This window comes from Schistosoma mansoni, assembly GCF_000237925.1.
Source record: "Schistosoma mansoni, WGS project CABG00000000 data, supercontig 0037, strain Puerto Rico, whole genome shotgun sequence".
Classification (NCBI taxonomy): Eukaryota; Metazoa; Platyhelminthes; class Trematoda; order Strigeidida; family Schistosomatidae; genus Schistosoma; species Schistosoma mansoni.
In genome coordinates this window covers 1,353,918-1,426,006 of record NW_017386026.1, presented here as the reverse complement: position 1 = coordinate 1,426,006, position 72,089 = coordinate 1,353,918, and the positions used below count along the sequence as shown (strand labels likewise).

General features: G+C 36.9%; 3 protein-coding genes across 3 annotated transcripts; 2 read left to right on the top strand and 1 right to left on the bottom strand.

Annotated features, from left to right (window-relative positions):
- Positions 1-4,168: 4,168 nt before the first annotated feature.
- Positions 4,169-5,259, top strand: Smp_167560 (hypothetical protein; the record flags this gene model as incomplete). Its single annotated transcript, XM_018790763.1, is given in 2 exon segments — positions 4,169-4,294; positions 4,300-5,259. Coding segments are annotated over 2 exon segments (840 nt in total). The 3' UTR covers positions 5,014-5,259.
- Positions 5,260-13,335: 8,076 nt separating this feature from the next.
- On the top strand, positions 13,336-50,645 carry Smp_167550 (sorting nexin, putative; the record flags this gene model as incomplete). The annotated part of the gene is made up of 12 exons (XM_018790762.1): positions 13,336-13,455; positions 14,910-15,197; positions 15,715-15,857; positions 23,192-23,273; positions 27,664-27,789; positions 31,143-31,257; positions 37,968-38,098; positions 40,781-40,884; positions 43,083-43,186; positions 46,516-46,593; positions 47,271-47,353; positions 49,573-50,645. The coding sequence occupies 12 exons, from the start codon at positions 13,336-13,338 to the stop codon at positions 49,915-49,917; spliced, it is 1,719 nt and encodes a 572-aa protein (XP_018646001.1). The 3' UTR covers positions 49,918-50,645.
- A 5,240-nt stretch (positions 50,646-55,885) lies between these two features.
- Positions 55,886-69,350, bottom strand: Smp_167540 (Ris2 protein, putative; the record flags this gene model as incomplete). Its single annotated transcript, XM_018790761.1, has 8 exons — positions 55,886-55,959; positions 59,109-59,313; positions 61,440-61,880; positions 63,016-63,140; positions 64,363-64,505; positions 65,559-65,944; positions 69,005-69,208; positions 69,249-69,350. The coding sequence occupies 8 exons, from the start codon at positions 69,348-69,350 to the stop codon at positions 55,886-55,888; spliced, it is 1,680 nt and encodes a 559-aa protein (XP_018646000.1).
- Positions 69,351-72,089: the final 2,739 nt, after the last annotated feature.

The following is a 72,089-nucleotide window of genomic DNA, read 5'->3' as shown; positions in this document are numbered from 1 at the left end:
GCCATCCCTATAATTAAAGACTAAGGACTGAAGTGTTTAGTCAATGAGATTCGAATTATGCCAGTGACCTTAGGAAGTTTATTCTTTTCCAAGACTCATCTTTGAGCATTTTTATAGTTTTTTTGATGTCTTGATTATTCATTACGTAAATTTATGTAATAGGATACTGCGTGAAACTTGATATTAGTATAAACTCTTGTGCAAAAATAATTTACAATAATGCTGTAGATGTTATAATTAATTGCAAAGGATAAACAAATATAAATTTCTGTATGAAATTGTGATAATTATGAGTAGTAAAATTATAGTATAAACTAGGAATTCCAGAAACAACGCAATTTAATCAAGAAGTACCAGATGAAGACAAACGATTGTATTGTATTTGAAATTCGAAATCAAGCAGTCATCAAGTACAAAGGAATCACTGGTTCGTATGTAGAACACAGTTACACATATATGATGAAGATGAAATTAATCTGCCTATTCAGTTTATTTAATATTAACATATGATAATTAATTTTCAGTTATAAACTTTGAATGTTTCGGAGGAAAAGAAGGTATAAAACGAGTGCCTGCTGTGCTGAGGGACCAATGATAATCATAATAATGACGATGAATATGAACATAAGCGGACTTGTTGTTGTAAATTCTATTGGCTTAGCTTTAATAAGTTTCCCAAGTAGGTTGATATGTTATGAGGCACATTTGTCTTAAAAACAGGGGATGCATTTTCATACATCAGAATATAAATATTAGACTGTAATTTTCAACGCAGAAGTTGACGCTTTATGGAGTTTTTATTACAACAAGCGAATGGTGGTTGAGAATGAATGCAAATAAATTCTGAAACTGTCTATGACAAATAGTAGTGTGGTTAATGCATAACCAGTCGGTTGAAAAACGTCAACGCTAACGTATTAATTTGCGATTATTCAGTTTTGCTTGTAATAAGATCGTTCGGTAGGACGTCAAAAACTAAAAATTACAGACATGATCACTAACATCATCCTCTCTCCTTTTGTGATGTTAGGCTCTCTTACATTTGTGGTGTATATGAATAGTGCTTTATTCTAAGCTCTGTGTCGCAAACTGTCAGAATACCCTACCTATGTTACGAGCAAATCGGACAGCTAAATACTTTGTGTCATGGATTGGATATTTTTTAGTACATCACGCTACTATGAAGTTAACTAGTGGCATGAGTTGTAAGGTACTGGTCTGATGGAATGTAGTTTAGAGGTGAGAAGAACAGACAGCTGATCAAAGAATATAAAAGAGGAGGTAGGGGTTGAAAAATTTGTGTATGACGACAGATAAGTAGGGAAATATCAAATATTTGTTTAGGAGTTTAAGCGTTTTGACGGTGCATGGTGACCGTCAATTAGATGGTCAGTCAGTTTACGTTCTTGATCGCAGTCGTTGATAGGGAGCTCAATGTCAATTTACAAAAGGGCGATGGGTTACTGTAAGGATCAACTAGTCTTCTCAAGGTGAATTAGTAATATTTCATTGCTAGATTGCCTATTTTCAAAGTTCGACTATCATGAACTTGGAAGTAGTGATGGAGATAACACCTCTGGGGACTAGTTTGACATCACATGTAACAACCGGATTTACTTGAAGAAAAAATTGCTATCTCTATCGAGAAACTGTCAGGAATAAACATCATCATCAACAATTAAAGATTTCTAGTTGATAACTAATAATCAGAACAACTATCACTTCCCAGTTTATACTTTGACAGTATGTGACACCATAGGATTCCGCTTTTGCATCCAGATACTCCAACCAAGTCACATAGTAAATTATATTTCTTATAATCATCCGTGTGCTCACACATCTCAGCGCGTTTGGGTATACCATGGTTAATCATATGATTAGATCTTAAAAGGTCAACTCCTTTACTAGTCACCAATATATCATCTTTCACACAATCATGAAGAATCATGTACCCGTTTAAGTGTTCTGCACAGTTGTCTCTATTCTCATTCCAAATCGCTACATGGTCAGATTCTTCTAGTACCTTAAGTAAACCAATAAACATACTACATGCATTCACGCATAATTGTGAACAACCATTTGAGTCAGCAGGAAAAAACATGAAGCCTTCTTAATCACAACTATTGGTTGTAATTTTGATTGTATAAGCTATGACCTGGTAGTAGCGTCACATGTACACAATATCAGAATTAATTCTCTCGTTGTAAATACAGGTGAATTACCAATCACTTTTCCGTGAGACTCATTATTTTTACACGAAAAATAAGATTGTCCATTACTAACTGTATTTTGTAAAAATCCATTATCGTGCAGTTCCAGAGTTGTAAAAACCTCTAAACCAAGTAAGCTACGTTTATCAATATAGCTTGTATCGGGCTCATATCCAGATGACGAAACTACTTCTAAGCCAGCTTGATCTCCTAAGAAAATCACGGTCCCAATGGAACTCGTTCTTATCGTTGATGTAACTGAAGGTCCAGAATCACTTCCAATAGATAAGTAAGAGTCTAATTTCACCTCAGCACGATTACTGCCATCTATTAATCCAAGGGAACCACTAGCGATTCCTAAAGGTCTCTTGTTTTCGACAGAATGTTCTTTAGGAAGCTAACTGAAATCTTCGTACTAACGGTCAAAATATCTTTCTAGAACCCATAACACATGATGAGGTGGAGAACAATGATGCCAGTTAACTTGCTGCATTAATTTATTTGCTTCCTTAAGACCAATGATCATCAAAGCGAAATGCACACTCGCACCAAACGAATGTAGTCTATCTCCCAGACGTTGTTCTTAAACCCACTATTCCTCTGGAGCATCGCATCTAGTCAAGACACTTATTAAATTACTTCACAACCTCAGAAAGGTCATGTCCTTCAAATGCATCCACTGTCCCAGTTGTTTTCCGGTTGGAGACTCCGATTAATCCATCACTAATCTCCTGGACGCATAAACTTTATCAATATGTACAGGTCCCTTTTCATCCAAACAAAATATCTCTAAATTACTTTCATACATTTACATTTAGCAGCGCTACTCACAGTTGCCAGGTTTATCATAGCTTCCTTACCTACGATAACCAAACGATTGATTATTTCTTCGCATACGAGTGAACTATCAGAGCCTCCATCCAGAAAGGCATAATTTTTTAAACTTTGTAATCATACGGTTTGATCGCAATAATACCCAAACAAACCTTCAGTGAGTTCCAATACTTAGCTAAATTTACTACATGACTATGATTGACACCAATATGTAGCAATTAATTATGTTGAATTTTGCATTTCTCAGCATCACACTTAAGCCCCAATTGCATGGTCTAGCTATATGACCCTTTCTCAAACACTAATAACATGGACCACATCTCCTTACCTCAAATCTCCTTTTCATGACACTCATTTTCGATAACTGTATAGTTTGTCACCTTTTGGTCGCTTAGGCAAAAATTGCAGCTTGCAAACAAAGCTGGGTTGCTAATATCTTACTTAACTACAGTGAGGTGTGCTTTTCCATTAATTTGGCTTTCATAAACTCTTTTACGAAACTTCGAAGTGCGTTTACCAATCTACCATAACGTGTTAGAGCAGCCCCTGACTCTTCAAAGTTGGGTTCCTTGCCAGCTACCATCATCTTATCGGCGACTTCCCTCCATGCATACATTTGCTACTTGTTCTATTGGTTTCTTTAATTCTACATTTTGTTAGTCTGTAACAGCTCAGGTTGGTTGGTTAAGAGTTGACCCCAAACAACCAAGCATATGCTAAAACAGTATTGTTCAAGTATTCATTCACTTCCTTACCTTTTGTAAGCGTTATATTCCCTACTATCTTATATGGAATGCTGAGAGCCTTTGTTTGTCTGAACAGATAATCCCACGCTCCACTGTGACTGCGCGAAGATCGAAATAAAGATCTATTCACTACTTCTCTGGTTTCTTCTATCAATAGCACGAGGGTTACCTATAGGCACGAAAGTGGTGAGCCCTTTTTGAACACAATTTAACCTCATTTCTGTTATTAACTTTTTTTTACTTAATTGTAAAAGTAGACCTGATTATCCGTAAACTAAGTTGAGTATATAACTAGTTTATTCCGCATTATCTTAAGTTGTTCGTGTTATAGTAACCATTTTTCGTGCTAACTTTATTGCTATATTTGTCACATACCTCATGTCAGACTCAATAGAAACCCATAATCTGGAGGATTTGTCACCAGTGGAGATAGACACTGTTATGACTACGAAACCCGACTTCCAGAATTTGATCGTAGTGACCCTGAGTTGTGGTTTGCTCAACTAGAGCATTATTTCACGAGACACAATATCAAATCTGAAGGGATTCGCTATAGAGACTTGTGTTCTATCCTTCCTCCTTCAGTCGCCAAAGAAGTCCGTGACTTGATTTTAGATCCACCATCACCACAACCATACACCATCTTAAGACGAGAGATAATGAACCGTTTATCATTATCAGCTAGTCAAAGAATCCAAAGACTTTTTCAAGGTGAAACACTAGGTGATCGGTCGCCGTCACAGTTTTTGCGTCACCTCCAAGTGTTAATGGGTGATAACACAGTGGGTGAAGCAGTCCTAAAACAAGGATGGATACAAGCTCTCCCATGCTACGTCCAACACTGTTTGGATGCACAAGATCCTGAAACCTCATTATCTCATTTAGCGCGTATAGCCGATAGAATAATGGAGAGAGGTCCTCCAACTGGACCAGGCACAATAAATCACACACAAAAAGTAGAATCAGCAAAAGACCCCGTCATAGAAGGACTCATTGCGAGTGTTAAGAGTCTCACTGAGGCTGTCACCAGAATGCAAATGGGTCATAGAAACAGGAGCAGGTCACCACAACGACCACGATCCAAGTCACAAAACAGGTCACAAATGTCCAGACAACCTGGGCAGTTTTGTTGGTACCACTGGAAGTTTGGTGTCAACTCAACCAAGTGCATGCAACCATGCGCCTGGCCTAAGCATAATTCTAAGACAGCGGGAAACGAGTAACCCCTCCCCAGGTCGCGACGACTGAGGAGGGGCGCCTAAACAGTCGCTTGTTTTATGTTAGAGACAGAAACTCTGGCTTGAATTTCTTGGTGGATACTGGCGCTGCTCTTAGCATCATCCCTCAAAATAAAACTGAGATTAGTCGAGAAACATCATCAATTACACTTCAAGCTGCAAATAAAACTAAAATTGCGACATTTGGGCAGAAAAACTTAACCCTAGATTTGGGGTTCAGGAGGCAATTCCCTTGGGTTTTCACGGTAGCCGACTTAGATCTGGCAATACTGGGGATGGACTTTCTAGAGAGATACGAATTTCTAGTTGACGCCAAGAAACGGTGATTAACACTAAAGGAAACTTCGTATTACACAAAAGGCAAAGAAAGTCACATCAGCTCTCTTAACTTGATTCAAACTCCTCCAGTAACAACAGCGAAATTCCAAGATATACTCGCGGAATTTCCAAACTTAACTAAACCAAACCCACAGCCTTCTAAAGACAAACTAAAAGTAAGTCACACTATCAAAACCGAAGGTGCACCGGTTTTTGCAAAACCCAGGAGACTAGCACCAGATAAGCTCAAAATCGCTAGGACCGAGTTTGATTATATGCTACAACTGGGTATTATCCGTCCCTCTGATAGTCAATGGGCATCCCCTTTGCATATGGTCCCAAAGAAGAATGAAGGTGACTGGCGACCGTGCGGGGATTACAGAGCCCTCAACCGTCAAACCGTACCAGATAGGTACCCAATACCGCATATCCAAGATTTCACAAACGGTTTACAGGGTATGAACATATTCACTAAAATTGGCTTAGTCAGGGCATATCACAATATTCCAGTGGCGGATGAAGATATCCCCAAGACAGCTATTACAACACCCTTTGGCTTATTCGAGTTTGTACGCATGCCATTCGGCCTGAGAAATGCGGCACAGACATTTCAAAGATTCATAGACAATCTACTTCGAGATATGCCATTTGCGCAGGGGTATATAGACGACTTGTTAATTGCCAGCCCCGATTTGCAATCACACGAACAGCATGTAAAAACAGTGTTAAAAAGACTGGATGAACATGGAATAAACATACATCAAAGTAAGTGTGTTTTCGGTGTTCAAACTTTAGAATTTCTCGGTCACACAATAAGCCCAGAAGGGATTAAACCGATCAAAAAAGAAGTAGACACCATTAAACAATATCCCATACCTAGTTCTCTAACACAACTGAGAAGTTTCCTAGGTCTAATTAACTTTTATCGCAGATTCATACCAGGTTGTGCACAATTAATGCAACCTTTGACAGATCCACTAAAAGGAAAACCAAAAGAATTCAAACTGTCTTCTGACGCTGTCGAAGCTATTAAACAGCTTAAAGATAAACTAGCTCAAGCAACTACGTTGATGTATCCGAATTCTCTTTCCCCACTTGCTTTGATGGTGGATGCTTCTGATAAAGCAGTAGGCGGTACCCTTAACCAACTGGTTAAAAACGCCTGGAAACCAATTGCTTTCTTCTCAAAAAGACTCGCTCCAGCAGAGACAAGGTATTCTACCTTCGGGCGAGAACTTCTTGCAATCTACCTAACCATTAAACACTTCCGACACATGTTAGAAGGCAGGGAATTTATGGTCTTTACGGATCACAAACCACTAACGAATGCACTAAAAGAGAGAGCTGATAAATACTCACCTCGAGAAGTCCGACACCTTGACTATATATCACAGTTCACAAGCGATATCCGACATGTCAAAGGTCAGGACAATCAGGCGGCAGATGCTTTATCTAGGCTAGAAATAAACGTGCTACAGCAGTCCACAGTGAACTTCGAGACGTTGAGAAATGAACAAGAGCAGGATCTAGAATTACAAAACCTGCTTAAAACAAACAATTCAAGTCTTAATTTAAAACAGTTCCCATCACCTGTCGATGGTATTCTAATCTACTGTGACACGACCAAGGCAATGCCGCGACCTTTCGTTCCCAAAAGTATGCGAAAGTTGATATATAATAACTTTCATTCTTTGTCTCATCCTGGCGCAAAAGCTTCAACAAAATTAATCAATGCCAGATATATATGGCCGAATTTACAGAAGGATGTACACAAATGGGTTAGAGAGTGTTCAGCATGTCAACAATCAAAGATAAATCGTCACACAAATTCACCCATAGGTGTTTTCTCGCAACCAGATGCACGTTTTGCCCATGTGCATATCGACTTGGTAGGTCCTTTACCACGTTCAAACGGTTTTAATTATCTTTTTACATGCATAGATCGATTTACCAGATTCCCTATAGCGATCCCGATAACGGACATCACAGCGGAAACAGTAGCCAAAGTTTTCATGCAGAACTGGGTAACCATTTTTGGTACACCCATAACAATAACGACGGATAGAGGAGTGCAATTCGAATCCGAACTATTTAATAACTTGGCTAAACTTCTAGGCTCCAATAGGATACGCTGCACTGCATATCATCTTCAGGCTAATGGGATGGTAGAACGTTTTCACCGTCAACTAAAAACCGCTCTTATATCTCACTCAAACCCCAATCAGTGGACAGAATTCCTACCGTTAGTTATGTTGGGAATACGAACATCTGTCAAAATTGACGCACAGTGTTCAGCTGCGGAACTGGTTTTCGGAACAACTCTGAGACTACCAGGTGAATTTATTAACCCTAATACTAACAGTCAAAAACTTAATTTAGAAAATTATGTAGATCAACTACGGGACCACATGTCTAAACTTAAGCCGATTAATGCTCGTGAACAATCGCGCGCCGTATATATACCTAAAGACCTAAGCAATTGCACGCACGTCTGGATAAGATGTGACAAAATAAAAGCACCACTCAGTCCTCCATTTGAAGGTCCTTTCAAAGTCGTCTCAAGAAAATCTAAATATTTCGTGATAGAAAAACATGGAAACATCGACACAGTAAGTATTGATAGGCTAAAGCCGGCTTATCTAGATCATGAACCACCATACGTGTTGTTAGATCGTCTAACTGACAAATCCATTACGAAATCGAAATGTAAAGATGATAAATCTTTACAAATGACTAAAACGGTTCGCTGGGCACATCCGATTAGTCAGTCAAGGATGTTGACAGTTTCGACTGCAGGATAAATCTAACCACGTAGCTAATCAGACCCTGCATCTACTTAAAAATAATTTTTTTTTCCTCATTCCGCCTCACATACAACTCCCCAGAACTTTTACCTTTGATATATAAGTGTTATGTAAAATATTTTTTTAAATACTGGACACATAAGCTAGGTATTCCGAAACGATGGCTGAGGATTTTATTCAAACTCGTACAACTTACACTGGCAAATACAACGAATTCAAAAAGCAACCCAGGCGAGTTTTATAATTTCTTTTTCTGGTTAATTAACTATACTAGCTATACATATATACCATATGAACTAATTCTAAAAGTTTTCGGTCGAAGATATGTTTAGTAGCTTGATACGATTAAAACTACAGAACATTTTGTTTGTATCAGGCTCTTTATGGATGAGAACAAGTCAATAGATCTGTGATATTGAGATTGTTCACCTACACTCACCATTAAGACTCATGTTTCTAATTTTTGTGCTGGATTAACTATTCTACTAAGACAACCTTTAACATGCTAACTCGGACTTTTACATGAAAACTGTGTGGCAGACATCGGATGAGAAAAGAAAAAAAACTGACTGTAAAGGATATGGTTGCTATTTTACTTAACACTACTCTCTGTATGCACTCTCTGTTCTTCCTCATTCCAACCTTGACTTCCCTCCTTCATTGGAACCTACTCCACCTTGATAAATATCACAACTCATTGTTCTTTATTACTGCATCCTCTCCTATGGAGCACGTAATCACACTTCACTCTTGCAACATGAGCTAGTATCAATTTAATCTAATAATTTATCATACCTCCATCTGTTCCACTGATAAATGTTGAGCATTAGTTATCGTTCATATCCAAATGCCTTGCTGCTCCTCGGTTTCTCTTTTATTTTTTCTCTTCAGAATCTTGCTCTGAGGGTGAAGCTATGTAACTTCTGACATCTGGAACATGCTTGACGAACGCGCTTTCCCAAGGTCATAGCTCGAACCAGGCGCTCCACAAGCCTACTTTATAACAACTATAAACTTAAAAGCTGCATTACATAAATACTTAGCACGACCGAAACCCTAATACACTTTTTGTCGAGATTGGATCTGATATATAACGTGGACGCTATGCCCCTTTGGAAACTATTCTTATGACAACATATTATATCAACGAATGAACTGCTATCAACTCTTATAGATTATAATTACTAAACAAGCTTGCTTGGGATGCATACTGTGAACCAGTATATGTTGTAAATTGTAGATCATGCCTGTAAAAATGGCGTGTACCTGCCCTTGCAGAAATATATTATTATATTATATTATTATACTATTAATAAGTTTTTTTTTTAGACGAAACATTTTGGGTTAAACCATGGTCAAGTACTTATTAAAGTTCTCATCATTTTTTTTTTAAATTTCTGACATTTAAGAATCAATAACCGTGAAGATATGGTACAGTACGTTACTGTAAGGTTACTATCTTAGCCGCGTTGATTCCACATACCTAATTTTAAACACAACTTATAAAGGAACTGTTAAGTAATCATAACATTGAACTGACGATATGACTATCGTGGCTATGTTAACGTTAAACCAATTATTATTAGTGGCCCATACAAAACCCTGGAACTTAACACTAGCGTTATAAAAAAGACATGTTATGTCAATAGCTTATATATATACTTTTTTTTTCTCGGTTTAATAATAACGTAAAAAGAGTATTTGACACAACTGTACTTGATCCGCATACTCAACACAATTTTTTTTGCTTCTTAACCGTATATTCGTTTCCGTTTTGTGGATTACTCTGATGCACCCTTGGTTACGCACCTAGTTGTAAAAAGCGGTCATCACTGGCTCAAGGTCATGCACTTGATCGATTTTGTTAAAGAGTCCAACTTCTAGCAAGTTCTCCCTTTTACATATACGCATTACAAAAGAGTTTTTTTGTTGTTGCTGTTTTCATGGTTCTTCGTGCACAAGATATCTACACTATGTTTATTTCCTTCCAGAATACCGATCCGTTCTGGAGGCCAAGCACTTACATGAACCGAACAATTATCAATTGCATTTATGTATTTCCATTTTGTATCTTATTATTTTATGCAGGCAGTGGAGCAGTTCTTCAGGTTTGCTTGATTTTCACCATTACCTTTGAAGTAGACTCTTCTTTACTTTTTTACTTGAGGGCGACTCAAGAGGCAGGTGAGTAAACACCTGATAGCCGGTCTGAGCATGGAAAAATCGTACCTCACCAACATGGTGTTGGGTAGCCCGCTCACGGCACTTCCTCAGATATTCTTATTCCACATTCTCACACTTTCTCTTGAAAGCACGCAGCAAACCGTCAGAGATAGTTGTAGAAAAGATCACATGCTACAAAGATGACAAGCTGGTAAATGAAGAGACATCCATGGACTATCATTGAAAGCGTTAGTCGTAACTGATTGTAAGTCAAATAGTGAGCGAGTTGATAATTTCGCCTTCGGATGACAAATAGAACGAAGGTGTTATCGATAGATAGGTTAATTGAACCGACGTTCCTAGGGAAGTCGATTCTAGGGGGAAGCTAATGTAACAGCTCAAGTTGGTTGGTTAAGAGTTGACCCCAAACAACCAAGCATATGCTAAAACAGTATTGTTCAAGTATTCATTCACTTCCTTACCTTTTGTAAGCGTTATATTCCCTACTATCTTATATGGAATGCTGAGAGCCTTTGTTTGTCTGAACAGATAATCCCACGCTCCACTGTGACTGTGCGAAGATCGAAATAAAGATCTATTCACTACTTCTCTGGTTTCTTCTATCAATAGCACGAGGGTTACCTATATGCACGAAAAGTCTTTTCGATGCCATTTGCGATGGTAATATTTTATTATATTATAGTTTTCCAATTTTCCTTCCTTCTTCACTGAGTTTTTATGTTTCTTCCTGGGCTGTGTTTATGTTGTTTTAGTTGATACCTAATCTTGGCGGCAGCCATATTGATCGTTCCTCCTAGACTGTGTTGCTCGAGTGAATTGAAGCACTTTTCCAGAATTGGAAACACTTTGTGTTATAAAGCAACAAATTATCGTCTTTCGAACGGATTTCTAATTGATCTATCCAGAAAGAATAGAATAACACTTACCTTTTGACTCGCTCGGTAATTTTTTTACATTCCCTATCAATTTTTCTATTTATTTTAATTTAGATCGATTATTGAGGGAAAAGTTATTGGTTGAATAACTGAGCGGTAATATTTATTTGGGTAATAATGTACATTTGTATTTACAATGAGATTTAGAACCGTTATTTTCCCAATCCCCTCGTTTTTATCTCGACTGGGCGATAGCGTGTGATTAAACTATGCAGACAGTTATTCTTCAGTCAAACATTAGTTTGGATCTTACGACCAGTATTACACTCCGAATACATTTTCACCTTAGTATTTACTTCGCCACTATCAGTAGGTAACTGGTTATCTTCCTCTCAAACTTTGCATTCGAATTCAACAAGCTCAACCTTATGTGGAGTATCTAACATCATGAACCCTATCTATGATTCAATCCTCTTATATAATCTTATTCTTGTGTAATATTTTACTTAACTTCAGCCTAGCAGAACTAAGTTGATCAAAACCTATACTATGAACATTTGTATAATCATGTTCGTCATTAATAATATCAAACAGATCACAAGCAACTTCAAGAATTTCACCTATTTCTGTATTACCTTTCACCTTTTACTCCTCGTTTCCACTGCTTATCTCTATTCTACAAAGGTAGCTATATCGAGCCAATTTTAAATTAATCAAAATACATCCAATGAAACCGACAAATAGAATTAGATTTCAATCCGAAGTGAACGTCCGAAGAATCTGAAAACTGAAGAATTTAAAAGCCAAATTGAAGAACATTTTGTTGAGTACTAAATTTGCTCCTGTCCGATAGTGAAGAGAGGTCTACTGATCCACTAATAATTTACGACCTCAGATAACAATAGAATCAGTTTAGGCACCAAAGTTTATTCGCAAAGTACAAGTAATCAACCAAAATATATCGTTATATTAACAATTATAACATTTGCAAAAACTCAGTCTTTTGGTTTCCGGAGTAGAACTTATAAAATAACCAAAGATGCCACAGGTATTCGAAGTCTCATAACGTCTTTACACGTAACATTTATATAATGGAAGCTTACCAACTCAGTCAAATCAGAAGTCAGAAATGAAGTGATTCGAAGATATATCTGAGAGGTTACCAATATGTTGTGGAGCGTTTGATTCAAGCTGGCTAACAGTTAAAAAGAATGCTTACCAAAGCGTACCCACCTGTAATGTGGTGCGGATGTGTGGTCGAGTGCCTTCAGCTAGGTATGTTCAGTAAAACTAGTGAGGTCAGCATCAATGTCGAAGACCTACAGAACCATTTATTTTGGGGATTATTTACAACCACAGGTGGATAGAGCATTCTGGAAAGAATATAGAGGGCAGTTGCACGTGAAATGTCAGAAGTACGGAGTTCGCCATACAAAGAGAAGCTTCAGAAGCTAGACCACTTTTGTCTGTCCAACTGAAGATCGAGGCGATCTGATTTTGATGAATAAAGTACTAAAAATGATTTTGTCCCTGATATATCATCCCTTTTTTTTCCTTCCAGAGCAGAAAAACAAAGAGGACATACCAGGCGAGTACAAAAGCCAATGAGGAATAAAATACCCCCATCATACAGGTTTTCACATCAAGTCACCAATTTTTGAAATCTGTTACCCAAAGAAGTAGTGTCCGCTCCTTAAAATGACTTATTTACGAGACCATTCAGAACCTTTACTAGGAAAGGACGAACACAAGTTGTAGCCCTTCCCAAACAACTAATAAAGGGGAAACAAAGACGAAAAAAGGGGAAATAATGTGGGAAAGCAGTTGGAAAATAAGGGGGAAATAATGGGAGACGTGCCAAAATGTCTGCCTTTCGCCCGTCCCCATTATCTCGCTCTGTGTTTCAGATGTATCTGAACTGTCCATTGTGATTAACTGTGTACCTAACATCGAAAAGGGCAGATGGATCACATATTACAGCAGACAACTTAACAGATATGTATTTACTGAACTTAATACTAAGTAGACCCACGTCAGTCATTCCTTTTATTTCAGAGATGGTGTCCGCAGAAATTTCGTTGAATTCTGCATGCTTAGTATTCCCTCCATAGATCCCTATCATGAACATGTCACTAAACCTTGGTGCAACGATTCTTCCTAATATAGGTCATAAATGTTTACCAGAGCTCCTTGAAATAGAAAGTCCGTCTATATTGTTATACAGATCTAAAGTATCAAAATCACAAGTACACAACCAAAGTTCAACATATATTAGCAAATTGATTTTCGATTCCAGGTGGTAGTAAACCCCACTGCTGATGAACTTCGGTTGGACGCTTGTGCACGTCCTCAGGACACTCCTGATGTTGCTCCGTAAGTCCGGAACAAGATTTCGGAAGTTATTCAGAATCCGATCAGCATCTCTAATGTTCAGACAGGTTGTTGTCATTAAATTCATCAATATCTTGTTGATATGCTCTTAACGATTTACGGGTTTCTGAGAGTACAAATTAACATCACGACATCCTATAAGGAATATATTGACGTATTCACTTTGTACACGTACCGTTATCATCCAGAAGTCTTCCATCGCTGTAGCTATTGAATGATATTACAGCTGATGGAATATCATCAAAATTAATTTCTGTGTTGACAGCTATCAATTAAACATAAATCACTGTTAAAATCCGTTACCTTTATTCGTGCTTTCCTTACCAAACTTACTAAACGAAAGCAAGTTATGTTTTATCACGAAAGCTGTTCGTATTTCATTCCACCGTCTGTTATACGTCGGTCTATGACAGCCAAGGACGATTGGTAAGTTCACAATTGCCCTACGTCTACGAGATCTCTCACTGACTTTAACTGAACTCATCTTAGGGGACAAACAAGATAATTAGCGACAATGAACATAAAGACAGAGAACATGCCACTCACTTGCATCACATAAGCTATTTGGGATAGCCACCAAGCAATTCGGAACACCTTAGCTAAATAAACAACAAATAAGTATATATGCATCTGAGGAAAATCCCTATGTTCGTATTTTATTACTTGTGTTATTTATAATAGTCCTCATCTTTTATTAAACAGCACGTTATGTTGTAAACATTTATGAAAGTATAAGTACATGGAGCGGCATATTCAAACACGCTACGCATATTCGTCTACAAATTTCCCTCAAATACACGACGTAAGGAGAAAAATTGAAAATACCCCTTTATTTACGCCTTTGTCCGCTTTATTTCACATTTGTTTGCCTTTCTTTCCCCTTTATTGGTTGTTTGGTTTCTATCCTCAGTGCTGGAATGAATAGTCGCAATAGGATTATATAATCAAAGATTCGTCCTATATCATGGATCATTATTGTGGCATTACTTCAGTTACTTGAAGGATGAAGACTATCAGACATAGTGTGTCTGAACTCAAATTTAAAGTTGTCTTGATTTGACCGCCTCTGCAAATACTTACACGTTGTCGAGGTGACGCACCAATCGTTTTACTACAATTCAAGTGTTCAGCAACTTCTGTCAATGGACGATGCTACTGGTCGTCGCCAAAAGGAGTAGCGGACATTTTCAAAAGTGCTTGGATTACCTAGTTTACTTACTAACTGACTTTCATTTTATGTCCACCTTTATTCTTTAGGCATTCCAATGAGGGTGAGCTATTGTTTTAGTCTGGAATAAAAATTCTGTAGGTGCGTGTGATTTACGACTTTATTGCTCAATGGAATGGTGAGCTAACTGTTAGTACTGGAGAGGAACTCACAATCACGAATCAAAATGTTGGATCAGGGTGGTGGCAAGCAGTCAACGAATTTGGAAAGGAAGGTCTCATTCCATCAGAATTTGTTGAAATTATTGAGTTACCAGAACCACCAACCCCACCTCCTCCTCTGCCTGCTACTGAATTCGGGAAGGAGGTTGATCGCTATGATGAATGGGATGATGAGTGGGATAGTGATGAAAATGATCTTCCCAGTTCGGTATGTTAAATATTTGACGCCTCATCAGCATAAGTTAGCGAGTCGTTAAAAACCGAAGATTTAAATTTATTTAGCTAACATTTCATGTCATTTACTGTCATATGCATGGTTTTTTTTGTTATGTCCAACTCGTAGTCCTAATATAACAAGCTATATGACGAGGTGGTATTTCCTTTTGGTGGATACATTTCTCAGAAAAATAGCCTGCTATACCCAACATTACACGTTTCGTTTGTAAAGGATCTGATATGTAGAGTAGACCAATCTCCAAGGCGGATAAGTAATTGTATGAGCCAACTATTTAGGTTCATACCTCCCATTTCGTGTCAAGAGCGTTACAAATCAGTGATCATGTGTCACATAACGCCTACTGTAAAAAATGTGCAATAATGCCTTTAGATATCTCTGAGTTTTTGTGTCATGAAAGTTACACATAACGAGTGCCTTTTCCAGTGTTGCTTTTCATGGTTAGGCTTTTGGAATCAATTTAAATCATGCTTTTGCTCTTTACTTGTAGAACAAAAAACCTAATGACCAATATCAACAACCAGTTGAATGCAGTACATCGCAAACCGGAGGCAAGCAGAGGGACCACCTTGTGTCAGCGTCTAATAATGTTGATTACGTACGCAACGCACTTATACGAAGGTTTTTTCACAGGTTAGTTCCAACTTTTCACTGTACTTTCATATGATTGTGTGCTGACTCAATGTCTGTGTACGAATTTTGAAGATAGTTCATCTTAATTAAATTTAGAATCAAGATTTTTATCACTCAAAAGTTTTGGCCGAGCAAAGTCATTACGGATATCTTTAATGTCATTAGCCTTTTGTATACAGTTTGGGAGAATGAGGGGTTTACATTTAAAGTTCATAAGTGAGTGAGATCGATGATCAAAAATTTTAATCTCCGGAATTCTTCACAGCAAACAATCAATCTCATGCTATCCAGCTCATATTACACATCACTCTCTCCAATCAATGGATTTTAGGCATTTATATTAGGATGTAATTAACATCATCCCATACTACTTTCTTCATAGTCTTTCTGGACAGAATCATCACCCTTATTAACGTATAAGTGAGCTGTTCGATTAAACTACCAATGTAAAATCAGTCTGGGTGAGACTAATTTATGGACGACCTTCGGGCGACGTCAGGCTGACCTTGAGTGTATCCGCCTAATAACCAGGACCAAATGAGGGTTATAAACCTTTGAGGAATTAGAATTATGACTCACAGTTAATGATTTTGGTTATAAATTAGATTTAGGGTTTTCATCACGAACTGACATAAGTTATAGTGCCAAAACTCCATTTAGTCAAATAGATGGATGAATTTCGCACCAAAACCTAAGATCTGTTTTTCTTATATGTAAATGGTTTGTCCATAAATTATAGTCTTGTCTCAGTCTGTTCTGATGACGTCAGTGAATGGTTGTTCTCCAGAGGTTTCGTCAGCTTTGTTTGTCTTTGTATTTTTTTTGAGCAATCTGTCCTGTCAACTCGTAGCCACTTGACTGACATTCTTCATACAGGTTGCTAATTAGGGTGTGTCTTGATGTTAATTAGTTTCAGAATGACCTAATGGTTATTCGTTTAAAAATTCACGGAGATTCTTTGAACTTTCCCAGCCCAGGATTTTTGTTTTCCTAATGAAATTCGTGTCCAAACACGTATGTACTCACTTTTGTGTGCGTGCTAGTAAAATCATCTGTACATCGAAACCAAATTAAATGGAGTGTGACTCAAACATATGACCGAATGGTTAAAAACCAAGTACCTCAACCACATTAAATTACCCGTTAATGGATTTTCAAACCAACAATATATATATCGAGCAAAGTTGAAAGGTTGTTGTGTTTCACTAACCTTACTTTTTAATGTTCTTGTTAGTTGTATGGTAGCAATTTAGTGGCGCCTACTGAACTGATATATGGTCGGGAACTGATCCCGTCTGGCTTTGAACACGATGAGGAACGGAGGCAGTTTAAACATAGGCTGGTAAGACGCGTACTCATTGATCGTAAGTAGTGGTGGGTAGCGAAAGCAGAAGAGATGGAAAAGGCAGTGGCGTTAGGTAACAGTAGACCACTGTTCAGACTTAGCTAGGAGACGGGTATTAAAAATTTGGCTGTTAGTGTGGCTATTATTCACTCTTGATCCAGGAGACTGGGGCGATAGACAGAAAATTTTGAGGAACGGTTCAAGTGACCTCCAAACACACTCTAGTGACCCACATCCTACAAGCAACCTAAATGGCGAATCAACACAAGTCTTCCAGCTATAAGTGAGGTTGAAAAGACTATAAGTAACCTAAAACAAGGAGGAACAAGAGGCTCAGATGGAGCAGTTCCTGAAACTTTTAAAGATGCTGGTCCAGTTTTAGCAGTTAAAGTGACTGAGATCTTAGCTAGAATCTTGGAACTGAATGTAATCCCATTTGACTGATCGTTCCAGTCCGTAAAAGATGACAAAAATCCTGGTGTAACAACCATAAATGAATCATTTTGACCAGCGTAGTATCTAAAATTACCTCAATAATACTCGGACAATTAATGCTTGTGAAGAGCGAGCCTGAGAAGGCCATGCTGGTTTCAGACATGGGTTTGGGTCTATCAATCAAATATTCACCCTTTGGTAGGTCCTGGAAATAAGATATACTTTCCAACGTCCGACTGTAGTTTTATTCCTTGACCTTAAAGGATCATTTGACTCTGCTGTGTCTACCATTGGATGGCGTACCCGACCGTAGCTGCAACTTTGACGTGGTGGTCGAGTTTGCTTATTGTGATGATCCAACCGAGCTATGTTGGCTGGGATATATGTTCCTGTAGGTTCTACCATGCCAGGCAGGTCGACTGGAGAACGGTAAGACTAAAAGCAGCAACTCGAGGTCTGAGTGCGAAGTTGTACTGCTGACTGTAGATGGGTGTGACAACAGTAAGGTGTTTCCCTCGGACAACCAACATCTGCAGCGATGCTGCCTTCTCACAAGGAAGGGGTTAGAAAAGGTCGACCCCAAAAATGTCACGCCTCACCTTACCTCACGGATTTCCGTCTCCGGCGGTAAGGCCCTTTGAAGAAGGGAGCTAACACGTCAAAAATCCACCACAAAAAGGCCGTGCGTGACCGGCCTCAAGCAGTTGTCCCTTGGACTCTGCGGTCACGCTCCCAGGTCGTTATGACCAACACTAATCCAACTCCCTTTTCAGGTTCCTCAAAAAATACCCTTCCACGGTGTGAGCAGCCAGGAAGTGATATCAGCTCTCATACCCGTAACAGCGCACAAGACCAAGTTGGTCACATTCAAATCTTTCTTACACCTCCTAATAACTCTCCTATCTCCATGACTAACCCTTCTCACGTCCTTTTATCACCTCGCACCCCTAGGGCAAACGATTCGAGTACACGAAACGTTATTCATGGTCTCTTGAAACCACGCTCTAAACTTCATGTAGCAACTTTTAACATCTGAATATTGTGCCAAATAGGACAAAAGGCTTCCTTAGCTAAGACTTTAGAATCTCGTACCATCGATGTGTGCTGCGTCTCCAAAACGCGCTTACAAGATCTGAGTAGCGTCATTCATTTGACCTCACCATGTCATAATAAAGAACGAACTCGATCCACACTTCGTGTATCTGGAAGCCCGGATGCTGCTTCCCGTGGTCTCGCCAGCATAGGTATGGCATTGAGTCCTAGGGCAGAATTAGGTCTTTTAGACTGGATACCAGTAGACAGTCGTATGTGCGCTGTCCAACTAAACGTAACAGTAAGGACTCGGAAAGATAGTGACACTCGTCGTTGCTTCGTCGTCTCTGCCTACTCTCCTACTGACTGCGGCTCAGATGATGTAAAAGATGAGTTTTACAGAAAGCTCTCCAACCTTCTCCGGAAAGCTAAGCGCTCTGATGTAGTAATAGTGGCTGGTAACCTTAATGCTCAAGTAGGTAAACTAAGCGAAACGGAAAGACACCTAGGTGTATCTTATGGTGTCGCGGCTCAAAGAACAAATAATGGCGACCGTCTGTTGCAGCTATGCTCAGATAACCGCCTTTTCCTTGCAAATACTAACTTTAAGCACAAGGAAAAACATCTTTTGACATGGCGACCCCCGAATTCATCCCAACGTTGGACCCAACTAGATCACATCGCTATCAGCCACCGATGGAGGGGCTCGAGAGAAGACTTTCTCTCATTCTGGAGCACATGTTTAGATTCAGATCATGCTCTAGTGTGAGCACGTATCTGTCTGCGTCTTACTGGAAGTAGGAAAGACACTGCAGGGAAGCCTCTAAGGGTTCTACTTAATGATAGGCAAGCTAAGAATATATTTCAGGAACAACTAGAAAAACAGGCAGCCATGTAAGTTGTGTCCACCCCGAGGCAGCGTGGAATGACATCCGAAAAGCTGTGGAAACAGCTGTGATATCCGCTAGTAAGGTAAACCATAAGGTTAGGGAGAAACAATGGATCTCGGCAGCATCTACCGCACTGATAGATGCTCGTAAACTCATCCCACCTGGCTCTGAACATAACGAAGAACGGAGTCAACTTCAGCGCAGGCTTATAAGAAGCCTACGTAATGATCGTGAACAGTGGTGGGTAGCGAAAGCAAGAGAGATGGAAAAGGCAGCGGCAATAGGTAACAGTAGGCAGCTATTCAGACTCGCTAAAGAAACCGGTATTAGGAACCCGAATATCAGTGAAACCATCTCAGATAAAGATGGGCATATTATTCATTCTCAATCCAGGAGATTGGATCGATGGGCAGAACATTTTAGGGATCAGTTCAATTGGCCTTCAGCCACACTTCAATTACCCATGATCCCCAGTCGTCCTGAATGGCAAATTGATGTAAGTCCTCCAACCCTCTGCGAGGTTGAAAAAGCTATAAGAAATCTGAAGCGAGGGAGAGCAGCAGGCCCTGACAGGTTGACCCCTGAGATTTTTAAGGATGGTGGTCCAGTACTAGCAGTGAGATTGACTGAGGTCTTAGGTCGAATCTGGGAACTGGACGTAATTCCATCTGACTGGTCCCAATCACTGATTGTGCCAGTCTATAAGAAAGGACAAAAGTCCTCCTGTGACAATCACAGAGGAATCAGTTTGACTAATATAGTGTCTAAAATATTAGCTTCAATAATACTAGGTCGCCTAACCAAAGCTCGTGAAGAGCAGACTAGAGAACACCAGGCTGGTTTTCGACCTGGACGTGGTTGCATAGACCAGATATTCACCCTACGTCAGGTACTAGAACATAGACATCCATTCAGACGTCCCACAATAGTAGTATTTCTTGACCTTCAGGCGGCATTTGACTCCGTTGATCGTGAGGTTCTATGGCAGTGTTTGTCACTAAAAGGAGTACCAAAGAAGTACATTAACCTCATAAAGGCTCTCTACTCGAACACAACTGGTCGAGTTAGAGCCTATGGCGAACTGTCATCAGAACTGATTACCTCAAGTGGTGTTCGTCAGGGTTGTCCACTCTCCCCATTCTTGTTTAACTTTGTCATTGACATACTTTTAGAGATAGCACTTTCATCAGCTAAACCTCCAGGAGTTGAACTTTTACCGGGAGGCTCACTTGTTGACTTAGAATACGCCGACGATATAGTTTTACTCGGTGAAGACGCTGACAACATGCAGAGTCTTCTAACCACTATAAGCAACTATGCAGGCATGTTCGGAATGCGATTCTCTCCCTCGAAGTGCAAAATGTTACTTCAGGATTGGGTTGCATCGACACCTGAACTAATGATAGGGAGTGAAGTAGTTGAGCGTGTAGACCACTTCACTTATCTTGGGAGTCTCATCAGCCCTTGTGGTCTGGTATGTGACGAAATCTCAGCACGGATACAGAAGGCTCGTCTAGCTTTCGCCAACTTGCGTCATTTATGGCGTAGGCGAGATATCCGTCTAGCAACCAAAGGACGGGTTTACTGTGCAGCAGTTCGCTCCGTCCTACTTTATGGCAGTGAAACATGACCGATAAGAGTAGAGGATATCCGTAGGCTACTAGTGTTCGATCATAGGTGTCTTCGAAGCATTGCTCGTATATCCTGGGACCACCGGGTAAGTAATGCAGTTGTCAGGAAACGGATACTAGGTAAGGATGGTAAATCGATTGATTAAGTAGTGCAACTTCATCAGTTATGATGGCTGGGACACGTGTTACGTATGCCCAACCACCGACTGTCCCGACGTGCAATGTTTTATGGTATAGGAGTAGGTTGGGAGAAAGCCAGGGACTGACCAGGCCAAAATGTGGCACAAATTGATGAAGTCACTGAAAAGTGGAGTGAGCCATGTTGGTAGGTGTAGACTACCTGGTTGGGATCCGCGAGATGATAACAACCTATGGTTAGAGACCCTGAATGACATGGCTCAAAATCGTTTGCAACGGCGCAGGTGCATCCACTCTTTGTGTTCTCCCAAATTCTAGTCTTCTGAATTATTCATGTCCCTTTCTTTTTTTCTCTTTCCGAGTTTATTTGACTGGATTATACTCCTTGAATAACATCTTCAAACTCTAATCTTTCCGACTCCTGCTTATACTCCTACTACTTCTACCACTATGGGATTTGAATGAACAACTGCATGTCTGTGCTAATGTGGTATGGCAACTCGAACTGATGTACGTGCGTACGAAGTTCTACGTCGTGACTGACTGGTTAATTGGATGGCGTACCAAAAAAGTACATCAACATTGTACAGGCCCTCTACTCGGACATCACTACTTGAGTCAGGCCTTATGGCGGCAAATGGTCATCGGAATTGCTTATTTCAAGTGGTGTTCGTCAGGGTTGTCCGCTTTCCTCATTCTTATTTGACTTTGTCATAGATATGCTTCTTGAGATAACACTTTCACCGTCTTACTTTTCAGGTGTTGATCTGCCACTGTGAGATTCGATTGTTGACTTGGAATATGCAGATGATATAGTTCTGTTTGGTGATGCTGACGAAATGTAGTCTTTAGACCACTTTGAGCAACAATGCAGATATGTTTGAGATGCGGTTCTCTCCCTCCAAATGCAAAGTATTGCTTCAGAACTGGTCTGGGTCATCGTCTGAATTGGTGATAGGGAGTGAGGTGTCTGAACGTGTTGACAGCTTCAGTTACCTGGGGAGTCTCATCAGTCCTGATGCTTTGATGTCCGACAAAATTTCGACCCGGATTCAGAAGTCTCAATTAACTTCTGCCAACCTGCATCATTTGTGGGATGGGCGAGGTATCTGTCTTTCAACCAAAGAACGAGTTTACTGCTCAGTAGTTCGTTCCGTCCTACTTTATGGGTTTGAGACATGGCCATCCAGAATAGAGAATATTCGTAGATCACTAGTATTCGATCATTAGTGTCTTCGAAGCATTGTTCGTGTAATTTGAGACCACTGGGTAAGCAATGTCGAGGTTAGGATCAGGGAATTAGGTAAGGATGAAAAACCAATTAATGAAGTAGTAAATCTTCACCAACTGAGATGGTTGGGATATGTGTTACCCATGCCTATCTCGACGGACTATGTTTTCTAATGTAGGAGTAGGGTGTTAAGAAGCTAGGGGTAGTCAAACCAAAATATAGCATCAGTGCGTGAAGTCACTGACAATTGGATTAAGCCAAGTTAATAGTTGTAGACTACCTGGTTTGGATCCACGTGATAATCGTAAACAACACATTATGACTTAGTCCAGTTTGTGCATCATTTTTTCATTCGTTTCACGCATTCACTAATAAATTATAAATACGAATGTATTTTTTAAATACTGTAGTAATTTGTCAGTGAAACTCATGGTTCAGTTGACTGGAAAAAATGTACTGTAATATATCATATATCAGTGAGTTTTAGCTAAGATTAAGTTAGCTGATCCTATCTGAATTAAAATTGCGTTCATTTAGATCCAATGAGTCTTTGCATTATAACAATAAATTCATATGGAAGCTGCTGTAATTTTCCTCATTTTCATTCTAACATTTCTTTGACCTCATCATAGATCATTCATCCGTAATGGTTGTGAAGATTTTTTACTGGGTCTTGATCCACCACCTTTTCCTCAGACCGAAGCTAATATTGATGTCAGTTGATAAGTAATGTAGCTATTTTTAATTTGTTTTTATGCTTTTCACGTCAAAATGTAAGATGTAAACGTGTCCTGATGGTATCGAATTGGGTGGTATATGTCATTTGGTTTTTTATACATGCCTAGAGCTTATTTGTTTGTCGAAGTAGTGTAAAAAATCAGAAACCATCTAGTAATCAAGAATTTTAAAATTGGTCTTCATGACGGAGTTGCTAAATGGTAACATGCTTGCTACATAACTGATATATCCCTTAGTCCAAGATGTGTAGATTTTTTAGGTATTCTCAACTAGTACACAACATCTAGATTGTAAGATTTCTGTGAGCCCCCTAAATGCCATGGTACGGCCGAAAGTGGGGAGAGTCCGCCCTCCCTCTCGAAATGCTCTCACATGGCCACGCGTATACAGTCTCTGCCAGGGAAGCCCTATTCACTGCCTTCTCGTGGCGGGGGTGTCCTTTGCGAAATTGAGAGGACGAAAAGCGAATGTCCGGCGCTTTAACCGGGTTGGTGGACACGGAGGGTCCACCTAGGGGAGTTGGAAAACCCTGATTCCAAACCAATGGTGTACATGGGCTCCAGTATCCTGAGGGAGCAAATGGTGTATGAACCTATCGTTGGTCACCGACTACCATGGGACTGCATCTCCTTACGATGCTCCACTGTCTTGTGCATCAGACCTTTAGGTCAAAGGCTCCGGGTGTGGCCCCTTAAGAAAACCACCTGCTTCGGTTTGGGCACCTGGGCAGTATCACGGCCCTCACACAAATCGAATGATATTTGTGTGGCGCATATGTATCTGGTGCTTCCTTGTACCAATATTTATGTGTATAAATAAATAAATAAGATTTCTGTGATATATTGATTTTCTATGGTTTAGATTACACTGAATTCAGCTACACCACCATTGAAAAGCCGTAATCATTGGAAGGCGATTTCATCCTAGCATAGAACTCTTAAACAGCGTGCATCCACGACCTCACTACAGATCAAACTCAGGACCTTCATTCTCGTTCGTAAAAACGACATCTCTGGGCCACTGAGCCAACATTAATGGTGTTGATGTTTGTCTAGCTCCAATCACTTCATGACATTCCGCGACCACCTTCCATTACCTACGGTTGATAGGTGTCTTACACCCGACATAACTGATTTCCACTGGTCTCGATGTCCCTCTTGGATTACCTGAGTTCATCAAGAATCTAGTCACTGGTGAACACATGGTTATCGTTAGTATAGAGGGATTCGTGGGCGGTTAGAATTTTTGAATCACAAAGTGGTCCTGACTAGACCTCCATTAAAAACTTGGTAGTGCTTTATTGCAGTTTCGTCTTAGTGTTGGACTGTTTAGGAGTGGGATTTATGGAGAAAACCCACTCGTATTTGTTCTGTCTTAAAATGAATCTAAAGGATCATGAACTCTACTGTTGTATCATTGTGTTAATATTTAGTGTGCAGGCCAACTATACAGTTAACCTCTATCATATTGATCGATCTTTTACCCTAGTTTGAAGATGGAAAATCTTTAACTGTACTCTTCATTCATATGAGTCAAATCTAATAAGTCAATAAAAGTGCTATACTGAGCTTTCGAAATAATTAAGTTTGTATCCTTCTATTTTACATATCTCAATATCATCATATTATTTGGACTAGATTACCGGCTTATTAACGAAATCGTGAGCACCAACTGTCAGCTTGATTTCGGCCTAGATTTCATCTAGTGAGTATTTATTCTCACCTTTTATGTCAGAAAAACAAAATATAAAATGCTAGGTATTTAGCTAAGTCATCTTCGACCCAAATCTAGGAAATTTTATCAAATTTGATTGTGGAGCTGGCGTAATGAAAATACAAGTAGTTATTTTATATCCCCGTTAATAATCTGTTTTGTAGCTTGGTTAGTGACGCTATCATGTTAGTAGCCAGAAGGCTAGTGACGTTAATATGATCATAATGGAAATTTCGTTTATACATTATTATGAAAAATAACGACTGTTTATCAAAGGATTTAGTAAAGTACATTGTTTTTAAATAGTTTAATTTTTCTAGGTTTACTTTCCGTTTTTAACTGTTAGATTATTTACTTTTTCATTTATTTAAACACACGCATTGTTAGAGACGGGCACCAAAATAAATGTGCGCTACACAATAAATAATCAAGTTTGTTTGTGGGCTGGTATACTAACCGGCTGTTCCAACTGAAGGTGGTTTCCTTAAGGATCCACCCACGAGCTCTGACCCAGAGGTCTATTCCATAAGGTAGTAGGGCAACGTTGAAAGATGTCTTAGGGTAATCAGTGACAAAGAATAGGTTCATACGCTCTTTGTCCCCCCGTGATCCTGGAGCCCATGTGCACCACTGATTTGGAATCAAGGTTTTTCAACTCTCCTAGGTGGGTCCTCCGTACCCACAACCTGGTTTAAACGTCAGATATTCGATTTTCGTCCCCTCAATTTTGTGAGCAGTACCCCCACCACTAGAAGTCAGTGAGTAGGACTCCATTGGTAACGACTATACACGCGTGTCTATATGAGGACACTTGAAGGAGGCGGACTTTCCCCACCCTTTGCCATACCAGGGCATTTGGGAGCGATGTTCCAGTGTAGGGTTAGGATTGAATTGTGTACAATAGAGAACTGAACTGCTTTTTCCCTTCGTTTTCTGATTGGCCACTGGGTTAGAAGGAGTTCGAGGTTAATGACTTGATTGTTGTTCGTTGGTCGATGTAATAATTGGTAAATAGGTCACATGTCCTATTGACAATATAGATGAGCTAATCAATAATCGGACTAAAGACAGTGAGAGACATCATCCAGTTGCTTTGATGTCATTACGCCCAGACCACACGGGGCCCAATACAATCTAACCCAAGTAAAAAACTTGTTGTTGCTTTCATCGACAACATTTGCTTTACGTACTCACTAACCACCTGGCGTAGTCGCAACTCAGTTATAATTTTAACCCTAGACACAATTGCTAACTATTATCACATTTCACAATCCACTCACATTATTATGGAACTGTTCATTCATAGTCTCTACTATACTGTTAACTGTTTTATGCTTCTTATAAAATGTACCTACTAGATTAAAAATGCTAACAATCAATAATATAAATTTAGGGTAAAAGTATAGGAAACACTAATTGTAATAGTCAAACTATTTCTGTGTATTTTTAACCTCCTTGTAAACTGTTTAAGTCTATGATGTATTATTTATTTATTTAAACATATAAATAATGGTACAAAGGGGCACCAAATATGAGCGCCACACTATGATGTATGTTACTATGACTTATTAATTGAACTAGTTGTTTTTACATGCTTAGCTAAGTAGGTTGATGGTTACTTACTGTCATTACATTCGATGTCAGTTGACATAGAGCTGGAGTACAAACAATTGCAGGTTGGTTAGATCAGAACATGACATGCGAACATTTGTGTGCGTTATTTGACTCTGCCATAGATTGTTAACGTACCACCGTTGGTCACTTAAACTTGTTTTCATTTTATAAGTTTAGTTGTACATGACATTTGAAGTGCTGTTAATAATTCAGAGCTCTCGTAACTGCACTTACTGAGATTTTTTTATTGAGAAGTTGAACCAATATGTCAGTTTGATATGTTTTACGTTGTATAATATTTGTCTATTCTAGCCAATGAAAATTACATCGCCCGATTGTTTTTAGCATTGTTCTTTTTCAACAAATGATACAAATGCACCATTTTCTTTTTTTTTCGTTAAATTTACGGTGGAATTGAGGCGGTTATCACCAGCAAGACGAAATAATCATATTTTGCGAACTCATTAAAGTTAAGAATATCGACTTTGTAGATTCCAACCCAGTGGTCTAAAATTACCTCGCTCACCACTACACCAGATAGTCCCGAGTCCTAATGTACGTAGCGTCGTTCATTGTACACACTATTGAAGAATTACAAGCCATAGTCAAACATCTGTTTTCTGCCTCTTGGATTCTAATAGTTCTTCATCTAATGCCAGTTCGTGATAAAGAACTAATTTCCGATTTCATAATCTTCGAAACTCTTTTACAGTTAAACTTTATAGGTTAAATTTTACGATTTTATTGCGTATATTTCGTTAAGAATATATAAATTCGTATGTTAAATTTTCAGTAAACATTTAGCATTAAGTTTTCATCATCCACAGAAAAGTAATTCAAATTTAGGTTTCTGGGTTAAAGTTATTTAATTAGATTTGGTGCATGAGGTTCACATAAGAGATAAAAACTAACATTAACTAACCCTTGTTTATAGATTGAAATAAAATATATTGTGTATTTTACTTCTGTCTAATTATCTAATTGTTTCATCATTTATTTTACCCTCATTTTATTTACTGCTACTACTCTTCTACTTTAGTATGTATGTGATTCTTTCCAATGGCGTCGTTTGTCATCCGATCTCACCAGTTGTATTTCATCGTTTCGTAAAGATTCAAAAATGAAGGGGATTAAAAGTTTTATCGCCTATCAAATAACTAATTCAGTAGGTTTTCCGGTTATTTCTTATTTATCATATATATATATATATATATATATATATATATATATATATATAGTGTCTCTGATTATAATAACCCACATAGCTTATTAGTGACTTCATGTATTAGTTATTTTCCATTGGTATGTTATTTCGATATATCGATTTTATTCAATAATCAAAGTAAACTGACTTATTGGATGTGTGGGTCTGCAAAACGTATGTACACGTATTAGTAGACATAGATATAGTTTATTAGTTAGTTGTCATCAATGTCCATTAGCCCAAGTTACCATACAACACCAGCACCATTAGAAAAATATCAAGTTAGCATAATGAGTAACAATTGAATTTGAAATTATTTTAGTAGCAATAATAGTGATAAAAAATTAACATTAAGAATATAATTAGAGATGAAATAAAAAGGTTTGGTTCTCAATATAGGTTGATTGCTGGTTTTCACCAATCCTGTTGACTATTGATCAGATACTTTTTAATTTTGAAGATAATGTAATAAAAACCATTTTATATGGTTGTAATCAAGGAATGAAGCCACTAGAATTTAAACATAGACGTGATAAAGTTATATTTCGATACCGCTTTTGTGTCGTTAGCAGAAGTTTAAGAGAGGCTGACTCACTTTTCACTCTCTCCAAAGTAACTGTTATATAAATAACATCGTCATAAACCGGATTATTTGAATCCCAGTAACCGGTACAATTGTTTTTACCGATGTACATGGATTAACAGGATCTTTGAGGTTTAGGAAATGGTCATTAGAAAGGAAAAGGATGATAGATTCCTCCATAAATAACACTTCGAATAGTATACCAAATAGACAAGCTTCAGCCTTGCTTCTTAACTTTATGAAAAACGTTGGGTCAAGGAAAAACAGACAACTGTGTAATGTATAACTGCCTTCTGAGATTCAAATACGACCATCACGTTTTTGTTTTTGCTCACATGTTCATCAATTCGTGGACCATTTTACAGGAAGACATGTAAATAATCTCACGACGACTTGATCGTGCCTGACAATCTAATAAATATCGACAAAGAAAAGCTATTTTTCCTGACGTTCATTATTGTACATGACAATTGCATAGGTGTAAGAGAAAACGGGGAGTTGTTATTCTCTATCCAATGGTATTACAATCCTGTCGTTATTGTCATATTAATTCTATCAGTCTCATTGCCCAGTAGTTTGGCAGGATAAGTAAGATGAGTCTCAAGGGAATGATGTTGAGATCTGAATAGATTATTCCAATGCATTTCGTTATCAAATTCTTTAGCTTTACCTCATTAATGTCGATTAGTTGTTGTTTCTTGACATAGCTTAATTCACTCTTCTACTTTATGAATATGAAACATAGCAATTATGGAAATAGGATATTTGTACTTTACTAGTATTCGATCATGAACGTCTTCTAAGGGTTCCTCGTAGATGTTTGGACCATGGAGTAGTAAGGCGATGTCGAGGTTAGACATATGATACTAGGTAAATATGGGAGATCGATAAATGAGGTAATAAATATTTATCAACTGCGATGGTCGGGATGTGTGTTACATTCGCCCAAGTATCATCTACCTTGACGGATGATGTTGTGTAGTGTATGAGTAGACTGAAAAAAGCTAGGAGTGGTCAAAGCAAGACATGGAATCAATCTACGAAGTCGTCGACAATTGGACTGGACTACGCTAATAGGTGTAGTTGATGTAGTTGGTATCCTTGTGATTTTTATAACTGGTTAGACATTGTGTAAAGTGTCTCAGTCGTTCTGAGTGGCAAAAGTGAACCCTTTATCTTCCTTTAAAACTGGAGTCCTGAAATCTCACTCTTTTTGTCTATACCTAGTCCTTTCTATTATTACTAATAATGTCACTACTTCAACTACTCTGCGAGTTGTTTGGAAACAATCTCATATATTTGAGCTAATACTGCATGGCAACTTGAAGTGATTTACATACGTGTTAGGTTCTACACTTCAGATGACTGATGGTAATAAATTATTTATCATTATGAAAAAACAGAGTAGTATTAGGAATAGTTTGGTTATGATCGTAATGTTCGATGCTGAAATCTTGACAGGTATTAATCAAGTTGTGGTTACCTTTACAGCTTAAAACAAGTAAACGTTAAGCTTGTAAAGGATGTCATCTAATTAACATGTTTGTTTACGGTGATTTTCATCACTATCGCTACCTTAGTTTTGAACTTCTCAGCATCTCCCCTATCTAAGATGCCAGCCACACAAAAGCAAGACACTGAGTTCCCACAGTTAGCTCAACAAGTTTGAGCTATTAAGCCTTGTGAACACGGCTGAGTATTCTCAAATCAAGATGACATGGCTCTTCTATGATTCCCCCTGGTTTTCTGTATTTCTCCAGCTGACGTCACGTTGGCCCTTACGAATTCGTTTGGAACTAATAATAGTATGAGATTCTCATTCGTGGAGAGCCTTACCATTCTGAAGTACGAAATCCTTCGAAAGATGCGTACCACTACTTACTAACCATGATGGAAACCTTAAAATAGTGTTCGGGTTTGCCTATCATGATGATTCAGTCATACTATATTGCACTTAACACTCGTTCCTTCAAGTCGTATTATGCTAGACAGGTCGGTTAAAAGACTGTAAGGCTAAAAGCAACAACTTAAGATTCGAGGGAGAAGTCCTACTTTTGGATATACAGAGGCGTGAGAGCAGTAAAGCGTTTTCATCTGATAACTAACATCTGCAGCAATGCTGCCCTTTCACAGCGAATGGAAAGGTCGACTCTAAAAATGTCTTTCTCATCTAAGCCCAGGAATTTCCGCCCCCTGCGCTAAGGCCTTTCAAAGCACAGAACTAACACATCAAAATCTCGCCACGAAAGTCCCATGTGTTATCGATCTCCAACAGTTGTTCCTTATGTTCTGAAGTCATGCTCTCTTGTTCTCAGGACCACCCCTAACCATGTTTCCTTTTCGGGTCTCAAGAAGAAATATCCCCGCAGGGTGTGAGAAACCGGAAATTGACAATGATCATCACATGCTTGTTTACGACTGAATCCCTCTATCACGTTCTAATGCTTCTCCTGTCCCTATGATTAAACCTGATGAATTCTTCCGAACCGTCACCTAGTTTAGTCACGTATTTACTTATTAATGCTGTCGTTCCTGAAATATCAAGCAGTTTGTTGTAGCCTCATCGACAGTGGTGAATCACATGTTTTGTACACATTATTTTATTTTTTACGAACTGTGTTTGTTCTTATTAGGGCCGAAAAATTACTGACTAGTGAATGGTTTGTTTAATTAATGTGTAGCTTTTATTACCCTTTTTTGTCTATATGTGTTTTTTTTTAAAAAATTGCAGGTTACTCAAACACAAGTCAGTAGAAGATATAAACATTTTGATTGGCTTCATTCCCGTTTATTATCAAAATATCCATGCATTTGTATCCCACCATTACCGGAGAAAGCCATTACAGGTAAGGTATATATATATTTCTTGAATGTTCGACTAACTGCTTTATTTGTATACTTTAACGGTCCGAAAACCATACTCAGAATATGAAATTAGTCGGAATTGGTTGATGTGTTCATATTAAAGCACTCCATCCTTCGTACTTTTAACACCAGTCAAATGACAAGGTTTTCCAATTCATCGTCCACATTTTTGTAACAACATAACAGTCTCAGATATTGTGATATGTTACTCTATTGACATTCAGTAGACTAAAGTTGTATGATCTACATCATTGTGTATTTTTACCATATAGACTGGAGGATGTTTTTTTTTCAAATGAAATTGATCATGTGTCGCAGGAATAGCACATATAAATAAACTACTTTTCTTGACAGTTTTCTCTAAATACATTTGTTATTTGCTGTATATCACTATTTAGAATTGTTAAACCAACACATTTGAGTGAAAAATACGAGTTCAGGTAAGCTAAAACAAACTAAGTATTTCATACTCATAATCCCCTTCATCATTTTTCAGATAACAAGATTGAAATTACATGAAATTACATCAGATGTTGTCCAAACTAGGACCTGAAAAAATACATACCCAATTAGCTATGTCATTATATATATATATATATATATATATATATATATATGAAAAATGAGGTATTTCCTGGAGTTCTAGTGAGAAGCAGTAACCAGTGGAGTTTAACCAGGTCTGTTGAAAGATATCAACTCACTGAAGACATTGGTGAAATGGTTGCTCAACTTCGTGAATTGGTTGAAGTTAGACATTAACACCGTTGGATGCCGGCTAGCTCAGTGGTCTATCGGTTAAGTGCTCGCGCGCGAGACTAGTAGGCCCTTGGTTCGAATCTCGCGAGGCGAGATCGTGGATGCGCACTACTGAGGAGTCCCACAATAGGACGAAACGGCCGTCCAGTGCTTCCAGGTATTCCATGATGGTCTATCTTCAATTGACTCTTGATTTCAACTATATATAAAATTGTTATTTATTGAATGAATTTTCAGTGAAAATAAATTGATTGTCAATTATTAAACAATTAATTATATACAACCGTTTCTACTTACATCGTCATATTTTTTAACTGAATAGTTTGTTAATAATGAAATATGGTTGTTTTGTTCATTTGAACATTTTCACTTATTTAGTTTATTTTTTATTATCATTATTGTTCATTTAATTTAATTAAACTGTAATACACAAGTCACCTTTTGATAAATTTACCCTAACGCTTAATAGATCCGATTTGACTGAAAAAAAAGAAGATAATTACTTGGAAAATGATTCGGACAAAAAAAGAATGTTTACGGTATGTATTTTCACATGTACAAAGTTGAAGGATGATTAGGTGGATATTAGACAATTAACTGATGGATCCAGTCAGTTGCAACTGACTGAATGGCCTAAGATTAAGTCCTTCATTCGCAAATTTCTTCAACCAGGCTAATATTAACACTTTGTCTGCATACAAAATATATGGTTTCAATTCTTTTAGCTCTGGGACCTCTATTTAGTCACTATGTGTTGCATTTGAGGTACCCAATTCATACCAAACGATGATAGGAATCGTGCGTATACTTTATCCCGTATATATCAATAGTCATTATTTGAATGATGAACAGTACATGATTTCCAACTACATAATTTTCATTGTCGTCATTTAAAATAATTATGGTTGCCTTTTTTTACTTCTGTTACTATCATTGTTTGTAAATAGATTTCCAGAGCATTAATTTGTCGTTGAGTTACAAACACAATTCCATGCTAAATCATCGTACGAATACACCGATATTTGTTCACAGCAGATAAGATCCATTTATTGTGACTTCCTTTCCTTAGTGATCTGAATCCTTAAATTTTGGTTATTGTGTGGAAAATTGAAAAACAAAAATTTTTAAAAGTGACAGATTCCTATTCTTTCATTCATTAGAAGCCAGGAAGTACTGAAAAGCCGTTTCATTCTAGTACAGGGCTCATTAGTGCACAGCCGTGGTCCCACCGTAGTCAAGCTCAGGACCTTCTATCTCTTTGCGAGTGTTTAAGCTCTAGACCAGTATTTCTTTGTTTTTCAGTGGTTGTGTAACTGCAATCCAGTCCGTGGTGTAAACTATGGAAATGCAACAATCTCCATCTTCAGCGGCCTGCTTGAATACCTGGGCTACCTGTTTCTGCCATCTAAATATTTCAACAAGTTATCTGGGTTTTTTTAATTTGTTTTAACCTATCATTATGTCTATTGATCGCATAACCTACACAGGCGCGTTTATAAAAAGCTTACGTCCTTTCGCTGCAAAAATTACAAACAAGCACAATAAGAGACATCGTGGTGGTTGGCAATATGCTTTAAAGAGAATAAACATCAATCAAATGTCGATTCCCGAGCTACTTAACTCTAACTGTCGATCACTAATTAACAAGGTGGACTATCTCCAATTTCTGCTAAGTCAAAACATGTATCGTAATTGTGGTGTCATCACAATTCAAGAATCTTGGTTAACTGACTTACAGGATGATTGCTTAGTGTCATTACGTGATTTTAATATCTATCGTCAGGATCGATCAAACAATAAAAAGACTTGTGGTGGCGGAGTGGCTACTTTTGTAAACGTTAACTGGTGTCGATCTACTTTTGCCTGTTTCAAGTTTTCAAACGACTTTATTGACTGTCTAACTTTAAGGTGCCGTCCAAAACACCTGAATAAATACAAATATATTTATGTTACCAATATCTACATGACTCCAGACTGCACATCATCTGCGCTATCTGTCTTCACTGATAAATTTACTGAATTCGCCGTTACTGCCTTCAGTGATTCACTTTCAATTGTATGTGGTGATTTCAATTCATGTGACTGTAGCTTCCTTACATCACTAGGTCACCTAAATGTAGTAGATTTTCCTACTCGTTTGAATGCTCATCTAGACTTGGTTTTCATTAATGATGTGGGTACATATGTGACTCGCAAACGTGCTCCATTGTCTAGTTCGGATCACTGTATAATTCGTGTCCTACCTAAAGTATATGGTAAACATGGAAAGAGTACACACATACACCATACCAAAAAAGTAATATATAGGAGTTACTCAGAAGAAAATTTACAAAATCTGAAAAACATGTTTCGTACGACCAACTGGGAAGTACTTACAGATGACTCAATAGAAAACACAACGGATGTTATCACCTCTTATCTTAAATTCTGTTTTGATACTTGCTGTCCTACCGAAACCTTCTTTTTAAGTTTTGGTCGACTTACATCTCCACAACTAAAACGACTACGGAGGGTAAAAGAAAGGATGTACAAGGAGAAAAACACTATTGAAGTTCGTAAGTTAAATGGTCAAATAAACCAAGAGATTAGACGTCTCAACTCTGTGTTTACTCAAAAACTCCTATCTTGTAGAAGCTCTCCAAGTATGTGGAAACTCTTTAAAGAAATTACAGGGGACAGGCAGACTAGAAGCGATAACCAGCTAAATGTTTGTGACTTTAATAAGTCCTTTATTCGTCAGTCATCTGACATCATGCTCCTTATATCCAAGGGTTTGAAGAATAATTGTGTCCCCAGTTTCACTGAAAATGATGTCCGGAAATGTCTCCAGTCTCTGTATTCATCCCAATGTTTAGGACCTGATGGTATCCCAAACCTCCTTTTTAAAAAATGTGCTGATGTTTTATGTTATCCATTAACGAATATCTTTAACAGATCCTTCTCAACTAATGTCTTGCCGAAAATGTGGAGAAAGATAAAGGTAATCCCTATACCTAAGAAAGCTTCTGGTGATAAAAATGCGAAACTTAGACCCATAGCAATAACTTCACCTTTCCTCAAAATAATGGAAAAATTACTGATACAACCACTTCAACCTTCAATAAAAGAGTACTGTGATCCATTTCAGTTTGCTTACAAATGCAAAAGAAGCACATTAGATGCCGTTGCTGTTCTGCATCACAATATTGTGTTCGGGTTGGAAAAGGGTAAGAAGTATGTTAGATGCGCTTTTCTGGACTTTACTTCTGCTTTTGATTCTATTCCAAGACACCTCTTACTTAACAAGCTGATTCGCATCGACACTGACAGCTGGATAACCAATTGGCTACGCTCCTACCTTTCTGGAAGAGAACAATACACTGTATTTGAAGGAAAGTGTTCAACATCTCTACTGTCTACTGTAGGTGTGCCACAAGGAGCTGTTCTTTCACCTCTGCTCTTCTCTTTCTTTTTGCATGATCTGCCATCTTCCACAGAAAACACTTTTGTAAAATATGCGGACGACCTCACTGTATGTATGCCAATTTCTACCTCCTTACATCCTATAGAAATGAATGAGTTTTTATCTCGTATTGAAAGGTGGTCTGTTGGTAATGGTCTCTTACTCAATCCATCTAAATGTCAAGCTGTTAATTTTAGCTTGAGACATGGACAGAACCTATACTCTATGTTGGGATCCCATAATGCTTGTGCCATTGGAGACTCCTTAATAAACACAGTGTCGAGGGTCAAATATCTTGGTGTTACTTTTTCCTCTGATCTTTCTTGGTCTTCTCATGTTTTACTATTATCGAAAAAAGTTTACCGTTTGACATACTACATAAAGAGGCTGCATGCTTTTGGGATTACTCGCCATTTACTCTTACAATTTGTAAATTCCTGCATATTACCTATTATTTTATATTGTTCTCCATTATTCTTTCCTGGGCTTTTGAGAAAAGACTTTGCTATTTTGCGTAGAATGCTGAAGGCGGTTTGCAAGGTATGTGGTGAATCTTTTGAAGTCATTGTTAATATGCTTGTGGATAGACATCTTAAGTCTTGCAAACTCTTGGCAGGTGTTATCTTATCAGATACTAACCATCCGCTTCATTCATATCTTTCTCCTTGTATATCTTCTGGTAGAACGAGACGTAAATACATTAAAATCCATGCACGCAAGCAAATCTATAAAAGTTCTGTAATACCTTACTTAGCAAATTTACTTTGTGACGAACAGGCTGTTAGAGTTGACCTAGTAAATAACCTGTCTTCTTAAGCATGTCTCAAATTCGATAATTTGTATAAAGTCGGTTTTTCCTAGACCTTTTTTTTTTAAATTTTATTTCTGTTTTTTTTTTCGGGTTTTCTTTTTTGGTAAAAAACTTGTTGAAATAACTCGTGCTGAGAATTCTATATTGTACCAGATTATAATATTGAATAAAGCCATTAATAATAATAATAATAATAATAATAATAATAATAATAATAATAAACGATTATTCAGCTTCAGTAAACGATCTGGTTTAAGAGCATATTTTCTACTCTGAATTGTTTTTATTTCTTCAATAACACCTACTTTTAATGGATGCTGGTTTGTGTTCTTGCGTATATAACCATTTTACAATTGTATCTCCCAATCGTAATTTTCTATTGATTAAAATCAATCCATTATCATTGAATTATTATTGTTATTATTCGTTTGCTTCCTACAACTACCCCTTAATATCGGCAATAATTTCTTAGTTATCCTCCTGTAATCATCTTTGCTTTATGCGTTGTCATATTTATAACAGAGTTCAAAACTCACTGAGTATTTTTATATTAATCCAAGTTTCTATTATTATTCTGAAATATTCAAAACTGATTAGTTCTCCATAAATTTCATACTAATGAATTGTTTATTTATAAGGGGGCATTATGTTTCTCTGCGACATACCTTTTTTTAAATTGTTAACGATAAGCAATTTTCCGACTCTTTTTGGTCGGTAGTATTTCACTACGAATTAATGTATGTAATGAAAAAAAGATTGCAATCCAAGAAGTATTAGACAGTTATTTCGTTATTTTTTTATTTTCCCCCAGATCCTGCGATTCTAAATTCTTCATAACCCTTTTCTCTTATTTCGCTAATTTATATATTTTTGAATCGTTTCTTCGATGTCTAATTTTTCTTACTGTTACTACCACTCCTCTTCTGGGATTTGACCTGACAACTTCATCTGTGTTGACGAGGTGTGACAAAATGAACCAATTTACAGGTTCTAGGTTGCAACTGACTGACTCGTTCTAATAATTGCACTCTTCAGTAATCCACCTTTCGTTTCTCAATAACATATTAATTTACATCAGTGTGTAATCAAAATGACTCGTAAATTGTACCTTATTCTCTACAAAACCGATCAGCTGAATAACTGAGGTCTTCCTTTTGTAATATTGCTGAAGAAGCTTTGATTTTACACATAGGAATGTGGACTAATCACATGAACTCAGTCACTCAAATGCCTAAATTTTACATTGGCACAATTGCACAGTGAGAAATGAAAAAGTAGTTTATAATATAAAATAAACTATCACACACATAATGATATATCCGTTTCACTGAGTGGGCAAACTGGAATGCTTTTCATGGGACACATCAAAGCTCAAATTGAAGTTTATCCACTCGGCTTTCAGTTGTATTGCTTTTTCAAAGGGTTACTAATCCTCTCCGGCTACCCATACTGAAGTGGGTAGATATGGCCTGAAACTTACGCTCTTGTTTGAAAATCAACTTGTGCAGTCACAGATTCACTCCTCAAGTAGTCAAAAATACATTGATGCATGTCTACATTTTTAAATTTAACCCTGTAACAATCAAAATCCTTATGTGTCTAGTTAAATAAATGTAACTCTCAACAATTTCAATACCTTGAAAAGTTTTCTAATTAACTCATTTTTGCTACCTCATAATCAGGTCGATATGAAGATGACTTTGTTGATGAACGTCGTAAATGGTTACAACAATGGTTAACTCGTATGTGTAAACATCCGGTTGTATCTCATAGTTCAGTATTTATTCACTTTCTTACTTGTACTGATTTCAAGGTAAATCAGTGTGATGTGTTTTGATAATTTTCTTCCTGTTTATATATATATATATAAACATTAAATATTTATTTTTCAGAATTTTAGACTAGTTTATTTATAAGTAGTAAAGGTTTGAATTATTCCGTTGTTTCATGACTCCGTCTTTTGATCAGTTTTTTGCTGAACTATGATTCCTGTACAGATTGCCGTGATGTACCTATTATTCACAATTTTTGTTTAGCGTAGGTGAATATTGACTAAGCAGTGCTTTTCATCTTATTTGGACTTTTCAGCCAGGGGATGTACCTGCATCATTGTGTTGATGTACATAATTTATTCGTCTTATTATTCCTTTAAAATAAGTGTAAGGTGTATGTCATAATTTAGTGATGTGTATTTTTACATTATTTTCGTTTTATTTAGTTGAATCTTCATTTTGATAGCTAGTATGAAGCAGTGCTTAATTGGTTACAGGCACTTAAATTTTCAACCGACTAGGTTCCAAATCCAAACTCTGATCTCTATTTACTTCGATCTTGATGATAGTTTCTTCGAAAAAGTAGTAATGGTGTTTTGAAAATAAGTTGATTCAAAACTGGTATGTGTCGACAAAGGAATTAAGGATAGGAAGTGAGTTAGTTGAGCGTGTCGATCACTTGACTTTCCTCAAAAGCTTCATCCACTCTACTGGATTAGCATCTAACAAAGTCTCAACAACCATTCAGAAAGTTCGTCCGACTTTTTTCAGCGTGCTTCACTTGCAGCATAGGCCAGATACCCGTCTACCAATCAAAGGACGAGCTTACTGCTCAGTTGTTCACTCTTCTACTTTATGGATATGAAACATAGCAATTATGGAAATAGGATATTTGTACTTTACTAGTATTGTAGCGAACGAAACACCGGTTGGGGATAATCGAATGTATTTAAGCAACATTACAGACTATCTCAATAAATTCTGATTACCAAACAATGAACAGTCAATTTGCAAATTAACAACCAATTGTTTCAATCTTCACTGTTTCTTCTATTATTCCATTGCTCACGCATTTTCCAGACGTTTGCGTTTCATTTCGGTTCTTTCCTCATCGGTCTTCTCCCAAAATACATTCTATGTCTGACCCACACCATATACTACTTATATGGATATAAGTAGACCACACCACAGTATTCGATCATGAACGTCTTCTAAGGGTTCCTCGTAGATGTTTGCACAAGCATCATCTATCTTGACAGATGATGTTGTGTAGTGTGTGAGTAGGCTGAAAAAAGCTAGGAGTAGTCAAAGCAAGACATGGAACCAATGTACGAATTTGTAGACAATTGAACTGAACTACGGTAATAGGTGTAGTCGATGTAGTTGGTATCGTTGTGATTATTATAAAACCACTGGTTAAAGACTTTTGGTGATGTGACTCATTATCGTTCACAATCATGGGTGTAAATCTTGAGATCTTTTAACTTTTCTTGTTTTTGTGTACCTAATTTATTCTAGTACCACTTACACCGTTGCTGCTTCTACTAACCTGTAATTTGTCTTGAAATGATTTTATCCGCACTAGTCGTATGATAACTTGAACTGATTCACCTGAATCATGTTCTGTATTACATGTGACCAGTAACCCAAATCAAGGATAGGGATCCTCTTATATGAAGGTTCACGTCAGAGCTTTAAACTTCAAGGTCCTACTCCACAAGTCGTGGAGAAGGGACTTTATCAACCACCAAATTGGATTTGTATTCCCTTCCTCTTTTTGTTAATGTGTTAAAACTAGCATGAAACCTAGTTCCGTAAATTTTATTGATTGTCACTAATCGCCTAGCATTAAACATAGTACACACGATGTTCAGTCACTTAAGGTAGTGGCCACATTGCTGCAACCTGATCGGTAAAATCTGATTCGAACTTAAGACTAAACACTAGATTGCTGACCACTCACTTATTATTAGTTAGTATAACTGTTTATCATATCCAGTAAAATAAAACTGCATAGGTTGTGTGGTGTACTTTACCTACTAAAGCGTCTGAAAATTGTCTCGAAATCTTAAACTTTATCACGATAAAACTTTTACCCGATAGTATAATACACACATGTGGCTAACGTGATTAGTCACTCACGATCTGCTTAGGGTATGGCACAAGTATGAGTTAGTCCAAGTTGCTATAACACATTAGCACAACAAGGTGAAATTAACAAGAAAGAATCAAAATGATTCAGCATTGATTATAAGAAAGACTAACGATTAAAAATGTGATTCTAAACGGTTAAGAGTAAATGATGTTTATAAAGGAATGCTAAAACAAAAGATCTAGAATTAGACAGAAAGTGTATGCACCTGGTCCACTGTGAGGTATTCTGAGCCATATTACACAACATCTATAGACATTAGTTGCGGTTATCGTACATATCCCCCCACCAGATAGTCTAGATTTGCTAGCGTGGCATAGATCAACGGCGAACGACTTCATAAAATGATGTCACCATCTGGTTTCTTTCATTCTACCTCTACACCAGTAAACATCATCTGTCGAGATAGGTAGCGCTTTGGTATACATAACACACTTCCTAACCATTTTAGTTTAATCCATTAATAGAATTTGTATATTGACGGGATGCATATTGGTAAATGATTATATGTAGTTTTCGTTGATTGTCTAACCTTCCCACCTCATTTATTGTTTTTACTTTAAAAATCTAGAAATGGAAATTAGGCAAACGTGAAGCAGAAACTGACAAATTACAAGGTTTACGTTTTTATTTTGCAGTGGAATCAAAAAGTGGACAAACACCTCATGACTATACGTAAGTTTTCATTCTGTTCAGAAGATCCCATTTTACCTAGTTTTGATAATATCAGTGTCAATTCTTACATGTAGCGATACACGCAATTGCTTTTTACGGGTTCAGATTTCCGCACAACCTTCTCCCGGTTCTGATTAGCTGTCGTTACTTATAGTTCGTTAATCTTTCGTGCCTAAAGGTCATGTCTTTGTTACTGTATATACAGATCTGTTCGACTTCAGTTTCTCTTTGTTAATTATCAAGTTTTCTTTGCGACCCTGCCTTCGTGGATCCAGCGTTGAGGATTATTATTTCAGCTTATGTAGTTTTTCAGTCTCCTTGAAGTCAAGTTCGCATTAGATTCCTTTCGTGTTGAAGTAATCTCAATCGTTTCTGTAAATTCACAATCACTGTAAGCTCAATTATAGTTGTTTATTTAGTATTCGCACACTTTCCTCTTGTGGAAATTGTTAATTACATCTAGTAATAATGAGTCCAATGCAAAGTGATGATATTGAAAAATGAATTTACTAATCATCTGAGTATGATGATGATGAATTTTCATCTTACTGAATGATGGTATATGTATCATACGGTTTAGTTCAGTTCTTTTTTGTGTTAATAAAGCTATTTTGTTGTCTCAGCTTCCAGTTTGAATAATCTATTGTATAAAGGAGTGAATTGAATGCTTAGAAGCTTGTTGACCTGGTATATTCCTTTGTTGTTATAACCAAATATTTTGATGGGGCGCTTGCAACACTAAAGTTAATTTCCTTTTGTGTTCACAATATTATCTCCTAGTTTTTTCTTCTAAAACCTATTCTGGTTCTAATGCAGTAGTAACTGTATTCGTCTGAAACTTGCAAACTAACTTTGTGTGTTTTTGCTGTTATCAACTTTTAAGATCCTTGCCAAAATAAATTTCTGAGTAACAAATATTTTAGCATTTAAAGTGAAATTTCTTTTCTTAAGATGTGCTCATAGGATCCAAGTATGTTAATACTTCACAAGATGGTACAGGTCCTATGCATTTTAGCGTTTTAATGTTTGCGTATTCAGTAGCCGGTTCTCAATGATAGGCAAATGTAGGGATAACACCAAGTTCACATTTGTAAAGCTCACTAACCAACTGAATCCCACTTCTCATTCCATCTTCAGATAAACTTACGTAAACTACACCCTAGTTATATTTCAAGCTGTGAAATCAACATCCAATTATATTGAGTAAATATCTCTCTTAATAGTTGAGTCATTAATACGTCCCACAAAAACACATGCATGGTTAGAAATTGCTGCCATATAATCGGATTCTCCAAACTGAATGTTTTAATCACAAAAATTTCATTGTCGTTTCAGATTGATAAGTTTTCTAACTGAACGCTTAAATCAGTTTCCTAAGCTCTTCTAATTACCCCAGGCTAAATCTATACGATAACTTGAACACGAGAGAAAAGTCGCTAAGTATGAAAAGAACGCTTTACTCTAAGATTAGTTTATGTACAGAAAATCGGGGGTATTTATAGTATTTCAGAAAAAAGGGGAGGTGTTGGGGAGATCCAGAAAGTCTCTCGCAAAAGACAAGAAGCGCTCAAGAAAAACTAAGAAGCATTTTATCCAATCAGCGTTCACTGGAAGTTTTGCCAGAAACATCACGAAAGTGAAGCCACATGTAGAGTTTCTGATTGGCTAATTACTACGCTGCTAATATGTTTTATAGCAGTCCAGAATTTTCAAGAAAACCCAAGGACTTCTAAAATACTATAAAAACCTTATATTTTCTGTACATAAATAAACCTTTGGAGTAAAGTGCTTCTCGCATATTTTGTTCCTTTTCTCTCGTGTTCAAGTCACTGTGTAAATTTAGCTTGAGGGTTACGAGACTAGCTTAGGATCCGAGTATAACGTTCAATTAGCAAGACTTATCACATCTCACCTTGCCTCGTAGAGTTCCATCACCACCAGTAGGGTCCAACCTTCAAAGCACGATATATATGACCGATATTGTAACGCTCCCAGGTCGTTAAGACCCAGGTTTTTCTTCATATACTTTAAGAACAATTATCCTTTCATCATTTTGGCAGCCTCAAAATGACAATCGCCCCTATACTTTCAACATCTTTGAAGACTAAATTACTCAATTTACCATCTTTTTCTCATTATACCCTTATTTTCCTCTTACTTATCAATCTTGTTTTTTGTGCTCTATTGTAAAAATTCAGAGTTGAAAAAGCGGAAACAGCTGAGTCATTTTTAGCTGATTTGGATAGATCAACTAAATTTCTATGTGAAACAGTTGTTGAATATCATCGGAAATTAAGTATTAGTAAGCTGTTGTTGATGTGTTGATATATGTGTGTTTGTTATATGTTATATTGATGTGTTTTTAAAATTCATTATATATTTTTTATTTTATCAAGAGTGCCGTTTATTAAAGTAGTGCTTTCTCCAATTTTGAATACATTTTAAGTGTTTATTAATGAATTTTCACTACACATTAACATCAGCATGTAAGAAAAGATAGATTTGACTAGATTTAGGACTTTTGAACAATGTCCACGCGTCGACGATCACTTTTAAGTGAACTGACAAAAGTCCTTATCATAAAACATATCTGTCTATTATTGTCTCCTTTACTGGCTGCGTAGTTGCTTCCCTCCACTGTCTGGAACTATTCTCCATTGTAAAACTTTGTCTCATATTCCGTTTATAATAACTACAACTGATTTCGTTAACGTAATATCTTCTACTCTTGTACACCATCAACACAACGCTTCATTTGACTCTTCCCAAATCGGGATGAAAATTAAAATGGAATAGTGTACATTCCAGTATTCTCGAGCAACAGGGTTTGTAAAGGTTATGTATGAGAATCTAGCATCTTGATTCGTCCATCGGCTTTGATCGATTTCAAAATCTATCAAACAACTTATGACACTCTGAACCTGACAAGAATGTGGCAATTTCGGCGCTATCCAGCTAACAGTTAGGAGGTAACGAACTTCATAATATAGTTACTTTTAAACCATATTTCATATTAAATTCATTTAGTGTTGTTTGTTTGAATCTTCCCATCGATGTGTTAGGACTGCAACTGATCAGTCTCTAATTGGCATATGTGCATACTGTGCGTATTGCCTCGATATAGCCTTGTTATATCTGGCCGATTGTGAACGCTATATTCGCTTCCCTAAGGTAGTTCCGTACCCCCGAGCTACAACTATCACAATCGGCCAGACGTAACAGTAGCGACGGGGATTTTGGCAAATAAAAAAAACAATTGTCGTCGGAGATTCTGGCAAAAAGAAATACAGCAATCGAGACGTGATTTTGGAATTAAACAAGCTGTAATAATTGCCGGGAAATTTTTGGAGTTATTATTATTATCAGTAAAAAAATGACGATTTCTCTAGAATAGGCGCTGATAATATTAGAGCACCGGCAACAGCAGATGCTAGCCTTCCAGCAGCAACTATTTGAAACAGTTTTGGACAAGTTTTTCACTAAACAAAATATTTCAGGAAATAAAGGATTTATTTGTAATGCAGATAATGGTGCTAAAATGGCCGTCTCAGAAGAACGCCCAGTTGAGGGTTCAACTCCTTTCACATCTGATGGAAAATGCAAAATGGTATCAGATGACAAAGAAAAAGAAGGTTCCGTAGACAAAGCCCTGAGTCCAGAGTCAAATAAAGCACCATCGAATCCGCCGATCTCTGAAGACAAACTTTAGTCAGAACTAAACTACGGGTTACATGATATCGGTCAAGAAAGCTGGAAGGACGCATATCCAGAAGAAGACTGGAACAGTACAGTAAACCAAATTGTGCCAGATGTAATTCAAAATCATCGGGAGATAAAAGCTTATAATGAATCAGCTTCATGTCCAATTTCTCATGTCAGTTTACCAGATATGAGTTCGCGTAATGATGCACATAATTTAGATGAAAATTCTTATGAAGATGAGAAAAATAAGTCCGTCGAATCAAATGGTGATCAAAAACCTAATGCAATTTTATTAGATGCTGATTCCCATAGTTATCTAATAATCTCTAGTGAAAATCTTAATGAATTTGATGGAAATGTTTCAGAAGAGCCGAATTCTGATGACTTAAAGTCAAGTGTCGTTCACTATCATTCAGTCATCCCCAGTGGATTCTCTATTCAATGCGAGAAATATGTTCTAAATAAAGTCATATTAATTGTAATTTGGAGATATGAGGATCCAACATTGTTTCGTGGGGGAGGATAAAGTCAGCAAATGCAGTCTGGATACCTACCCCGAATCTTCAAAAAAAAGGGAGGTGTTGGGATGACCCTGCATTTTTCTCGCAAGCGACATAACAAGCTCAGGGATCATTTCAACCAATCAGCGATTAATTAGAAGTTATGTGAAGTTATGTTACTAAAATAACGAAAATGGAAAAGTCACATGTGGAGATCCTGATTGGCTGATTAATGCACTGCTACTATGTTTAGCAGTGTTCTAGAATTTTCGGTAAAATTCAAGGACTCTTAAATTACTATAAAATCCCTATATTTTCTGTACATGAATGAACCTTGCAGTAAAGTGCTTCCCTCATACTTTGTGCCTTTTCACTGGTCTTCAAGTCGCGCGGAGTTGTCCTAGCTCGGGGGTACGGAACTAGCTTAGGGAAGCGAATATAGCGTTCACAATCGGCCAGACGTAACAAGCCTTAATTCACAAACTCACATATTCCTTATGTAGAATGTGTACCTTCTACTTCGAATTGCTTATTCAAGAAAATATATCATAAATTCGTACTTTAATCACATTTTATCATATAATACTTTTTTTTACATGAATAATATTGATTCTTTTTATGATGAATTCAAAAACGTTTCATTTTGCCCACTTAACCACATCACTTGATTATTGAAGTCCACCGATGACCAATTCTCAGTATACCTATCTGGCCAATGACCTTTTTAACTAATGATATAAATGATCGTGAATAGTGACGGGAAAACCATAACTCTGATTAGTTCACTTGTTCTTACACTAGTGGCACGATCACAATGGACTACACATTAGAAATCAGAATATTATGCATAACTAAGTCATATGTGCTACAAAACTGTGGTTATGAGTCCATGATTAATTAATTAATTCAGGAATCGTGAAATAACATTTATTATAAATGGATTGTTTAAGGTGCACATTAAAAGTATGTACAACATTTTAAGGTTAAACAGTTCTAAAGGTTTTATTTCCCCCATTTTTATTCTCTTCAGTCTCTAAATAATCATTCATTTTTTTTAATATATCCACCAAACTATACAATAATGACATTTTGTCTTATCTATGGGTTATTTCGTTTCTTGTATTACATTCTCCAAACGAACATTATTTTTATCAGAAGGGTTTTTTTATGGAGATTTAGTATTTCCATAGTTGAAAGCGTGAGTCAATTGAAGCTAGACCACCAGGGAAAACCTGGGAGCACTGGACGGCCGTTTTTCTACTATTGTGGGACTCCTCAGCAGTGCGCATCCACGATTCACACTTTCAACTATGAGAACTTTATTTTACTTTTTGTGCATAGAGATTATTTGTGTCATCTTTCATATTTATTTGTTCATAAAATTCTTTTTATTTACATCTTCCTTCTCTCTCTCTCTCTGTATGTATAGCTACTCGTAAAGAATTTTCCAAACTGTCAATGGCTTTTCTAAACATGAGCAAAGCTATTGAATCGGATGTTCATACAAGTACGGTTGTTAGTAATAAGCATAAAAGTTTAATTACCTATTTTGCTTAGTTTTTATTCCATTTATTGTTATCGTTGTAGCATAATGATCAATTGGAGGAGAGACTGTTTGATTACACATTTCATTAGAGCTGTTCAATCATATTATGCTCATTGATATATGTCAAGAAAAAGATGCGAATATCCATGCTTCACAAAGTCCCGAGAGTGACCCTTGTATTGTTTATTCAAAATGTTTCCCTGTATGTCATTCGTATGCATTCGTTGATAACAACTTGAGTGATATCAACAATGAAGATACCCACTTTTAATTCTGAAAATTCCAGCCTATTATTTGACAAATACAATTCATATCTCCATTAACTAAATGAAAAACTGAAACGTCAGTTCCCATAAAACGTTATTTTATAAGTTAAGGACAGGAAATGTATTGTGTTAGCGGAATTTTATGTTCTCTCTTATTCCCATCGAAATATATCATAAATATTATTTTCAAATGCACACACACATTTTTTTAAATAATTTTAAATGGAACCTCCTGAAGTTTTAAAATATGTCGTATGACGTTTCCACAATTCCTTAATCAAATCATTAGTGTTTACACTGTAATATCCGTATTAAATTATTGTCATCATCGTGATATATTAATTAATACTTTAATGCTTATTTCCATTTCAGAACAATTAAATACAAAATTATGTGCTTCACTAACTGCTACTGGCAATACATTCAGAAACGTATCATGCATCCATGCAATCCAGGTAAATAAGCTACTATTTTTTAAATTCCTGCTGAAAGCGTTTTGCCGACATTAGTCTGATCTGTAGGTTGTAGTCGTTTCAATCTGATCTCAGGTTACAATTAAAAAATTGGGAGTATTAAACAGCCGTTTCGTCCTAGTACATAAGGATTTTTTATTTATTTAAACACATAAACATTGGTACAAAATGGCACCAAATATATATGCACCATACAAATCATTTGGTTTGTGTGGGGGCTGTGATACTGCCCGGGAACCCAAACTGAAGCAGGTGGTTTTCTTAGGGGGCCACACCCAGAACCTTTGAACTAAAGATCTGATCCACAAAGTAGTGGAATAACGGTAGGAGATGCAGTCCTATGGTAGTCGGTGACCAACGATTGGTTCAGGATCCTGGAGCCCATGTTCACCATTGGCTTGAAATCAGGGTTTTCCAACTCCCCTCGTTGAACTCTACGTAACCACCAACCCGGTTAAAGCGCCCGACATTCTCTTTTCGTCTTATCAATTTCGTAAACAATAGTAATGCCGCGAAAAGGCAATGAGTAGGACTTTCCTGGCAGTGATTGTATTGCACGTGGCTATGTGAGGGCATTTCAAAAGGGAGAGCGAACTCTCAGCCGTACCAGGGCATTTTGGGGAATCTTTAACAATATGTATGCATAATCCAATCAGGGATCAAATCAAGCACCTTCAGGTTTTTTTGCCAGATACTGAATCATTCGAACCACCTGTATAGCGTTTGCTTGTGCAATTCCGACTTTAATCGCTTTGCGATATAAATCCATGATCATCCAATCATGCTATTATATATTTGAATATCAATAAAGCATTTGTTTGCAAAGTTTACCGTACATTTGGCCTTCAATATACAAGTTCGCAGTCTATTTCCGTTTAGGATTACCGGATAACATCTTACTAGCTCACACATACAGTACATGAAATACCTGTAGTTGCGAAAAGGATAAATAAAATATACATTAAGATTCAAGTCATAAAGATGACACGTTTTTTCGACATCACTCATTCGAAATTGTCTTTATGAGTAAAGTTGGTAGGAATTAAACAGTATTCTGACATTCTCTACAAATAAATCTTTAAGTAAAAAGCATATCTACTGTACACGTTGGTGTTATTAATATAGAATAAAAATAAAAGCTACGTGCTGTTACTTATTAACATTGAACGAAATAGTTACTCTCCTCAAAATCGATTTCATAAGAGAAATATGATATGGGACCGGATTAAAGGATTGCAGAGATAGAGCAATGAACATTAGCCAATGACACAGTGTTAAAAATACTCGGATTATATGTAGAGAACAAGTAAAAAGAGCAAGGTGATTGATAGGGCTATGCGTTTTGACGTACTGAGATAGAAGATGTGTCAGTATCGACAAATTAATCAAACCACAAAGTGTGTTCAGAGTTTGCACTTACAATTCACACAATAATCGTAATGATTAGAGACGTTGGGTAACATAAAGTAAAATCTGTTGCGATGGCACACTTTGATTCATTTTTTATCTTTCATTTTCGAATTCAGTGTCGTTCCGAACTTTCCATCCTAAGATCTCATTTATTCATTTCTAACTGTATTTCTCATGTCTAGATTTGCATTTGACTTTAAATCAATTACTCCCCTTTGGTTCTCGTCTTGTTAACTTTCCGTCTCAGTGTACCTTCTGGCGTTGCAGTTCGAACAGACAACCATTCATGTTAAACCGAGAGTTGATAACTGAATGGATAGTTTTATACAGTACACACTTGATCTACCAAAATGTGCATATTATATTGCTTGTTATGCTTTGTTGGATGGTTGGACGTAGTTGACAAAATAAATATCTCAGTACTACAGGAGGTTAGCCAACACCCATGTAGATCATTGATAATATCTCAGACTATGCAGCTGCATGACGTAAGTTCGAATCCCACTGGAAGCATTAGTTCTCTCAAGATCATACGTACGCTACTCTGACAAGTGACAACTAGTACGACACTCAGATTAAACAAGGTTTCCTTGTCGACTATCTTTAACTAATTAACATCAAAACATAGTGTACGTAATTGTGGGTCAATTAGACTAATAGCTACATTGTAACTTTATTGATAGAGTTCAATCGGCACTAGGGGATTAGACAAGCGTGATATAATTCACTTACTGCTCAGTAGTTATTGATCAATTGATTGTAAATATTCAACATTTTCGGTTTATTTCCAGTCAGAAGCAACAACCAATCTCCAAGAATGCTTAAAAGAATTCACTCGTCTACTGCCTAATACATCAACTATTACCAGTCTAGCTAAAGCTGCATGTCTTACTGTTGATGAATTAAATCGTTGTAATACCGATGAACAAAAACTATGTCAATCCGATGTGAATCGAATTCAATCTGGTGCATTATTGATTACACGTTCTATTCAAGCTGAATGTAATTTAATTATGAATCAAATTCGTGATGAATGGATTAATAAAATCAAAGACTATCTTCATGATCAAGCACGTTTTTATCATCAAATTGCGGAACAAATAGAACGGGCCGCGCAATCTTTTGAAATCAACTGATCTCTCTCTCTTATCTGTCTATCATATGTATCCGCGTATTAACACTCATAATACTAATATTAATATTGTTACTGCTATAAGAATTTACAGATTCATCAATCATATATATATATACTACTTACATTTCTCAATTGTTACTTACATTCCCACACCACTTTTAATCAGATTTTGTTTTCATATTTCAATAATTACCTATCACGAAGCATTAACTCATCCTTTCTTTTTTTCGAAGTCTTTCCTTCCTTTCTTTACCATCATTTCTTACTATCCATGCTACTTACTAGTCGTGTGTGGTAATTCAATACTAAGTGCCTTTCTTACTTTTCAATCGTATTTCTTTAAGTTACCTTTTCTTTTTCTCGGTCAAATTTTTCTATTTGATGATTATTTTTTCTTTGAAATAATTTTTAATTGACAATTATGCTGATTGGTTTTTCTTTCCTAAAGTGAATTGTAATATTTTTATTATACACATACTTCTTATGATTCCAATGTCTTCTATTTCTCTCATCCTGATTACCTCCTGCCTTTCTAATTTATATCATTTGACAAATATGTATTATACTTTTTTAATATTTGTCCTATCTATGTGACCTATGCATAGAGTGATGGAACATCTGATGATTGTTTTGATTTTGATTTTTATAGTATATGACTGATCTATTGCTCAAAATTTGTATTTTTAAAAGCTAAAAGAATTCTACAAAAATATAACTTGTGTATCCTGCCTTAGTGACTAGTTCATTGTTTCCATGTGTTTACCATTCAAGTTACTTGTTTCATTTTGTAGCATTGAGAATTATCGTAAGCTTCCATTCCCTTAGTGTAGAGAATGATGTGTCTTTGTACCTTAGTACTCTATACTTACTGAGTCCCATAATATATTCACTGGACATTGCGTAGCGTTTTTATTCGCCTACCAATTTCTTTCTCCAGAACTAATTAACTACTTAAATGGGTTTCCTCTTGGCTATGTCTATGAATAATCTTTAGAATAGTAAGGATACTATATTTGGGTGTGCTCTGTAATCATGTTTTAATTCAATCTAAGAAACAGTTTAACTTCTTTTTGTGTTCTTGAATAGTCTGAGCTAAATGATTTCATCGCGAGGCTTTCGTGCTCATTCTGGATATCATCATGTAGAAGTGAACTTGCTAGTTATTTTACAAGCGTAAAATCAGTTTGTTCTTGTGGTTGCTTGTCTTCGTAGGTTTGTCTTTTGTTTTGATTCCTCTTTTATATTCAAGTTAACAACTAGCCATATGATTGTCCTTTCTCGTATGAATTAGGTCTAAATCAGTATGTTTACCACAAATGAATAAGCAATAATTGATGGGTCATTGAAAAATGAAAATTGCTGAGCAGAAAGTATCGTTGACTATCCAAACAAATATTGAATTCACAAGTCTTGTGCTAAAAAATGGATTGATTGATATATTATACTTGTTTCAGTTATATTGTTATACGATTATGGATGTCCTATATTTCCAATACTGAGCACTTTCCTACATTAAAGAACTGAAGTACACTATAAAAGGCCATTCTCTTTGGTGCCTTTTTAGTTATCCCTAGTTTCGGGTGAACCCGGAAAATATACCACGGGGAACTGAATGCTGGTGAACGTATTTCATGTTCTGAACGATGTGACCAATTAAAAGGTCACTTGGAATACAATCAATATTTCAATTAGTACGATTTTGTAGAAACAACAAACAGCAATATCGTGTTATTTATACTGTACACATTCTGGAAAGTTTTATACTTTTACTATATAAACACTAGTGTGAATACATGTCAGACTAGTTTTCTATTTTAATTTATGTTATGCATAATAGGCAACACAATTTGTCCACAAAATATAACCACATATTGTGTGTACAGTGAGAAAAACCACTAAAAAGCCTAATTAACTATTCAGATTAAAAACGTTAATTTTGATGTCAGAATAAATTCGACATGAAGACGATCTTCAGTTTATTATTATAAGAATTTACAGCTGACACAATATTTTCGTATCACTTTTGCAAAAAAATACATCGCAAATACATGGCAAAGCCTCTGGTGAGTACATTTTTACTGTTTTCGTGACCTTGATCCATTGGGCACAATTCATAGGCGACAAGTCGGTTGATATAGCTGTGAATCTTCAACAACTAGTGTAGTTGAGATGCGTTACGTATACTTAACTGCTCCCTACTTTAACAGGGTTTGTAGAAAGGTATAGGAGGAAGCTGGGAAAACTAGGGGTGACGGGACCAGTCCATGATTTTACTAATAGTTGAGCTGAATGATGTTGGCAGGTTCGGACTACCACCTAGTCGGGGTTCGCGTGAACAGATGTTAAATTAATAATTTAAGAACTATCATGAAATAAACCCCATATCTTAATGCAGTTAAGAGATCTCTTCAAGATAGAAATATTGCCTCTGAATCAAAGAGCACTGAATTTCAATACAACTTGTGTCTTATCAACGATCAGATGAACTGAGGCTTATGACAACCACAAGAGCATCGGTCGTCAAATATATTCAACAAACATGGGATAGGAAGTAAATGGGACAGCTTATGTAATTGAAGTATCTTTTGTAAACCTTACGTAGATTACAACTAGGCATATAGTAAACACGAAGTATTGATTCACAAAAAGTGAAGGACATCAAAATGTGATATAAAAGTTGGTTTTAGTTTACAGAAGACATTACGTCAAACTAAACCGGCAGTCTTTGTTCACATTGCGATAGGATTTCATACTGCCTCGATACTCGAGGAAATACCTCTCAAATGCTTTAGTCGCAGGATTATTAAAAATCCTAACTAAACTTTAATTAAACCTACACGGGAACACACCAACTACATATTCAGATAGATTTTGCGAAGGAAGCACTACTGTTTTCGATAAGTTGGAGCTTAACTGGGATGGTGGCTCAGTAGTACAGCCACTTGACTTTCAGTCACTTATTCAATTTGTGTCCCAGCTACTTCGGTTTAATCAACCGGATAGTATTGTGGTGTGGTCTACTTATATCCATATAAGTAGTATATGGTGTGGGTCAGACATAGAATGTATTTTGGCAGAAGACCGATGAGGAAAGAACTGAAATGAAACGCAAACGTCTGGAAAATGCATGAGCAATGGAATAAGAGAAGAAACAGTGAAGATTGAAACAATTGGTTGTTAATTTGCAAATTGACTGTTCATTGTTTGGTAATCAGAATTTATTGAGATAGTCTGTAATCTTTGCTTAAATACATTCGATTGTCCCCAACTAGTGTTTTGTTCACTATAGTATCACTAGATTCCATATACGTAGTGTGCTTCAAAGTCTTATGCACGAATCTGTACTTTGTGAACTGAGATTGAATTCAGTTGATCAGTGTTAGCGCACAGATGTATGTGAAGCATAAATTTGTTAAGAGCCAGAGTAACAAAGCGCTAAATCGTTAGCAATAATAATAAACGGAACTACAATGAAAATACTAACGAAGTCAATGTACAACGTTGTTTATAATGTAAGATAAAAATCCGACAAATATGTTGTAATGTCGTGAAACCAGACAAAGGCATAGAAACATTAGTGTCAGCTAGTTATTATACTATGTCGTAGGTTATTGAAAAAACCGGTAATAACTTTGATTAGTATGAACTTAATTCACTTTTATACTATTGGCAATAAACGTCTTGGCTAAGTTTTCATTGTTTATACTTTAAGCATTTCACTCATCATGCATATAAGTGTTAAGTTTTCTCAGGTACCCATAGTAAACCGATAAATTTTATCAGTTGTCATAAGCTGGAAGAAAATGAACTATGAACATAATCTAACAACAAATAGTCTGATTTCCAGAAAGAAACGGTTTGTAGTAATTTGAAATTGGTTATGATAATTTAGAATTATGAATGATTCTATGATTATTAGAAGTGATCCATGAGATGGATGAAACGCCGGACGACTGAGATACGCAACAAATTGCAATAACCCCCTATACGATTGGAAGAGATGTCTGTTATGACAGGGGGTGTCCGAGATCTGGTGATACACATGCCATGCACTAAAACCCCCTCAACTGATATGAATAAATACTCATTTGTATATATCAATTTCTACCCTAGTAAAATCAATCAATTTCTCAGCCAACGCCATGCACTTGTCTTTCAGAACACTTCGGGTTGACACAAAGTGACCTCATTTGTCTACTTCTGATTGGTTCGCTATATCGACCTTGTAGAAGATCAGAATACAATCAAGTAAATCCGGTTTTACATCGATTAGATTCAACGATTAATACTTACAAAACTTATCAAAGTGAGTAATTGTCTTTTGAGCACGAAATCATAGTGTGGACTAATACTACAATGAAGATAGATTCAAAAATAAACTTCACACTGTTTGAAATAAGTTAGATTATCACGTTATTGATACTTTGACTGAAATTTGATCAGTCTTGATTGGCATAAGCTCATCCTGTGCGGAGTGTCTCGATATAGATATTATTACAAAAGTTGATACAGAATTGATGGAAAAAGGTTAGCAGTGGAATCCAGAACGGGCGTTACATCCCAGACTGATCAAATTTCAGCCAAAAATATCGGTAACGGGATAATTCCAACCATATTAAATTGAATTATATCTCGCACCCATTGCACGATTGAAAGGCAATCTAGACTCAGAGGTTAAGTGGGTGACGTGATGGCGTTTGAAGCAAACGGCAGTGGGTCGGAGTTTCTGAGTGAACATCAATTTTTGGATGCAGACACATGCAGCCGACAACTAAATCGGCGTCGTGGATCCGATTGCTAGCCAACTTCCATCAATTCTATGTTAAATTCATACTGAACAAATCTACACAAATGAAAACGCTGAAATTCAATAGACGAGACGGACCTTAAATCAGCAAGTGAACTTTGAGATTCTTTCCAAAATGTAGTATTTGGAGACGTAGCATGCCTAACACTACTTTCGAAGAATCGTTGATTTCAACAACCACGTGAAATGTAAACAGACTACAGGGATGATCAAGTACGTATATCTGATAGTTTGCATCACGAACTGACCTAGGTTAGATGATCATTGAAAACCAAGAATGGACAGTTGGTTCGTTCTACTATGGGACTCCTCTGTAATGCCCATTTACGACTCCACCAAGTATCAAGTTTAAGGCACTCAGGTTTCGCAGTGGGTGCATGTTCTTCAGATCACTGAAATGGTATACAATGAATTATGTACCTTATTTCAACCAATCAGAAATATTGCGCAACTATCTGTTAGTGTCGTTGCTAAGTAACACTGCCTTACAACGGACATAACTGAATTGCATTAGTCCTGACTCCCTATTAAAAATCCTGAAGTTATCTCTTGAAATTAATTACCAATAAGTAAAGGATTATTCTTTGTGTAAGAAATTTATAAAGATTTTCGAATATTATAATACACATCAAGATTCTTAGATATATGACTGCAAGTCAAACTTGTTAATACAAGTTCACTATCTCCCCACAGATCAATCAGGCTTGAAAAAATCGAATTAAATGAAAAGCAGACTTTAAACCTACATCTTAATCATTGAAATTCATGTGATTTAAGCATTATTAAAGTTGGTAAACTATAAAATATGTAGTTGGAGTAAAGCAACCAATGAGTAAAACATTGCAATTACATACCAAAACCATATTAATAAATAGAATGATCTACCTGGAGAATGGAAAAGAAGAAATACATCATGCTTTCAAATTTTATATATATATAGATATGGAAAACAAATGAAGTACACACAAAATAATACTTAAAATATGAAACAATAAGAAGCATAAAAATGAGATAGTAGTAGTAGTAGTAGTAGTAGTAGTAGTAGTAAATGCACAAGTACACATACACACATATAAATGCATTGTATCGACGAGATAATAAAAATAATATAACAGTTTAAAAAAATATACAAAAAGAGAAATATAAAAATAACACAGATTTACTAAATGTTAACACCATCTTTAGCAACTTTCGACTTAATCAGATCGATAACATCTTTCACTGATCGTTCTGGATCTTTTAATCGAAGATGAATAGTGGACCAGTTTAATTTCTCTATCCAACATGGTGCTAATTCTATTAACACATCTAAGTGTTCACTGATAGCATCTACATGTAGGAAGGAAAAATCACAGGAGATAAAATTAAGAGAATAATTAGTGAGGGAACAATGCATGATTATCTTTTGACTCATACGCACCTGAGTCTTTAAGAACAAAATGTGAAAAGTTTAATAGGAATTCAGTTAACTTATGAGCATACGAGAGAACCTGAAACACGATAACATGTTATTTCTGTAGAATAGATGGATTATGGATAACACTTGAATCCACAGGTTGAGCGTTTCGTCATAGCTGAATGTATCTGAATTCCAGTGTTGATATTCACAATGAAACTTGAATTCTAGTATCTTTCGTTTCAAACACTTAACACTCTATCTACTGGAGCTAGAGTCCAGATAGCTATTAACTATTAAACAAACATGATAGTCGCATCAATATTAACATTTGTTTACTTATTTAAACACATAAACATTGACATAAAATGGCACCAAATATATATGCACCATACAAATCATTTGGTTTGTGTGAGAGCTGCGATACTACCCGGGAACCCGAACTGAAGCAGGTGGTTTTCTTAGGGGGCCACACCCAGAACTTTTGACTGAAAGGTCTAATCCATAAGGTAGTGGAATAACGGTAGGAGATGCGGTCCTATGTTAGCCAGTGGCCAATAATAGGTTCATATGCCATTTGTTCTATCAGGATACTGGGGCTCATGTGCACCATTGGTTGAAAATCAGAGCGGATCCTCCATATCAACCAACCCGGTTAAAGAGCTGGATACCCGCTTTCATCCTCTCAATTTCGTAAACAACACCCTAACCACCAGAAGGCAGTGAGTAGGACTTCCATGGCAGTTGCTGTATACGTGTGGCCATGTGAGAGCATTTCGAGAGAGAGTGCTGACTTTCTTCACTCTCGTCCGTAACAGGGTTTATTGGTCATTTTTTGTTGGCATATATGTGGATCCTGTGCGAATTGCATTAATATTGCCATTCTGTCAAAAGTTTTATAGAATGGCTATCAGTGGGATTCAGGACGAGTATTTGCTCTTATATGGGACTCGTCAGTGAAGGGTAACTGGATTAAAGTGTTTGTCTTTATGTTTCTTTCTCTTACAAGCACTAAACGCATAGTGCGCTCAAGTAAGTGTATCTACAAATTTTATCCACTTAACAGTTACTAATGTCATACAACTAAACTTATTTTAAACAAGTTTTGTCGAGATTCGATTGAATAGTTTCATAGACATTACAGTGACCAATGGTAAATGGAAGAATATAAAATCGAATTTTATCTTTAAAAATATAAGTGGTGGAATTGAAATACAGTGTGAACATTGTATTCGACTGTTTGATTAGAGTTTCACGTGGAATAGCAAAAGTTATCAGAGAATCCTGTGTTTATTTCCATAAAAAAGCTGGAACCAAACTCCCAGACAAAATGTCAGAATTATTTGACTGTATAATCAGTAATTCCTTAACAAATTTATAATGTTGAAATATAATTATTCCCAGTGAATATTTATAACAGTGCAATGAAACTAGAAAAGTAATATATCATTATCAATAAGGGTTTGAATTATCCTGTTGTTTAAATTCAGGACCAAGTTTCGATAGGTTTTTCTTGACATATGTACCCAGATTTCCCCGATATATTCATTTTAGGATAGGTTTCTAGGATAGATGGATCACAGCTAACGGTGATTTCTAAGATGTGCATTCTGTCCCATTTGGGATTCTTCATAGCTGAATATACTTAAAGTCCAGTGTCGATGTTCCTACTGGGACCCGAACCCGGTACGGGGAAGTAATAGATCTTAGGATAACTGGACCAACAGATAACCAACTTCTCACTAACATCTAGCAATAAAACTTGGAAAGAGATATTCACATCAGTTCTTCATTCTTTAAGTTTGATACACAAGCTTGCCATAAATATTTATCAAAATGAGAATGGAAATCCGAAACTTGACAGCATCTAATAAGGCAAATGTTTGCTTCAATTTCATTTTCGTAACTACTTATAAAACTGGAATGATCTTGTTTTTAATACCACCATCGAAAGACTGATTATGTGCCTTTTCTCATAGGCTTATTTTCTGGATTTCATTAATGACGCTGTGAACTCCAATCAAATGAGATGGTTTGGATATGTATTATACAAGCCCGGACAGCGCCCATTTTGACATGAGAACCTAGCTGGTGTATGTTGAAAGCTAAGGATGTATGAACCAACCAGTTCATGAAACTATGAACTGCTATAACAAATTATTTTTAATTGTTTTTGCCTTCATTGTATTAAAATTATACTACTTGCGAGTAATTAATATTTACTAGTTTCTCTTCTTTACGGTTGGTTGGACTAACTAATGGTAAACTAACTCTTCGCTTATTAGTTAACATATTGAATGTAATTTTCACACTTGAATACTTTGAGAATAGACTGTTGTTGTTGTGTTTATCATCTTGACTGAACCTAATCGTTATTCATTGTACAACCACCTATTATTTATTTATTTTTATATATAAATATTTCCGACAAGTCAAGGCCGTATTTTGATTTTAACCGACCTCGAGTGGGTTATTACAGTGAAGTTACCAATCGATACAGGTATTATTCCAACTCCTATTTATCTTGTCAACTTCATCTTGATCAACTGTTGTGGAACAGTAACTTGAACTAATTGGACATTTGTGGTAAGTCTTAGATTATTTACGAATAACCGAGTCAATACTCTTACTAACGAAAACTCTTTGCACAAGATGATAGTGCTAAGAAATTCCAGTGCATTGTTTGGAAATTAGATATTTATGAAGATTACATGTTTTATGTCAGGTCGTCTATAAGGTCTACATTTATTCAAGTTGAACAAAGCATTGTGGAGTAAAGCATCCTGTTTTACTGGAAAATTAGGTAAAATGTGAATTGTATGAGAATAAGTCTATATATTATCATACCATTTTATAAGATGAACTAAAACGAATTGCACTCCGATAAAATGTTACCTCTCTCTGATAAAAAAATGTATAATTCGAGATTATTATGATTTTTGACTAGTAGTAAAAAGAGACTAACACATTGCATCTCAGTTCCATTTACCTGCAGAAAGTCCGCTAGGATGAGAGTCTGCCACACGAACAGAGACAGTCGACAGCGGAAGTGGACGAGCATTGCTTGAACGTAAAATACTCCAAACCTGAGTTACTATTAACGGTAAACGACAGTATATAGCTCGTCTGGCCTCTGAAACTTTCCCATAAGTAAGCTCAGTGAGAAGACGTCGCTCATTTTCTCGAGCGCGCACCTTGGAAAAAAAACACAAAGCCATGAATGATACATTTTTATAATAACACGTCCCGTAAATTATACCTCAAAATTAAACTCACGAGTCCAAAGAAAATAACTGAAAAGCCAAATGATGTATCTATCTAATAATAAGCACAGTGAAATGTTAACATATATATAGTGATAAATCCTCCGCTCTATGAAAAAAACATAAAAGACAATGTATCAAGTTTTGGTAATATTCCATATGTGGCTAACAGTGGAACCCAGGACGTGTCTATTGTCCTATTTGGGACTTATCAGCTGAATTGACTTGCATTCCGTTGTTGATAGTCACAGTGAGACTCGAATCCAGTAACTTTTGCTTCAGGCGTCCAACAAATCGATTGCAATTACGAATATCAATAGTGGAAAGTCGCAAACTGTTACGTAAACGTGTTAAAGAATCTTCGAAATGAAGAAAGGTGAACTTGAAACTGTGATCCAAAAGTTAGTAGTAGTTGAATGTACTGATAATGAAAACACAGATTTACTTAAGAAAATATTGAAGAAATTATAATAAATCAGATATATTTAAATAGAACAAGATCAACAAGGTTTGCATAATAAAATAGATTCATTAGTCTATTTCACAGTTTCTCATCAGCTGCATACAACCTAAAATTATAATTATTAACTAAAGTTTAGCATACTTTAATGTAGCACGGTGAGTCATAAACCTTTAGACCATTTAACCCATGTTTAGTGGCTTATATGCTCAAGAGTTTTACTTGTTATAGCCTCGAACAGAAGTCAGTGGAGTTGATTTTATACTAGTCTATTAAGCTTTATTAATTTTAGTCTTTTTTTCAACCCTGTCCCTAACCTTATTATTTCTATCATTCTATTATTTTCAGATATTCACCTATTATTGATGTTCACATATTTGTTTATTTTATCATGTTGAGCGATTACCCCAATCACTACTTTTACATGACCTCCGAATTATTACTTTCCGGTACATAAATACACGCCGATCTTTACTATTTTTATTCATACACTTGGTAGCTCTTTTCTGATTGCTATGATTTTCGTTACGTTTTGACAACTGTTACCCCTCGTGGTGGAGCATAAGGCCACCAGCATTCTCCATCTAACTCTGTCCTGGACAGTCTTTTCCAGTTGTTAATCATCCTTCTCATGTCTGTTTCCGATTCTCGGCGCAGTGTTCCTTGATCTTCCTCTTTTCCGTTTCCCTTTAGGAGTTCAAGCTAGGACTTGTCTCGTGATGCAGTTTGGTGATTTCCGTAATGTATGTCCTATCCAACGTTTCGAACAGTTATCTAAACTTCACAAACTAAAGTATGTCAAATATTTGTTAATAATTATATTTACATTAATTACTGTAATTCTTGGGTTGCATGAGGCTGATGAGAAGCCGTGAAATAGTCTGATGGATTCATTCTATTCTGTAAACCCTGCTGATCTTGCGCTGTTCAAATTTATTGAGGGATTCGGTCGTATGAAATTAGATATAGAGCAAAACCCATTTTCCAAATTACTTGAGTAAGGCAATATTGATGCTCATCTTTACGATCACTATTATTATCATTGGTAGTAGTAGTAGTATTAGTATTGTTGATTACCAACCGATGATACAGTGTTAAGTGAGGTTCCGAAGAAACATTTGAATGACTGTTATTGAATGTTGACCATTTGGAGGCCATTAACAGAAAACCCTGGCTTACTAATACTATTACTAGAAGTACATATGTTAGGAATGTCATTCATCAAGAGAATTTATTCTCGAATTTAAAGAAACTCGTAACCTTTTCTATAGAACTGTGTTGAAAACTAAGGAAATCACGAATGAGTGTTGACAGGTATATAGTCAAGGTTGTAAAACATCCTGATGATTATTAAAAATCGTATGACTTTTTGAAATGGTGTACACCAAGCGCTCAACTGTGAAATCATGAGAGAAAACAATAAAAAATATCGCTGACATTAGAACAAAAAAAGAGAAATCTAATCATTTCTAGGGACCGACTAATTTTCAAATACCTTTACTCAGTTAAAACGATGTACTCAAACAAACAGACCACAAATATGAAGATGGTAACTCGACTGACTAGACAAACAAATGTAGATACTGATAAAACTCACTTTATTGAGAAGTGATAGAGATATGCCCTTTAAATTATTTGGTGTAGAAGTAACCATTTCATCTTTAGACTCTTTAGAATCTGTTTGAGTACCTACAAGATTGCTTGTTGTATATGCTGTGCTATCAGTAGTAACGGGTACTTTTAGTGGCGATGCTGCAACAGACTTCTTTGGACTTGGTATAGGAGAAAGTTGTTGTTTCGACAGAGATATCTGGTGACATGTATCAGCTTCACGAAACAGAGCACGAGCTTGAAATGCTTTGACAGCATCTTTTGCTGATGTAATCTTCTGTTCAAGATCTGATGGTCGAATAGGCAACGGTGATGGAACTATGCATGCAACAGCAGATTCTAAAGGGAATTTCGGATGCCAACGACGGAGGGATGAATCTTCTGGAAGTTTAGAAGGATCTATTCCAAGATCCGAAGTTAAAAATACCTGAAAATGTCAAACGATTCACAATTCAGTGTAACTATAATGTGTTAATCACCAAATGTTCTTGTTGTATAGAACATATGTTACTACCAAATGTATATTTAAGTATCTGGGCAGATATACTTTGGAAATAAAAATCTTCCTACGTATAATATCCTTTCAGCATAAGCTCTGGAAACATGTAGCTAAAGTGCTACTACATGGCGTTTTTTACTGTACACCAGCGAAGTAAGTGACATAGATAATTATTACTATTGATTGAATCAATAACAAATGTATTAATACTAAAAATAATGGTGAGTTAAATCAGCGATCACAAGGTCATCATATATATACCGAAATGATGAGTTCTTGCTAACTACATAGAGTAGACTTGGGTCGATTGAGCTCCATCACGAATGTTTGTTAACATAATATTACTAATCTGTTGTTAGTGCGACCCGAGAAAAGCCGTCAGTCAAGACTAACTCTAGTTTTATTAAAGGTATGGAGGATGGTCGAAATTCTCAATAATCTATATTGTAGGATTACACTACTACCCGAGGAAATTGACAAAGAAACTATCTTAGTAGTGGTTCTATCGATATAGATTTGATAATCGAGTTACAAGGACATGTACTCTAAAACCGTCAGTTATGGTTTTTGTGAGGAAATTCTTAACATATTAACTTCATACCTTTGTAAACTTGCCGCTAACACTGGAATTTTACGGAACAATAGAGGATGGGCAGCTTTTAAGCCTAGCCTTTTCTTTCTTCTGTTGTGGAAAGGGAGGATTGTCATGAGTATTGATTATTAGTAAGAAACGATACTGGAGTTGGCAAGATAACTTTACCCTCAAGCCTTAATTTTGTTGTCTTTAGTCTGATCGCCTTGCAACCTAAGTGCCTAGAGTGGTAGAACTATAAGGAACAAATGTTCAAGTCAATAGATCTCAAACGGTTCAACACAAGAGCCAAGTCTGACCATGGCTTCAAGGTATAAGCTACAGTTGGAAGTCAGAAAAGTAGCTGATGACATATTAAATACAAAGTTCCTTAAAATTAAGACGATAGCAGCTAAGCAAGCTACCTTAGTCCAAACAATTTATATGTACAAATGAAAATAATTATAATAAATTTAAGAAACCATAACTAACCCGATGTGATTTTAAAACCAGATTAATTAACAGAGAGTGGAAACGATTTCGACGTTGAATTAACCGTGTCCCACTGAATGGTAGAAATCCTTTTGACGGAGAATCATGTCCCACTTTTGTTCCATCTAAAATGAGAAAAATTTTTTAAATCAAAATCTAGGAATCAACACAATTTAAACCCGTTGTATACTAGTAACCAGTGAAACACAAATATCTTATGTAATACAAATAATAGATGGTTATTAGATGTCTAAATTTGCAGCGACAGATGCTGTAGATATACATAAAAGAGGATGTGTTGGATGTTCTCGGATTTCAATGTGCTTCAGTATTTATTTCAACCATGGTAAAAATCGATTCTTTTAATTGCTAGATATCTTAACAGCATGCTAAAAGCGGTGATAAAGAGTAGACTGAGCTTAAACTAAGCTGCAACGTTCGAATTAATAAGCAAAAAAGTCACTGGTGTTAATGGTAATAAATCATTTACATTCATTCGTAAGAACCAGTTGAAAATGTATGTAGTTCACTAGTGAGATAACAGTTGGCACCTTAAATGTAGATTAGAACACGAACAAAATCTAGGGACTAGTTAATGAATAAAACACCCATATCTTCAATTAAAATCCAAACTTTATAACACCTAGCAATATATATATATATATAATATCAGTATGGGGATTCGTGGAGATTGTATCATTTCTACAGTTGAAATCACGAATCGATCTAGGCTAGAACACCATTGAAAACCTGGAGGTATTAGTCGGCCGTCTCATCCTAGAGTGGGACTCCTTAGCAGTGCGCATCGATGATCCCACTCATGGGACCCGAACCCGAGACCTCTACTTTCGCGGGTGTACATAACCTCTAGACCTCTGAGCTGGTATCCAACGTTGTTAATACCTAACTCAAATTAATCTATAATCTTCAGAAATCCTTCACCTATTGCCCTAGTTGGATATGTCTCATAACCGTCCTACGTTTGAGTCCTGCGTGCGCAATATCGCAGTTTGCTTGAAGTTAGAAATATAAACCATAAGATGCCAACTAAAGGGTTTGAAGCTTAAGCGTTTTCCGTAAAGCATGGAGGCCCTGGATTCAATTAAAGATGAGACAGTGGAAATGCACTGTTGAGTAGTCCCATACTATGGCGAAACAGAGGTTCAGTGCTTTCTGGATTTCAGTAATTCTCTAACTAAAGTCAGTCAGTGGTGTGAGGCCTCAAAAGATAAAAGTACTTAATTTTCGTACACTATTAATACTGTAGCCATACCCAAAAACTACGATTTTGTCATAAAAATGTAAACAAATGTTGACTTTGTTACTGAAAATATTTTGAACACATACCAGTGCGTAAATTAGGTGATAAAACGAGTACGTAATTCCCATTTAATCGATGTGTGAATTTATCAAACTGTTTCTCATAGCGCAGAAAATAAACCATAGGATAGACGGTTAAAAACTGACCGACATGAGTTTCTTCGAAATTCCTAAATGACATACAAAGTAAGATAAATCAAAAGGTACATAAATTAGCATTGCAAGGTGCTAATCTCCATGTAAGGTAGAACCAAATAATAGGCAAATAAGTCAAGTGGATCAAGATCCACATTTTAAAATGACTAACAGTCGAGAACCCCAACCACGAAATCAAAACACTATTGTGAGAGAATTAAAACCGCGAAAAAACTAGCTTAAATCTACTCAAGTAAGGAAAAAATTCGAGAATTAGAGTAAACATCACTGAGTTTACTCTCGGATCCTTCTTTTTGACTACGTTTTAAACAATTTAAACTGTTACCATCAATACCAACATGATTGCATTTGATGCAGTCACCGTTATCATATGGATTTAATATTATGGGAAGATAGTTATCACTACTAATGATTTTTGGTCATATTGTGAAGAATAGTTGATCAGGTGATAAGGATCAGTAGCAGCACTTGAAACCTATTTTACTGTGTTCAAACATCATGTCGATCACAGCAAAAGGAATAAGCATACCACAAATCTAGGAATAAACAATATAAGAGAACTATGAGACTCTTCTCAACTGTAACTTACAGTGACCATGTTATTGACTCAGAATGTAACTCACTGATCACATTATTTACTGAAAATCAATTCATGTATACGGTTCATTGAAGAAAATAGCCACGAATTAGTACAGAGGAATTTATTTGCTGCATAGCTAAAAGTTCCAAGTCAGCTGTAGATACTAATTTTGAATCAATAAACTACGTGTCCAAGTCACTGAATAGTTGACTCATATATCCACACTACTACGATCAATCAACAGGAAGCAAAATATTGTTTTAGAAACAAAGATCAATCACCCGAAACACGACAAATTAGAGAAAATGAGTAAAATGAACAAATGAAATAGTGATGCCTAAACATAGCTCTAGTCACTTATCATCCAAAGAATAAGTGTAGTACAATATTTAAAAGTTTACTCATTGAGTTACGAGAAGTATAAACTAACAATTCACTCCAATAATAACAAGGTCGACAATTACCGACTGTAAAGGAGTTAATCTACCTGCGCACAATTTCCTGAACTGCTGGTTGGATTTTATCGAAGCTGCAAAGTTCTTTTCTGTTGTGTAGCATGCTGACAACGGTATCACAACTTCGAAAAAGTTCTAACAAAACTCGTAAGTTGTGAGGAAGAACAAGACCAGTAGGAACTGTTGAATCTGTTTGTGTTAAATCAAGATCCTTGGAAGATACAACACTCTGAGTTTCAATAGAAGTTTCAGGTTCAATCAATTGTGGCTTCAATGAAGAAACAGGTTCTGCTAAGTGAGCGAAGCGTTTAAAAGCGGGTGGCTTTGAACTATTTTCTTTTATTAGGTCTGATGACTGAGATGATTTTAGCTTGGTCACTTTCTTCGGCTGTGTGCGTTTTTTCAGATGTATGATGGTCTATAAAGGAAAGCAAACAAAATGAATACGAAAATTCCTAGTTTTCAAATGATGGAGTAACATAAATATACAGAAAGTTAGTGATTTCTAGGAATTTAAACTTGACACTTTTAGCAATCAGTCGTACTTTTATATACAGGTTGAAGAGAAGTCACTTGGTAAGTAAAATCCGAACTCAAGCCTCTCCATGGTATCATTGGGTAATGGGGGGAACCTCATTAGCTAACGGGCGGTCAACGGAGGTCGGACTGTTCCACCACTGTTGTACCCTGGGTTCTCAAAGATCCTACTCCAAGCTACCATAAATCGTAAAAACACTGTCCTTTATATATATATATGGCACGCGCCGCGCTCAACGAAACAAGAGATAAGTAGCAAATACAGGTGAAGGAAGTGGTGACCACCTTCCTTCCCTTAAGAGTGTTTATTCTTATGTGTGTATTATGAAGTGCAGGTATCGGTGGTATGCATGTGATGCATAAGTGCCCAAAAGTGGTAGCAAATATGAATGAAGGGAGAGGTGATCATCCATCCTCCCAAGGGGAGAGTATACTTATGTTTATGCCATGGAATGGATAAGTAAAAGCCTATGTTAGTGATATGCATGTAACGTATACTCATCCACCTGCGACGCCCACGAGCTAAGATCAACGGATTTTCATAATTTCTACATGAAAATAGGTACTAGTGACTGACATTTGTGCCTTGAAGGTTGGAAAAGCCAAACATCTTCATTTTAAGATAACTAACCAATCTTAATGGGGCTGGCACGCCGTTGACTTAAAGGTCTGATCCATAAGGCAGTGGAGAATCATAAGGAGATGCAGTCCCATGCTATCCGATGACCAACGATTGATTCATACGCCATTTGTTTCTTCAGGATACTGGAGCCCATGTGCACCATTGGTTTGGAATCAAGATTTTCCAACTCCCCTAGGTGAACTTTCCGTGTCCACCAACCCGGTTAAAGCTCCGGACGTTCGCTTTTCGTCCTCTCAATTTCGTAAACAGCACCCCCGCCACGAGAAGGCAGTGAGTACGACTTCCCTGGCAGAGGCTATATATTCGCGTGGCCATGTGAGAGCATTTCGAGAGGGAGAGCGGACTCAAGCATGCTTATCGGCGTTAGACAACTAGTTTTTCTTGACTCTGTAGACCGAGAGGTTTTTTGGCAGTGTCTGTCATTGAAAGGTGTACCTCAGAGGTACATAAATCTTTTGAAGGCTCTGTACTCGAACACTACCAGTCGAGTCAGAACTTATGGCGAACTGTCATCTGATTTTACAAACTCAAGTGGTGCCCGACAAGCCTGTCTACTATCCCCATTTTTGTCTAACTTCATCATGTACCTACTGCTGGAAATAACACCCTCGTTGACTGAATTTTCAGGAATTGATGTCCTACCAGGAGGTCCACTTATCGACTTAGAATATGCAGATGACATAGTCCTGTTTGGTGAAGACGCTGACAAAATGCAGAGTTTTCTGTTGGCACTGAGTAACAATCCCAGGATATTTGGAATGCGTTTCTACCCCTCTAGATGTAAATTGTTACTCCAGGACTGGCCTGCGTCAACACCTGAACTAAGGATAGGGAGTGAAGTAGTCGAACGCGTCGACAACATCACTTATCTTGGAAGTCTGATCTGCCTTAATGGGTTGGTGTCTGACGAAATCTCAGCACGGATTCAAAAAGCTCGTTTGGCTGTTGAGAGTTTACGCCACCTATGGCGAAGACGAGATTTCCGTCTATCAATTAAGGGATCATTATTGGTTTTATTCAATATTATGAGTATACTGCACAGCAGTTTGCTCTGTTCTACTTTACAGTTGTGAAACGAGTAGAAGATACTCGTAAGTTACTAGTATTTGACCACACATATCTTAGAAACATTGCTAGCATCTGCTGGGATCACCGGGTAAGTAAGAATGAGGTTAGACGCAGGGTATTAGGGAATAATGGTAAATCAGTTGATGAGGTTATGAATCTTAATCAACTGAGATGGTTGAGCCACGTGTTACCTATGCCTGAAAACCGATTACCACGACGCGCAATGCTGACTAGTATTGGAAATGGTTGGAAGAGTTAGGGGGGGCCGAACCAAAACGTAGCATCAGTGCTTCAAGTCACTAACTTCTAGTCTAAGACATGATAGATCCAGACTACCTGATTGGGGTCCGTGTGACTATCGTAACCAATGGTTGGGGACTCTGTGTGACATGGCTCAGAATCGATCACAATGTCGTAGATGTATGCAATCCCTGTCTTCCCTTAAACTGAGATTAAAATTGCTTTATATCTTTCTTTCTTCCCGTACCATATCCTTTTATATATTAACATCATTAAACTAACTACTTCTATGAATTTGGCGTCCATCTTGTTGTGCTGAGGTATGGCAACTTTGACCGACGCATATTTGTACCTGTTCCTACGTTATATCTGACTGACTGACTATCTACAACATATACGATACTTGGTGAAAACAACAAGTCAAGTGGTAATAACCCATACGCAACAAAAAGCTGAGTCTAAGGGTAGTCTTTAAAGAAGTTCTGTATTGTTTCATGAGGAAAGCGATAAATAAAACCTCTAAACTAAGGTCTACAACAAGTAACCGTACTAGTGAGCACGCTTGTTTTACAATGTGGTAGTAAGGATATGCCTAACACACTCGACTAGACTAACGACATACCTGGTTGTTTAGATTAATATATTTTAGAAGTCATTAGTACATAATTTCGTGTTCTCCAGTAAATTTTTCAATGACATTTACCTATGTCTACCAAAAGCAGATTATTGTTAAACACAAAACGATGATCAATTAAGAAAAGGCAGAAAATATATGCGATATGCATAACAACATAATGAAGCAGCTTGGTCAGGTTACTGAATGGTATCAAAGATTTTTAGCAAGTCACCCCCCAAGGTCTGCTATTACACAGAGATTAATACGCTTTATTTACGTCGTTAACTATTTTATGGTGATGCCTTGTAGGTGAAAGTTTGTAACAGCTAAGAAAAACTTCACGGAAATCAGTTTTAGAATTAGAAAATATATACAAACCACCTTAACGAAAAACAAAATGCGGTAGAACTTGCCTTTTCCTGAGGCGGAGGGCATAATGAGGAGCTAATCAGGATTTCACTTTGTCTATCTGACTTAACGTCATTACTTTTGACTGTTTCAGCTTCAGGAGTAGACTCTTCGGTAGGTTTGGTAAGGTGAGAAAAACGCTGATAAGCTGGTCGCTTTGATCTGGATGACTAATAACAACATATAACAGTCCGAAGTTTCATAATCTACCTCTGTTTCAGGCGAAGATTCAAGAACTGCTCTTTTGGCTTTTCTTACATTCTGAGGTGTCCTACTAACTCGGAAGAAACTGTCAAGACGAGTATTCGGCATTCTCGAAATGCCCGCTAACGTCCAGTATTACACAAAAGTCGTTTTAGCGCGCTATTCGGTAACGATGATGACTATTATTCTGTTCAATATACAATATATAAACCGATTGATTTCCTTGATTTCGCTTCTTGTTGTTTCACTTCGATTCCAGGTATTTGAGTTTTTTCGATGGGCAGCAGTCTAGCTACTCGATTGCATTTATTCAAGTTAGTTTGTTAGTTAGTTGTGGATTTGTATATCTTGTAGTTGATTGAAAGAGTTTGTCTCCGGTCGATGTAGCTTCCGGATACTGGTAGACAGTGCATTATCAGGCGAGGGTGTGGTTGATTGCAAGGTAAAGAATAATAAAGTGATGATTTCAATGTTCAGAGAAGACTATTATATTAGAAATCGATAAATATTTTACTTAATTGGTGATGTGTAGGGGGACGGAAATAAAGGAATAAGAGGGAAACAGATGTGACGTCAGGAGACGTAGAAAGTGGTGATTGATATGATATAACGGCAACAGTGTTCATTTGTGAGATGTGCATCCGGACCGGGTGGTACAAGTGGGGATGGCAACGCTTGTGTGAGTACGTGCTGTTTAAGCCTCCTCTAAAAGCTATCCAGTGAGGAGGCTGTGTTCATTTTAGGTGGGAGAGCATTCTAAATAGGAACAACCTTTGGTGAAAAAGAATGAGAGCTCACCTGAGAGTCGGCTCATTGATGTACGTCGTTCGAGTGTTGTTTCAAAGACTTTGGTGATGGCATTCCGATAATATGCTCGTGTTGGGTTGATTTGAAGTACTTAATATGCTATTGTCAGATCACCTCTCATTCTCTTGTTCCTTAATGAGAATGATCTGTAGATCATCAACGATGATCTCTATTGAATGATTGGTGGCCTACTAGAATTAGATGGGAATGGTGTGACGAACCAACTAACGTCAAAGTCACTCCTCTCTGTCAGCACCTTACGTGGATCGCCCCATCGACGTGTCAAAGGACTATAGATGCTCTGAAGACTGTACAACAAAAAGAACGTTATTACAGAAATATATTAGTCAAAGTAGATACAAGCGAAAGTAAAACTACTGCCGTATTGGCCAGTTCATGGCGTAAGACCAACTGAAGCGCGTTGTTTGTCATTCACTTTAATAGGGATTGGTGGTCTGTTCAATATTCAGTGACCCAACTACCGGATGATTTGGCTAGGGCTCAGTGACATTTCAATGACCCTACAGATCACAGGTGTTGGAGCCTTCTCCCATACGCTTAATGTTCTAGACCTTTCACACATTTGGTTTCTCGTCTTCATACTTAGTCTAAGACACTTATATCCATTTTAAAGAGAGGAGAAGCTGTGACGCTGTGGACTTCAAAGTGAAGCCGTGCATGCACTTTAAACAGTGTTAGGAGCAACTCTGTGGTGACTGCAAAAAGTTTTTTCCTCATAAAGTGGAGGTTTGCATTGGCTCTGAATTTGTGTCTAATGTCTGTAATTACAAGCCCGAGGTCGAGCTCTGAAGAGACAGTCGGGGTGGGTATCCATTGAGGTTGTCAGTGTTTTGAGTTGAATGAAACAGAATGCTCGTGACTTCAAATATTGGTTAGTTTAGGTTTCAACGGGTTGTTTGCTATCCATTTCTTTATTACTGTAAGATGTTTTTGAACCTTAAGCCAATTCCTTCTGTCTTTCATGGACCTTCATATCTTTGCGTCGCCCGTATAGACCGATGCCACCAAACTGGTTTTATCTAGTGAACTGCTAGTAAAGATCAAGAGCAGGAAAAAATTTATGATTTTGAGACATTCCAACTTCTGTCCTCTTTACTTAACTTGGTAAGAAACATCCTATCCTTAAAGTAGTTCTGAAGCCAGGGTGAATGTGTCAGAGTAAAAGCCATCCCTGAAACCTTCGCAAGGCCCTTGTGAGGTGAAGGAATATTACATGAACCTGTTTTTTATGGTCCCGGAAGGTCGTCTAGCTTTTTGTGCCGTGAGTAGATTAGATATACAGGACTTACGTTTCGTGAACCTATATAGGGCTTCATGGAGGATGTTATTTTTACCTACATATTCCCTAATTTAATCGCCGACCAATCCTTCCATTACCTTTAACAATGTCGTGGGAAGTGTGACCGGTCTTTTCTATCTCTCTCTTTGAAAATTGTAGAGAAAGTAATCCGCTTCCATTTTCGTGACATTTGGTGAGTGCCTGAACAGGTTACACCACGGCGTGCTGATGACTTCTGGGCACTGTTTTAGGAATATAGATCAGGTGTTTTCACGTCCAGGTGGCTTTCTTGAGCTAGGGGATTTTCGCTTCTCTCGTATTATCACAAAGTTCGTTGGATATCTCCTAGACCATCAGTTGGTACTAGAGTGGACAGGTGTTCGGCGCTTGTAGGCTCCCAGTCAAGTTGGTCTGCAAAGTTGGCATTAAGTATTTCTTCTATCTCAAATGTTTGCTGGAGGCTCGGTTAAGTAGCAGATTTCCATCTGGGATCATAAACGAATTCAAGGGGATGGAAGGAAGACTGAAAATTACCACTTGACAATATCCGTTGTCTATCGGTTAGTCAGATTAGGATCCGTGCTGTTATAAAACCAAGATTACTACTGGTGTTTGTGCCTAAGCAACAAGTGTCACCGATAAAGTACGAAACCCTCGATGATTGGCTTGTGTTGCAAAGTGTTCAGAGATTTTTTAACCAGTATTATGTCACTAGTTTTGCAAATGTTCACCAAAATAAG